Source organism: Pleurodeles waltl, chromosome 2_2 (genome assembly GCF_031143425.1).
Source record: "Pleurodeles waltl isolate 20211129_DDA chromosome 2_2, aPleWal1.hap1.20221129, whole genome shotgun sequence".
NCBI lineage: Eukaryota > Metazoa > Chordata > Amphibia > Caudata > Salamandridae > Pleurodeles > Pleurodeles waltl.
Genome location: NC_090439.1, coordinates 290,763,034 through 290,835,122, shown reverse-complemented (window position 1 = coordinate 290,835,122; position 72,089 = coordinate 290,763,034).

Sequence of the window (72,089 nt, the reverse complement as noted above, 5' to 3'; positions counted from 1 at the left end):
ATATATATATATATACATATATATGTATATACATATATATATATATATATATATATATATATATATATATATATATATATATATACACATATATATATATATATTTGTTTAGGATAAGATAGTATGTGTTTAGGTTAGTATATGTAGTCCTACATGTGTCCCATCATATAAGAGGGGTGGGGGGTTGATGTTTAGAGTGTTTAGTTAAATGTGATAAATAAGTTTAGATTAGGGTAGTTAGGGCCAGTTGTGGGTAATGCATAGTTAGGATAGGTTAGGTTAGTTAAGGTGTTTCCCCTAATTTTATTATCCTTTTTTACTGTTAAATACATATTTAGGTACTCCTTTACAGTATGTGTCATATGCTTGGGGATCAGGGCCTTGGCATGGGTGAACAGTGTCAATTTAGTATTCGCATTTGTGTTCCATCCTGCATCCAAATCCCATTATTGACATGATTATTCCCAATTCCAATTGAGCTGTCACATTGGCAGCTATACCAAAGCTACTTCTCTATGCATCTGCCATCCATTGCACCCACCACTCGAGGTTACTATGGTTCCCAATGTGTTGTTAAGTTTGGATGTGGGTTTTCAATCTGTCATCGTTTGGGACCTGATTTGGAATCTTTGGCACTGTGGTACGTCTGCCTGCAGCCTGATGCTCATTTGAACCCTAATAAGGTGAGTGATGGTATATTCTTATGTAGTAGTGTATACATAACTGACATCTATCATTCCTTACATTGTACTCCCAGGTTACATACTTGCCCATACACTCGTACACATCCATTCCTGTTTAAACATCCCTTGAAGTGGACTTTTTCAGTCCAACACAGCATTATACTGTTAGTTTTCCATTTACTCCAGAAACAACCCTCAGGAAGCGGAGATGATGATACAATCCAAACCCCAGTGCATAGTTATCAGCCCACAATCTTTCAAGGCAGTTGTATTGACATTCTACGGCCATTGACATGTGACATACATCAATAATCACCTACACGGTTGATGAGTCACATTACACAGAGACAAAGTGGTTGTGTAAGTGATATTTATTTTAAAGTGCTTTAGTGCAATATTTACATAGTCCAGGATTGTAAGTCCATTAGTGTGAGGCCTTCTATTGTGATGCTACACAGGTGCAATGGGACATGTAATTGGACATGCTGGGGTGAAGTGTCATACAGTGCAGAGGAACATGAATTGCCAATGAGGTAGTGAGAGACAATCACAGAGCATAGTGTCAAGGTAAACAGTGGGCTGGAGAACAGTGCATGTGAGCAGCTGTTGCATGACTGGCATGTTAACAAGCACAGGACCTAGGATATAAGTGCCCATTTGGCATGGACTTGTGCTACCGTGTACTCTTACGGGTGAAGGTGATCTGTTCCATATCTTCATCTTCTGATGTGTGTGTCATCTCCTCTGCCCTTGGTGGTGGTGGGTTTGAACGGGCAACACACACTTGAGTGTTTGATGACGTGGAGTCAGAAATCTCTAGCTGCCAACTGTGGGGCTATTAAGGGCAGTACTGCAGCAAGGAGGAGCTGCTTGTTCTTAAGTATAGCAGCTACATCACTGTGGTAGGCAGCCAGGTCGGCCCTGAGGGGGTCATGATTGCATTCGTGCATGCAGTGAAAGGTTTGGTGTGCGAGGTGTTGTGGCAACTCCCTTACTGCAGTTCTGATTTCCTTTACACTTTGTTGAAGTCCTTGCAGGATAGATGTTCGTGCTTGCATGGCTGCTGCCTGTTCTGCAGATGACATCATGCACAAACGCATCCCCTCAAGGCTGGCTGCCATATTTTGCATCCCCACCCGCACCTCCTTGGCCAGCTCCCGCTGTACTCCAACTACAGTCCTCTTAAAGCTGGTGCCAGTGTCCTCAGAGTCCTCTGCTGGGTTGGAGCTGGCAGGTCGTACAATAGGGGGGGTGGGTGGAACCTCTGTGATGGCTGCTACTTCTGTGCTCCTCCTTGTGACTGAAGGTGGGGTCTGGAGGGATCCTAGGACATCTTGGAGGGTCTGCTGGCTAATGTTTGGCAGCTCGTCATCCATGTCATCAGGGAAGTCTAGGACAGACGTATCCCCATGAGAGCCATCGTCCTCTGCAATGAGATATTGTACAATTAGTGTGTCTTTTTTGTGGCATTTGTAATGTGACGTGCCTGACTTCCTATTAGTTGCACATTGTGATCTTGGTTCCTGTTCATTGTTCCTGTCATTAATATAGGCATTCTCCCAGGCCTATGCCCCACCTGCATGTCACAGGCTGTGTGGGCAGTTTCGGGAAATGCCTATGTCACATCCTCTAGGTGTAGGTTCTGCCCAAATTATATGTTGCCACCTTCTTGTCCTACTCAACCCTCCATCTGCTTCCATTATCATGGTGTGGCCTTACACTGGCTGTGGGTGTTCTGATGGCACTTGCACCACAATTAACAATCTGGAACTGACCAGGTCTATGATATTTCACATCCACCTATATGTTGCTGAGACCTAGCATATACTATGTATAGCATTGGCATGGCACGATACAGGTGTCAGCATTGGTAGTGTGTACTGTTGATGTTTGCCAATGTGTGCTACATTGGATTGCACTGATGGTCCTAGCAGTGTTCCATTTCCTCTTATGACTGTGTGGGTGTGTTTCACTAGCTGGAAACATATGTCCTCCCCCTCAATGCTGTTGTCTCAGCACTATGACACTTGAGATGTTGCATGGTGGCATTGCAGCTATTGTGACACAGGCACTGGGTAGACCCTGACATGTGCAGCATGGGTATGACATTACTCCTGTGTACCTCACAATCTTACATATAATACCTGATGTTTGTAGCACCTATAGACATGAGCATTTGACAGGATTTGCACATTTTTATTCATTACTGGGGATTGGTAACATTGTCATCCTGAACCCTCTACTATGGATGTGTTTGATCTGTGGGCACGTAACTGCCATTAGCTACTTGACCTGTACACAGCAGCGGTGGTAGTGGCAACTGTTGTCATTCATAAATCCTGCTTGCAGATATGGCCTGAGACTGGAAATTGAGCCCTAGTTCATGTAGTGTGACAGCAGGCCTGTTTTATGTTGTACCTACCCTCCTGGACTGGCTTTGCTTTTCCAGCATCCTTAGCATGGCAGAGTACCCCCATGCAAAGGTTGTTGGTGTAATGTTGTGCTGTGCCCCAGGTTTGCCCTGCACAGCCCATGCCCCCGTGCCATGCCCCTTTGCCCTTTCCACTACCTGATTATCATGGCTGACATGTATTGTGTAGTAGGTATGTCACCCCCCGCTTGCAGTTAACAATTTGGCATTTTTGTTCCCCATGCCACTTACCTACATCTGTGTTGTATCCTGGTAGTCTGCGCTGTCCTGTCCTTGAATCCCTGTGACAATCGCCTCAGGGATGACAGCTGCCACCATCTCCTCCATGTGGTCCAGGGCCTCCTGCGGTGCTGGACTTCCATCTCCAGTCTGCAGTGCTGCCTTCCTTTTCCTTGCCATTTTTTCTTGGTCCTGCGCTTGCAATCATGCCAGCGTTTCTTGCGGTGACTGTTCTCCATACTTCTGCCATACTGTTGGTCTTATCAACAATTTGTTGCCAAATTGCCTCTCTCCTACCAATTGGCAATTTAGAGGTGACAAAAAGTTGATGCTGGTGTTCCGTCACCTCTTTCACCAGTATTTCATGCTCCTCTGCACTGAACCGACACTTCCTTTTCTTCTTCTCCCTCTCCTGAGTCTTGTGTGGGTCATCCTGGCTGGTTCCTGGTCAGTTGTCATCTTCCCGGAGTCTCTCATGGCTTCAGGGATCCAGTTTGGGGCTCCTTTGCACATTTTGCTGTGTTTGCGCCACTTTTTGACGCTATTGCGGCGAAAAATGGCGCGTATCCGGTTTGCGATGTCGTAAACCGGATTAAAGTCATTTTCGCCACATTAATGTTGTTTTTCTTTACGACGTGGCGCATTGGTTTTAGTAAAAAAAAATGTCTCTCACCAGTGTTTTGTGCCACAGAGTATAAATTTGACGCCCGTGTGGCGCAAGGAAATGGTGTTAGCCGGCATTAAACTTTTTACAGCTCAGTTTTGCGTCAAAAAGTATAAATATGGCCCTAGGTGCGGTTGCATTGCAGCCCCCAGAGGGTCTCACCGTACCCAAATTATGGACAGAACAATCTTTTGGTCAACTTCTGTTTATGTTTGGCTATTGTTGCCCTATTATATGTATCATATTTTTTCGTGAATTATGAGGTAAAAAAAAAGCATCCATTAAATGATCTCAAAAGCTCAGGCTCTGCGCTCAGCCCTGCCTTTCCTGCTCCCCAATACTTGACTTAAAGTTTAGGAGGGAGGCCCTGACTTCAAAACATTTTGCGTTGTGGGGCTCAGAGCACAAAGGATTGAAGTCCTCTGCTTCAGAGGAAGAATTCTTCTCTACATTTCATCAGTATCCAAAGTAAAGGTTTGGTAACAACTGAAAAGGAACTTGGGTCATGAATTGTCAGAAAGAACCTTGTGGAAAAGTTTACTAGAGCTGCCATGGTGCACACCAACACCTGCCACAACGTCTACTCCCCAGACTGGCTGTGCTTCTACTTTGGTGGACCTACAATATCAGGCACTGGTAATGAGACAAGCTGCAAAACCCTGCATACTATGTACATCTGGTGTGAGTTTTGGAAAGAATGAATTAACTCTAATAATAAAGCTGCCAAGAAAGACCAGGTGACGCAAGAAGTAAGAAAACTGAATTTACCTCTACCCTACTCTCCTCATGTCGGACAGTCCATAACACTGCACTTAAGAGGAGATCTACCCTACTTCACGTTCATGAATGGCAGGAGAATGTAGAAAATATTAAATATATTTCAAGGATTGAGATTTTTGAGCTGCATCGTCAACATCAACTATACCTCACAACTCCCCAAGACACAGATGATAGCAGGAACTTCATGCTGGCAATAGAATACCTGCTTGACTCCCTTGAATGGAGCCATAGAAGGAACAAGAGCTCTCAACCAAAATGCCCTTGCAAAGGGAATTACACCGAAAAAATCGCTAACATTTATTTAGAGTGTGAATGGTTTTTTTATGAAATCCTGAAGCCCGTTCAATCCACAGATCCCTCCAGGCCACTTCCACTACCTTTGCAAGACTGTTTTCCATTACAAAGGGCAGAAAGTAGCCTGTTTACCAAATGCAGCCTGGAAAACAGCGCAAAAAGCATTGTTTGGCTGCAACTCCAAAGACTCTGTATAGCTGTAGTAATTCGGTTTCCTGAATAGGCACTGCCGAAACTTGCTTGCGGACCAAGTGAAGAACTTTTAGAGTTCAAGACAACCTTTTACTAGGGTTGTGGTTCCTCTTACTTTGATTTCTTTCCTTTTTTTCTTACCACTGGGCACTCGTCCTCACTTGGGGTTACATTCTTATTCCTTAAGTATAGTTAAATCCACTAACTATGACTGTAATGCAATGTCATCATGAAAGGCCTGTGAACTGAAAAGATTGGACATTGGGTGTTAGACCTGGCATCATTGGCATGGTTTCCCGTTTTTTTTGTCTCTGCCTCCTGTATTTTTGACTGTGTGATGGATTTACTTTTTGCTGCATTTGGTACTCTGGGCACTTTACCACTGCTGATCAGTGCTAAAGTGCAGTGCTAAAGTGCAAGTGCAATCAATTGTGATTATGATTGATCATCCATGATTGGCATACTTGATTTACTAGTACGTCCCTAGTATAGTGCACCATGTGTGCCCCGGGCCTGTAAATGAAATGCTAGTAGTGGGTCTGCAGCACTGATTGTGCTACCCACATGAGTAACCCTGTAAACATGTCTTAGACTTGCCATTGCAGTGTCTGTGTGTGACATTTTAAACTACCATGCACCCACTTGCCAGGCCCAAACCTTCCCTTTTAGTACACATAAGGCACCCCTAAGGTAGGCCTCAGGTAAGCTCATGGGCAGGGTGCAGTGTACGTAAATGGTAGGACATGTACAGGTGTGTTCTACTTGTCCTGATAGTGAAATACTGCCCAATTAATTTTTCACAACTTCAAGTCCTATCTTTCCCTTAGATTCACATGGGGATTGCCTAGAAATAGCTTGTAAGCATCATTTCCCATTGAGTGCAGATAGAAATATGGAGTTTGGGGTCTCTGGGCACAAAATATAAAAATGTATCTTTTAGTGAAGGTGGTTTTAACCCGTGTGTTTAAAAATGCCACTTTTAGAAAGTGGGCATTTTCTTGTTTCACCATTCTGTGCCTCTGCCTGGCTGTGGAATACATTTCTGGATCAGGATGACAGCTGGACTTGTTGTGAATTCACTCTAGACAGTCACACAAAGGGAGCCGAGGTGTGCCATGCATATCATGATGGGTCTTCTTGGGCTAGAGTGGTGGGAGGAGCTGACACTTGCATTTGAATGGGGCTATGTCTGTCGTCACACAATGCAATCTCCAACCCCATAGAGTGTGTCTGGGACCAGGGCAGGAAAGGGAGGGTCTTGTGCACTACAAAGACTTTCCTTTGAAGTTTGCCTGCTTCAATGACAGAAATGAGTATAAGTATTGGACCCAAAATATCATACTTTTAGAACACTTCTGTAGCAAGAGGAGACTCTGCCCAGGAGAAGATCTGAAGAGCTGTGAGGGGGAGTACTGACCCTTTGCTGTGTGTGCTTTGCTGGGTTGGCATGCAGTTGCTGCTTCTGGTTTGGAGAGGACTAAGACTGGACTTTGCTGTGTATCCTGCTTGTGAAGTTTCTCTAAAGGCTTGGACTGAGCTTGCCTCCTTTTAAGAAGCCTCAGGGACATCAAAGACTTCACCTGCCAGCCCCGCATTCTCTTGCTGAGGACCCTGATTTGCCAAGAGGTGCCCATTCCAGTCCCTGTGGCCTTGGGAATGTGATCTGGCATAAAACAAGAAGAACCACGCATCCCAACTCTGGATGACTCCAGAACCAGCGCCGCTGCCCAACTCTGTGTCACTGTCTGCACCTGAAGCCGTGGTCCTTGCTAAAGTGTGACGACCACAACCGACACTACAGGCCTGATGCTGCTGCAGTTTCTCTGAAGTCCTGCAACACTGTGACTCCTGCGTGCCCTGTCACGACATCTGTGACACCCAACTCTGCTGTTCAGCTTGTGGCCCTGTGGTGTGACCGCAACCCCAAGAGGTCACCCCATTGCGTCTTGTCCTGCTGCTCTCATTGACCCCTCTGGATCATTAGGAACCAACACCTCACAGCCAACACAGCCTCACCTCCGCAGCCTCCGTAAGGAACTGACGCCTCATCTCCCCTATGTAGCAGTAAGGAACTGACGCCTCACCTTCTGCAGAGACATACAGAACAGACGCTGCAGCAGCTCCATTGATGCCTTACCTCCTCGACTCTGTGCCATGTCCTTGACTGTGCTTCGTTAATAAGATACTGTACCTGGGCACCGTCTGACTCAGTTACTGGTGCCACACTCCCTCACGAGTGGCATCGGACTGTTGGGAGGAACTCTGTCATGAAGTTGTGACAACACCAGTTGGAAATAGTGTGTTTCTAAGCACTTTATTGGTTTCTAGGGCCATATGTAATAACACATTTTCCCATAGACATAGAGGGGCATATTTATACTCCGTTTGCGCCAAATTTGCGTCGTTTTTTTCGACGCAAAACTAACTCCATATTTATACTTTGGCGTTAGACACGTCTAGCGCCAAAGTTCATGGAATTAGCATCATTTTTTTGCGTGAACACCTTCCTTGCGTTAATGATATGCAAGGTAGGCGTTCCCGTCTTAAAAAATGACTCCGATGCTATTGCGTCGGATTTATACTCCCGGGCAAAAATGACGCCCGGGAGTGGGCGGGTCTAAAAAACCCGCATTTGCGCCGGATTTTAGCGCCTGGGTCAGGGCAGGCGTTAAGGGACCTGTGGGCTCAGAATGAGCCCAGAGGTGCCCTCCCCTGCCCCAGGGACACCCCCTGCCACCCTTGCCCACCCCAGGAGGACACCCAAGGATGGAGGGACCCACCCCAGGGACATTAAGGTAAGTCCAGGTAAGTTTTTTTTTTTTTTTTTGTGGCATAGGGGGGACTGATTTGTGCCCCCCTACATGCCACTATGCCCAATGACCATGCCCAGGGGACAGAAGTCCCCTGGGCATGGCCATTGGGCAAGGGGGCATGACTCCTGTCTTTGCTAAGACAGGAGTCATTTCAATGGGGGATGGGTGTCGTAAAAAAATGGCGCAAATCGGGTTAAGACAAATTTTTTGCCTCAGCCTGACTTGCCCCATTTTTGGACACCCAAACGCCATTTTTCCCTACGCCGGCGCTGCCTGGTGTACGTGTTTTTTTTTCACGCACACCAGGCAGCGCCGGTCGGCTAACGCCGGCTAACGCCATTCAATAAATATGGTGCCCGCATGGCGCTTCAGAATGGCGTTAGCCGGCGCTAATTTTTTTGGTGCAAAACTGCGGTAGCGCAGTTTTGCGTCAAAAAGTATAAATATGGGCCAGAATGGGTAAACACCTTTAATACATCTAGCCCTTAATCTTTTAAAATTCATATCTTTTTCTTGTTTATGTTGGGTTTCTGTCATTTTTGTCTTGTTTTATTTTTCTAAACTGGTGTAGGGTCCATTTGTAGTGTTTTCACTGTATTACTGTATGTGGGTACAAATACTTAACACATTGCCTCTGAGATAAGCCTGACTGCTAGTGCCAAACTACCAAGGGGGTGAGCAGGGGGTTATCTTGGGAGTGTGACCCTCTTACCCTGACTAGAGTGAGGGTCCCTACTTGGACAGAGTGTAAACTGACGGCCATCTAGAGACCCCATTTCTAACAGTCGGGAAGGCAATGATATAAAGATCTAAATTCTAATAAGACTCTTGAAATGCTTTGACTTTTTGGTAGAGGGTTCTTATATCATCCTTAGTCGCGCCCGCTTTCTATACCACACCCCCTTGTATTAGATCGTTTAGGCATCTCTACCCCCAAGTCTTCATTTTTACAAATTTTGTTTTGCTCTGTTAGACACTTCTTGAGTTTTGTATGCAAAAGTCTCAAAAACAAAATGCCTAATAAAGTTAAGAGAATGTACCTAGATAATCCAGAAGCGTGTGTGCACTCCTTGCTTTTATTCATTAGTGGTGCAAATAAAGGTATTTGAGACTATATTATACCTCGAAAACCATTAAAAGGAATGAAGCAACCACATTAACAGGAATGAAGCAGCCACAGGACTGTGCCATTTTGATCTTAAAATTGTGGGCTTGCTGCGATTCTGGCTCACAGTCCCAGTTCTGCGAGGCTGCTTTTAGTTAAGAAAAGAAGAATACTATTTCCAGTTCAAACGTTCCGGAACCTATAACCCTAATGGACCACTGCAGTTACTGTGTATCAGAATAACTTCTGAGTTCTGTGTTAAAAAAATTACATTTGATGACATGTTCTCCCCCGCAGCAAATGCAACCTTGAAAAAAGGTAACTCGGAACATTTTGTCACACCAACAAATGTAATAAAAGGAAAATGTAATACGATGCCATGGTCCAGAGCACTTGGAGGAGAAAACATCAGCCAGAGGCAAAGCTGTCTATAAAATAAACCTTTATTGTGACATTAACATTGCCTGCGCAGTACCAAAATGCTTTAGCTGAAACCGGCCACGAATACTTATCCTTGTGTGACTGACTCACCGCTGGGAGTTACCACAGATCCAAAATATGGTTACCAATGCACAAATGATGCACATTATCACCAGGGAAATAAAATGATTGGCATATCGATATGTGAAAAATAATTGATGGTTGTCAGTGAAATATGACATTCGTATGCGCGGCTGGTGTAATGAGAGACTGAGCTCGGCCTGAATTCCCACCTGTCCCCTAACAGTGGACATGAATAACAAACGTCATCGCCTGCTCTTACCAGTGTCTAAGGTCCCACAATGTCTGAGATTTACAGCATTCATAAAAAGCAATATATGAGGTCGTGGGCTTGTTATCTCAAAAAGAATACACTCTTTTTGGATTGTGTTGTATCTTTGTGTTTTTGAATGTATTTTCCAACCTTTGTGCTCTGACCGACTGACAAGCTTCCTTTTGATTGTATCTTTGTCTTAGGTCCTGTCCACCCCTGATACCTTTTGGCTAGGTTTTACCTATGCAAATACCACGTACATACATACATACGGCCATTTACTAATTTACTTTTTAGAGAAAAATGCATTTTTGGTATGAGTTATGAACGAGATCTGTGAATTTACATACCTAAATCTGTCTTGACCAGGAGAAGGAGTTGCCAAGAAGTTAATTAAAATATTACAGTAAAGATTTCGGTACAATGGAAATCTTGCACACTGAAAAGCAATGTTATAAACTGCATGTTTAGCGCTTTGTTACTCAGATGATGAGTTCAACAGCCATATCCACCCTCCATCCCAAAGAATGGAAGCCATTGGTCACTATCCTACCCCTCAAAAGGAGATCATGCTAAAGGATTTGTGTCTTACCCCGACCCATACTGTTTTTTCCTGTCCTAGAAGACTACAGATCTCAGTCATTTTTTCACTCTGTGCAAAATGCCTTTGTCTGTGCACTTAGTTACTAAAGTGGTTTGGAAGGATGGAAAAACTGCAAACAGAATTACATTCAGAGAAAATGAATTAACCTACTATTCAACTAACTGATACATTTCATTTGCTGTTCGTCATTAGAGATACACTGCATCCTTCAAGATCTTTTACACTGTGTAAGTGGGTGTGGGTACCCTACAGACTCCTATGAGATGACTGAGGTCCATGGGGTAGGACGTTGTTTCCTTTCTCAGTGGTTTGTATTAAGCATATTACCCAATTAGTTTGGTCTACAGGGAGGATGCTTCGATTAACTCTTCTAAGAGGTGGATTACAAGGGGTGTATTTGAATGTGGGGTCCCCGTGTCACCTAATATTAGAAACTCCATACTCCCAATAATCTAGCACCTCTAATTGGATTTGTGTGGTTCTGGAGATTCCCTCACCCTGGCTCCTCCTTGTGGCATGCCACTCTCCATGCACTCCCATGAAGAGAACATTAAGGGATTAGTTTGGCCTAAATGATTTCCGTCCAGGTCCTCTGAAACAAACCTGAATCACCCAGATGTAATTAGTCACATGGAGGATCAACCTGATCAAATGCTACTGGCCTCTCTGTGCAGAAAGAAACTATTCTGTGATCGATAAAGAGTTGTTGGCTTCTATTTGGACTGTGCAATGATTTAGAATGTACATATGGGAGTGCAAATTTAAAATTTGTGCAGACCACAAGCCTCTGGTTAACATTTTGAGTTCAGGAGGAGGAAGAAACCTTACTCCAAGGTTGGCGAGATTAGCTTCAAAGTTACAAATGTATCATTTTCACATTATGCATGTACCTAGGAAGAGTAATTGTGTGGCAGAAGGGTTATCTCGGTTATCATTGTCTCTGGGAAGTGTTGAGGTTGATGATGGGGAGTGTGAAGTTGCATTCACTTTTGAGGATGTGTTGCTACTGCAGAAGGGGGAAATGGATGGTGAGATATCTGAATGTGCGTGGGTAAAGGAAATGCAGAAGGATGAAATTTTGTTGAAAGTGAAGGATTTTATTTTGAAGGGGTGGGCATCAGAACATAGTTTGCAAGGTGAATGCAGTATGTACTCGAAGGTTAAAGAAGAGTTATCTGTATTGAATGATATTATTTTGAGAGGTGATAAAATTGTGCCACCCTATGGTATGCGTGACATTATTGTTAAGGTGGGACATGAAGGTCATGGTGGTATGGCTAGTACTAGGAGGAAGATTAAAGAGATCTTTTGGTGTTCGGGTCTGGATGCCATGGTGGATAGTTGGGTAAAACAATGTAATAAGTGTATGTTAAGTGATAAACCGGTAAAACCATTAGTGGTGCCATTACAGCTGGTAGAACTGCCTGCTGGGCCATGGCGTAAAGTTGCAATAGATTTTAAGGGCCTGTTTGTTACCTTACCTACTAAGGAAGCTTATGCTATTGTCCTAATTGATTATTTTTCCAAATGGCCAGAAGTTAGAATGGAGAGCAATATAACTACTGATACAGTTATTGAGTTCCTTAAAGATGTGTTTGCTAGAGAGGGCATTCCTGAAAAAATAGTTTCAGACAATGGGGTGCAACTTACTTCTGAGAAAATGCAATTCTTTTTGAGAAGCTGTGGTATAAAACATGTGAAGTTTTCTTTGTATCATCCTGAGGGTAATGGTCAAGTAGAATGATTTAATAAGGTGATCAAGGAAACAATACAGTTAGCTTTGGCATCTGAATCATCTTGGAAAGAAGCCATTCAAAGTATGTTATTATCTTACAGGATTACACCTCATTCTTTCACTGGGAAAACACCATTTGAACTACTGAGTGGTCGGAAACCATCTTCTCGACTAATTCCCTGGTGGTTAAAGAACAAGAAACAAAGAAATGTGGATGGGAATGTTTTCAGTGCTTTGAAGGAACGAGTGCATGAATATCAAAGTAAAGTAATGAAGACAGTTGACAATGCTAGAACTATGCCAAAACTGGTGCCTGGACAGTATGAGTGTGTAAAGAATCATGCGATGATACACACGAGGATGCTCGGGGGTCTCGACTTGTGAAGGTGATGAAGGTTTTGGAAGGTGCTGTTCAACTTGAAGATGGAAGAATACATAATTTGCGGCATCTCAGTCTGTTCAAGGCTCATAATATTCCTGGTAGGAGTGGATGCAAGGAGCAGGATGGAAATAATGGATACTTATGGGGAGACAATTCCATGTTGCAATCAGATGATGTGTCCTCAGGGAGTGATGGAAGTGAGTTGAGGTGCCATGAAAATGGTATGCTGTCTATACCGAGAAGTCAGAGAGAACGGAAGTTACCTAGGCATTTCAATGAGTTTGTGATGGGATGTAAATAAGTGGTTGCAATAGTATTTCTTGTTAGGTAAATGTATATATGTATATTTCGTTATGTGTTTTTTTGTTCTAGTTATATGATAACAAATTTTGTTTAATAAGGGGGAAGATGTGTGGCACGTGAATCGAGTATAGTGATACATACATTCGATCCATGGAGAGGAATACTGGGGAAGGGAAAGTTTGGAGGAGGGCGGTTGGAGGAGTGACAGGATAAAAAGAGTTGTGCTGTACATCGACTCCTGTTTTGAACCTACGTGCCGAAAAATCTTTGAACGATAAAGAAGATTTTCCTTCCCTGAGTGTAGCCCGCCTTTATACTCTCATAAGGAATACACTCTGGGGAGTAGGGCTAAGTCAGGTGATTTCTGTAGTGAGGTTCCCTTTCTGCTCTGGAGAACCGAGACACATTGGGACTGGAAATGCCATGAGACACATGAGTTTAATTTAAGGGAGACTATTCTATCTCATTCATAACTAGGGAAACTGCCTACAGAACATGGGCTGCCAAGATTTCCAGTCTACGAGTAGTCAGGCCTAACCTGGCCTGCGCAAGTTCATCCAGGTGGGAGACTTCCTAGTTGTCCTGCCTACTTACAGTCCTAGGGGGAGACTCTTATATGTATCCAACTGATTGATTTCTTCTAGGATCTGTCACACCAAATAATCCTCTTCCCATTCTAGCCAAGCACAATGGTTAGGAAACAAGTTGACACCATTTATTATGCTACATCGGCTCACTGATAGCACAGAGCATGCTTTGAAAGGCCCAGCCTCCCATGGCAAAGTCTCCAAGGGTGAATCCCCCAGAAGGTGCTGAAATGTATATGTCTCAATCAAGACTCTTCTAATGTAGTCTCCGTCAATCTGACTAATGTATCGGAACATTCTTGGTTCAGCTAGACTCCAAGCACACTCCTTCATCCACTCAACCAATCACACCCTTATTCATTGAATGTTGATCACCATCTCTGTTTATACATGCTATCAGGTCACCCTCCTGTTGCAAGATGGAAACTGAGAGTTACTACTCTTCCAGCCCATGTCTGAAACCGCCACCTGGAACAGGAGCCTGAGCAGAGAGCGCTCACATCCTCCCTAATAGGACACTTTTGCTGCAAAAGGAGGGATGTTTGTAACCAAATGAATATTTAACTCTGTTCATTACCTTACATGATATGTACTACGTGAGGAAGTAACACTAAAGAAACTTAACAAAATGGAAAAATGGGCATGGTTCATCTCTCATCAAGAAAATAAATTAACACAGATTTGTATTAAGACAATATATTTTCATATTATAAGTACCTTTATGATAAAGGATTAAGGGCCTGATGTACCATACGATTTTACCCATTCTGTGTCTATGGGGAAAAGCTTTCGTACATATGGCCCTAAGTGCCAACGTTATGCTTAACTGATGAAGGGATATTATGAACAATTAGCACCTTTTAAAAGTTAGCAATTCTATATAATCCTGACAGAGACGGGTAGAGCAAAAGGAGGAATGGGTTCCAAAACGTATTATCTGGTTATGAGGTTTAGTGTTACAAGACAGGTTTAGACAGATGTCGGAGCCCCCAGATGCACCTATGCAAGAGCGGGCCATATTGGCAAATATTTGGAGAATCACAGGATGGTAGACCTGCTTTTTGTTATGGAAAATGTTACACTGATCTGTATGAAAACAGGGGGGAAAAGAATATACTCTTATTCTCTGCACAGAAATAAATGTTGCTTCAAAACGTCTTCCACTGCGGGTGGGTCTAGCCACTGTAGAAGGAAACTTCAAAACAATACTAAACTGTTTTATTTTGTTTCCTCAGGCAGAATGATGTTATTGTGTCCAAAATTGCTTTTCCTTTGGTAGATTGAGTTTGATTAAGAGGCGCTCATTCTTGTTAGAGGATTAGGGGCCAGATTTAAACCTTGGTGGGCAGGGTATTCTGCCACAAACATGAAGGAGTTCCTGTTCCACTAAACCTTTGGGAGCATATCAATGCTCTGTTTGCACCAAATTTGCGTAATTTTTTTAATGCAAATTCTGCGCAAACTTAACTCCATATTTATATCTTGACGCTAGACAAGTCTGGTGTCAAAATATAGGAGTTGTCATTTTTTGGATCCATGAATCCACCTTGCGTCAATGGGATGCAAGGTAGGCGTTCCCGTCCAAAAAATGACTCTAAGCCCATAGTGCCATATTTATCCCCTCGTGCAAAAATGAGGCATGGTTGGGAGGTGGACCCCAAACATTACATTAACCCTGTTTTGCGTAAAATTTTAATGCAGGGGTCTGACCAGGTATTATAATGAGGCACATACACCACTACTTAAGGGAAATTCACAGAAGGAACATTTGCTACCTCCAGGACAACATGGAAGTTGTACTGCTCCAGCTAGGCACACGCCTCAGATGTCCACAGCGACACTTGCTCCCTCCACCTCCACAACAGCAACCACAAACACCACCACAGCACCCACAAAGGCAATGAAGAAGGCAGGAGAGGATATTTCAGGAGAGGACAGCCCTCCTTTGCTTCAGGGAGCAAGACATCATTAGGACTTACAATCTCAATCGGAAGTCCATTCTACGCCTGCTGAACCAGATTGCACCATACATTACAGCAAGGGATCAAGCACCCTACAACATACCACCCATTACAAAAGCTCCTCACTGTTCTGTAAATGCGGGATCCTTTAAGACAACAGGGGCACTAGTGGCTAGTGTCTCCCAGCCATCAATAACTGTTTTCCTGCCTAAGGTTCTAGATGCCATCATCCACCTCACACCCCACCACATCTGTTTCCCAAACATTGAGCAACTGCAGCAGGAGACCAGGCAAGGATTCTATCTAATTGCTAGGTTGTTTCTGCATGTGCTTGGTGCAATAGACTGCACCCATGTACAACTGGTGCCACCTGCAGCTACGGAACACCTACACAGGAACCAGAAGCACACACATTGGATAAATGTGCAGGCCATTGTGGACCACTGTGGGCTCTTTACAAACATCTCAGCCAAGTACCCCGGCAGCATCCATGATGCTTACATATTCTGGCACTCCACCATCAATGAGCGGTTTCAGGATGGACAATATGTAAATGGCCTACTTGTTGGTAAGTCAATCAACCAATCAATACACACACAATACACCAACACTGTAGAACAAACAACTTATACACCACAACAAAGATGCATGGGCATGGGCATGAGGCCACAGATGTACTGGCAACAACACATATGCAGCATGCTGCAGTGCACCACAATGATTTGACATCACAAACGCGGATACCCACATGTACCTAACACAGCCACAAACTGACAGGCACACCACACGAAGGACAGGTAGAGCTGTGTCCCCTTTGCATACAGAATAAGACCACAAACCACTGCAAGTGTCCACTGGTTAACTACTATGTATACTTCACACACATTAGACCAAACCAGCAATAGCTCCGCCATGGCATTGGCCTATGGCATGGGCATGTAAAGAAAGTCACACCTAGGCACATCCCCACCTCATTCATGTTGTGCAAAACTCAGGCACAATCTACATCAATTTCTACCTAAGTGGTGCCAAATACAACTACATCCCATCTACACATACCTGACATACCTGTAGGCTGCACATACATCTGTTGAATGCATTGTATTGCACACATGGGAAGGACATGCTTTTAAAGACAATGGGGCAGAATCATGAGAAATGGTGCCACAACTACTCAACTAGCTCCTCACATGCTCCATTTAGCACCCCCTAACACCATCATGACTCTACTGTAGACTAACAATAGTACACTATGGTGCAGATTCATTGCTAAACTGTAATGTACATGGATGCCATAGCAGGCCCCTTTAGGAGTATGGAGGACACGACTGGCCATACATGCACTGTACTAAGTGACACTTCATAAAAATAGTTTGGCTGACTCACAAAGTCTGCACTGTGCATGTGTAGTAAGTCTGGCTGAAAATCCAATTGCTAAGTGTGAGAAAACAGGGCTGATTGCAGATGCCCCCTGACTTTTTGCTCCCATTTTCCACTTTTTGCTTGTGTTTTCCTGACTCTAATGGTACTCTGGGTACTGCTAACCAGCCCCAGGGCCAGTGCTCTGTGTAAAATCAGTATGCAAATTAGGCTAATTATAATTGGCTAAGTCAACCTACCTATAAGTCCCTAGTATATGGTAGGGCATGTAGGTTTCGGGACTCTAGCATAGGTGGTGCCCCCATAGGTGCACTGCTGAGGTGCCCAATGTCATTTTAAAGGCAGGCCTGGCTTGCTGGCTGCTTTCAAAATAAAGTTACACTCAAATTCGACTTTGGAATTAAAAGTCATTCCAAAGTCTTAAACTGCCTTTTTTTTACATATACATCACCCCTAAGGTGTGCCCTTTGTGCCCCTGGGGCTGGGTGCCATGTAACTATAAGCAGGGACCTTACAAAAATAGCTTTATAAGCTCTGGTGAGGTAAAACAGCCAACTTTATTCCCTCATAGTAATGATGGCCTTCATAGGCTAGAATGGGGAGACTTTATTGAAATTTTAAAAGTCCATTTAAGTAACAGATACCACAAGTTTGGTATCAAATTAATTGTTGTAATAAATCCCACAACTTCCAGTTGGATGTAATATAACTTGTTCAGGTAAGGAGTTTTAAACTTTACCTGAAAAGTTGCCAACTTCAGCTCTGCAGTGTTTTTGCTGCTTTGGTCTGATTGGCCAGCCTCTGCCAGCCTGGTCAGGCTGCCTGGATGAGGTGTGAAGTGGCCTGGCTCAAAACAAAGAGATGTGCCTGGGGGGGGAGGGGAGATCTCTCCTCAGCAGATGGGGAAGTAGGAAGGGGCAGGGCTGCCAAACTGGTCTTCAAAGGCAGGGACAGACATTTGGAGCAACCCATCAACACCCTCACATCCTGCAAACCCAGACAATTAGGTGCCCCCTTGATTAGATTAGGAGAGGGCAGGAGAGGGGAGTGTTTAGGATTTTGCAGCTGCAGCAGGAGACCAGGCAAGGATTCTATATAATTGCTAGGTTTCTGCATGTGCTGGGTGCAATAGACTGCACCCATGTACAACTGGTGCCACCTGCACCAATAAGTGGGCTCAGGCAGATGTAACCTCCAAAAATCACTTTCAGCCATGATGGATTTTGGAGGAATGTTGCTCCCTGGGAGTGGTCATCACTGGGGGAAGGACCATGCCGCTGGTTGGAGAACCCCCTGTTTTTCACCCAGGAGCAAGGATAAAACTGGCAGACCTGCACCCACACCTCAGATCCCCATCGGATTCCAACAAGGAAGAACTACAGAAGAAGAAAGACTGCCCTGCTGGATCCATGACCTGCACCTGGACACTGTACTCTGGAGGACTGCACCAGCTGCACACTTGGGCTTCACCACAAGAAGGACTTTGCCTGGCTTCAATTGGTTCAAGGAGGGACTCCCTGTTTGCTACAGGTGAAAACTTGCTAACCAGAGTCCCCTGCACCAACTCCTGAAGAAACCAACCAGCTGACCACTGCCCAGTGGCCAAAAAGGAGTTTGTGCCAGGTGCATTCTGGGAGTTGTAGTCAACACCCTCAAGGAGCATCTTAGAGCTTCTTGAACCTTAGGGTGAGCTGTGTACCTCAAACGACTCTTAAAGGAACATCTGGAAGAAGATCCAGAAATTTGGAGAAGTTTGGAGAACTTTTGGAAAAAAGCTCCATAAAGGGACCAACCCGCCGCAGCAACTCTAGCCGGCTTGCCTCAACCGCGACCCGGCTTCACTTGCAGGTTCGTCCCGGTGAAGAAAATCTACAAGAAAGTGACCAACTCTGTACATATGATGTTGATAGGGACCTCCCAGGCAGTGTATCCGAAGAGAGCTCCAAGGAAGTTGGATTAAGATTCAGGTTTGCCCCGGTCGAAGGATTTCCACTTTGAAAAAACAACTAAGTCCGAAGGTAAAAATCCCCACCGAGGGCTCCAGCAATATGTATCCGGGGAAGAGTTCCAGGAGGTCTGATTGGACTGGCGACTTGGTCCCGCTGAAGAAAATCTCCAGAAAAACGACTAAGTCCTATGGTAAACTTTTGGCCGAGGCCTCTCGCGGGCTGTAGCTGAGCCGGGCTCTATCGCGGTCGGCCTTAAACTTTGACTTTGTCCTTGTCGAGATGCGACCAGATGACCAGATTGGCGCTTTTTGTTTCTATGTGCTAGAAAGCATTAATTCTTTAAACATTCATATCTCCGGTTCCCCTTATCCGATTTTATTCATTTATGTGTCATTTTAAAGATGAAAATATAATCAATTCTTCTAAATTGGTGTTGGATTTTTATTGTGTTTTGTGTTTTACGTATTTATTGTTTTGTGATTTTTAAATACTTTACACGTATGTGTCCTAAGGCAAACCTTGTCGCTCGCTGCCAAGCTACCAAGGGTTGAGCTGGGTTTAATTTACTGAGACCTAAGTAGAGGTTAGTGGCCTATTGCTAAGTGTAGGTACTTACCTGGCCTTACCAATAACACATCTTCCAACACTAAGAAGCTAGTACATACACCTTTACCAAATGCTATCACCATACTAATATGTGACACACACCCTTGGACACCTGGACACTCATCAAATGTTTGTTGTCTGGCAGAGGCTGCTTGGCAAACTTCCACGCTGTTAGATCATTGTGGTCGTAACCCTGCCGGCCCTATTAGGCGCTCACTGCTGGACCTGTGAGTGGAATTTTTCCGTACACCGGCCCAGCTGGGAAGAGGGCCAAAACATTGCAGCCGGTTCATAATTGATCTGGCTGTAATGTGACGTGCATTGGAAAGCACTACAGGTCTGTCCTTGGGGGCCCTGTCACTGCCCATGCCAAGTGCATAGCCAGTGCAGGGGCCTCCAAGGGGCACCTGACACCCCCATTCTGCCTGCCCTTGCATGGCAGATTTGGGAGTTAAAACCCAGAGGGTAGCACTGCTTGCAGCACTGCCCTGGCAGATTAGGACCGATGGGACTACCAGGCATCTGGTAGGTGGCAACCTGGCAATGTTGGCCATCCAACCTTGGTGGGTCCACCATGATCTTAATGTATGACTGCCATGACCGCAGTGGTCCAACTGCCACTGTGAGTCTGGCATTCTTGAGATCGCCAGATTTGTAATGAGGGCCAAGATGGTTGGCACAGCCATCATCTGCCACTAATGCCCACTAAGTGTTGCTCTGCATGCGTAATGCCACATGTAAACATCAACAGGATGGGCTGGCTTTGCAGGGCAACTATGCCAGCTACACATCAGATACCATTGTGCTGCAAAGAGGTGGTAGCCTCCATCTAATATGAGGACCCTGCTACTAAAATGGACTATACAAAACATGTTACATACATGATGAACATTCGTATTTGATTCCTCATGGTCATATAGAAGTCCACGAGTCAGTACTCAAGAATGTCATGTACATCATCACAGTTAAATTGAACCATATTACAAGACCTGGAACATACACAATACCACAATTACCTCTGATTCACCACACAAACTGCAACCAACTACTGCTATGGAATATTCCAGATCCCTCTCAAGTCTTCACTACATTTCTCCCTCTTCTCTTTGCAGCTGACCATAGTTATGGCATACAGCCGTGGGTCATGACACCATTTGCAAATCCAACTACCAATGAGCCACGTGCCTACAATGAAGCACACCGGAAAACACGCAATGTGGTGGAGAGGACCTTTGGCCTTCTCAAATCCAGGTTCAGGTGCCTGGACATGACAGGAGGAAGACTCCTGTATGCTCCCCCGTTGGTATGCACGATCATATTGGTATGTTCTCTCCTGCACAACATGTGTGTCAGAAATAATGTCCCCTGGGATGGACAAGTAGATGTCCACAATGAGGAGGATGATTTCGGGGATGAGGACCTTGAGGGGGAACAACCAAACACAGCGGTAGGAGTTCGTAGGAGACAGACAATTGTTGACAACTTTTATACCTAGTCACCCAGAAAAGTACTTTGTAAATAACTCCAATAAATGTTGTTTAACAACAGAGTCCTTGGTCTACTCATTGTCCAATACATATACCATCGGAATGTGAATCTAACCTCAGGGAGTGTGTCATAAACATAAAAACAACAAGTACGGTACACACATCATTGGTGATGTGGGTGGTTCTACAAACTCCATCTCACATTTCAGTGACACCCAAATTCCTGACATGTGACTTCTGAAGGCCAAGATCCATGCACCACTACATATTTCGCAACATCATGTGGGCAATGTGCAATTTCATAGGCCATTCACCACCACAACACCATTCCCAACAGATTGCATGCAAGGGTGCCACACATAAGGTAGGGGCTGTCAAGAAATGGAGGTTAAGTAATGTTAGAATGAACACTGTCACTACTCTGTGAGTGTAGCTTTGCTTGCACAGTACATGTGTGTCAAGAGGGGACATCGTGGGTAATGATGCTTCTTCAGTAATTGCCCATGGAATTTAGTCAATGTTGGAAGCTGAGCCTGCACAACGTGTCCATGGGAATATGTTCAGACACTGCAATTGGCCACATCTCTGACACCTGAAGGACTGTAAATCATGTATGCCACACACACATTTGCTGGGGAATGGTCAATGGTTTGGCAGTGACATAAAGCAGCTGGGGTGTTGAATCCATATACAAACACATAACAGATTGTAAGGTCTATGATTTTTAATGGGAGAAAGCATCAGCCAAATGATAGTCTGCCTGGAATATAGTCAGAGTGTGCAACACACCCTATCCCTATCTACATAGGGCGCACACCTGTCACACAAATAGGCTTGATTCACACATGCCTACTGATAATAATGAAAAATACATGAAGACTAATGCATGGGTGTCCGTCCTAGGTACCAAGGGTTATGCCATTATCCACAATGACTGATTTGTGTCTGCAGGTCTACACAGTATACCCTGTATAACAACATTACACAGCACATAGCAATACAAACCACTCATTGTCACCTACATGACAGATCCATTGCATGCTACCAAATGTACCTTAATAGCACATACATGTTCTGGCCTCTAATATCACAATCGTGTGGCATGTGCGAACATGTGTTCTATAGTGTCAGAGACCCACATCACACTAAATGGGAGTAGACAGCCATATTGTTAGCATCTGGCAAAGGATAAATGCAGCACTAAGAAGATAACACACCTCAACATCAGTCAGTCATGGTAAGAGTCAGCTAGGTTGTGGCATGCTGGGAGAATTGCATTGCCATGTTTAACTGTAGATGTGGATGTACAGCTGTGAGATACCCACAAATTCTTGCCTGATACAATATGCCATGTCACCTGGAGACTACTCAAGTGTTGTGGCATGTGTAATGTCCTGTGTTTCTGGCGCTCATTACATTTCACTAATATCGCCAATGGGATATTGACTACTAAGTTGCCAGTTATAGGAGAAGGGACTATCCCCATATTACACAAGTCACATGTTGTATCCTGTACCTATATCACCTGACAATGTTGCTGTAGAAAATGTGTACAAGGTGCTAGTAGACAAAAGGCTGGGGCCAATGGAGGACACAAACCTTCCTCACCAGTAATGGCAGGTAAAAGGGATAATGACCAGACAAACTCCAAAATAGACACTGTAAGACACCAATATCTACATGTCAAACTTTAACTGATGCACAGAAAGGGTGGGCACTTCATTAGATGACCTAGACATGTATGCCACTACCAGACCATGGTATTTGCCCTTCGCATGATACCATACAGGAGACAGTCACATACAACTCCATCTGTACAATGTAATGTGTCCAACCTTTACATCACAACAGTTTTGCAGCCCCTAAGGAGGCTGAACAGGGACACAACTTTGGACTCCAAAACATCCATACATGTCCTACATGTGTAAGCATACGACCTCTGTACCTGAGAGTGGAAGGCCGACATCATCAAGTACTACATTGGAATTCATTACAGCTAGGTCTGTATGACCACATTTGTGCATGTCTCCATCTACTAAGGAGTGTGCACAGGCTCGAAATTAACTATCATAAATGGCAAAAGTCCCAGCTCAATAAACCTACGCACCACTGATCTGACAACATCAACGTATGATAATGTCAGATGCTTGATGCACATGCACAGGGGGCAGAGTGAAGTGGAGCACTACTAACCTCCACCTTCACATGCAACCATGGGTTTGTGTTACCAAACAAACTCACACATTGATGAAGATGGTTAGGCCTGCCATCTATGCCACACTGCAACACTGAAACACAGTGGTATGTGACAGTCATGGCTGACATGATGTTGACAGATCTGAATATACATTCGGAGGCAGGACACATATCCCAAAGATCTGTGCACACATGTACCACCATAATGGGCCAGCCATGGTAATGTGAATGGATTCAGTGCAAAAGCTAACCTAACAGCAACATAATGGCATAGGTGTCACAAAATCTGTGAGAGTAAACATTTTCTCATCAATTGAGTACTGGCATACAGAACATAGGTACCAGTGATACACAGGCAATAGTAAAAAATACAACTTCTGACTATGCAGGAAGATGTCAATGTGAGCTTGCACATCTCCTTGACACAGTAATGTTGTGATGTATGACACAAATTTCACAACACGTTTATACAGACACATGGCAATATAGCATTGTTCGCCAACACATGTGTCAATAATATCTGCAGCAACTAAGATGCATGGGAAACTCCATGGCACATATGTAACTGACCTATAACTAGTTAAATACGATTACTAACAAGTGAGTAGACACACATGCACACTCAACTTGACGGGGGATACGTGATGTCAATGCAGCCCCATTTCTTTGCATACTCTGAGTACAAAATGTAATGGTTTACACATGCCTTAGCATGTGTTTGACACAGGGTCTAAATACAAATATGTTTCTAGGTATGCAGACATATAATGCCCACAGACATAACTATGTACTCCACCTGCTACTCACTAGTCATACACATATGTTAACACACAGCACACATGTGCCAACATATATGTGGGCACAGTGTAGGACACATGCACATATGCACAAAGTATGAGTGAGTGCCTACAGCTGAGTCATGAATATACATACTGGTTGCACTTACCAATGACACCGCAATGACATTGATGCAAAGACTTGCACATATACCACATAGTAGAACAGCCCATGTAACATGTGAAATGAATCAGGGCGCATTCAAGGGCTATAATGGAAAAAATTACGCTATTCCGATATGCATAAACAAATGACGCAAATGCATCAACAGCACACCACAACGTTGCGAGAAAAATCAAAGCATCACTCCCATGCATAAAAAAATCCACGCATTATGCTTAAAATGTGACGCACACACCCAGGAAGTGATGTATAAGGATATCCTGACTGCAAGCATGGTACAGAAAGTGTATTTTCACTTTCACTTCATAGTCTGTTCCCCTGTGACTGTGTAGTTGTGTTTTGGAGGTGCTGGTGGATTTGTGGTATGTTTGGAGGTCTTGTTGTATCCCTTGTGCTGTGTCTTGTGTTTTTGTTGTCTAAATTGTCCATTTACTTGTCATTTGTATTCATAGTGTACTGTTTTTGTCATTGTATTGTGGGGTGTCTGTCTGTAGTAGTTTAGTTGTTGGGGTAGGTTGGGGAGTTTGTGGTAGGTGTTGGGTTTAAGTTTCCTTTTTATATTATTTTGGTTGACATCCTGTGCCCTTTTTTAATGTTGGGGGGGGGGTTCATATGGTTGGTGGCCCATTACCTGCCCTTGATGATGCAACTGGGTGGCCGAGTGATCCTGGGCTACCCCACTGAGCCAAGGAGGCTGCGGTGGGGCAAGGTCATATACCATCTGGCAAGAATATTCAAGACTGGCCTCAATGAGTGCCAGCTCAAGTATGGGTGGGCAGATCTGGTGGCAAGGGAGCAGGATCTGCTGGATCATTTGGGAATAGAAATCGGCGGAACTGTTGGTAAGTCTCCCATTGCCATACAATTGGCTGCATTTAGCATTTGACTGACAGTTGCAGATAAGTCTGAGTGCTGCTTGTAATGGTTGCGAACATGTTGTATGCAACCTGTATGAGGAGTCCCTGTGCCACTTGAGGCTTACAGTTCAAATGTTGTACAATTTAGCCAATGCAGGACACATGTATGATGAACCCTGCATAACCATCATGAAGGGACATATGTAAGAGCCCCTAGCGCAACCTTTGCATTGCTATAGTGTCATATGATTGACCGTAAGGTGGCGCTAACCTGCCATTTACCCCACATAGTCTTTACAAAGCGGCGCAATTAATGCGTTGCACCACTTTGGTAAGGCTTGGCACACATCATGGCTGTGCCAGCCACAATGTATGCTAGGGGGCCGTTCTGGCGCACAGGGGTCCTCCAAATTAGCACAAAGAAGTCAATGAGACTGCTGAACCACATTTGTGACAGATTCTTAATGCCTGCTCTTTGCAGGCTTTAAATATATGCTCCCACAATGAGCAATGGGCCCCTGGGTACTTAGCAGGACTCGGGAATAAATGATGATGCAAATCCTGCAAAGCGCCAGTCTGCTGCCAAACAATTTTCACTCTACTCCCCCTAACTACCACTATGGTGTGCAGTCTATTGGCGCACATATGGTGGTATCAGGAGAGGGCTAGGGCCCGCACTTCAACAGGCCCAGCACTACATACTGCGCCACTTCCATAAATATGGCCGCAAGTGTAGTAATGCATGCACAGTTTAATTTTTAAATATACAGCTAGGAATGACGCCTGCGCCATGAAACAGGCAAGAAAGGGTGTGTAAAAATTAGTTAGCGAGGGCAAACTCCAGACCTCAGTGTCAGGACAAATGTTCCAAAGTATGAATTCCAAATGCTCTGTAGGGCTGCTGAGTGAAAGTGTGAAATGTGGGCATAGAAATATTTGAGAAGGGCCCCTATGTACTCAGCAGGCGTTTCTGTGATCTGTAGCATTGCCTGCTGAGTGCATCATTGGCCTTCACATGTATGCATGATGGTGGTCCACACTGCCATCATGCAGTGTTTTAATTATGACTACGCACACACATGGATGTTAGTAAGGGGAGCACTAAGGTCCACAAGGACAGTATAGATGCAATAGGTGCTGCAATAGTGTAGTCCGATAGGCCACTTGGTGTCATTATGCAAGGCCATGTTAGGGAGCTTGGCCATGCACTGGTTCCAGACTACTGGCAGTTCCATTTGACCTGTGCATTGTGTAGCAGAGTCAGCCTATACGGTCTCCATGACTCCACATATGTGCTGGGTCGGTTCCACTGGCCTGCTGCTCCTCACTGACAGTATGGGGCTGCACTACTTAAACTCCGTTATTAGCACATCACTCGCTAACCTGCAACACCAGATACATCCTCTGACCACTGAGCAAGTGTATCTGTGTTGAGCCATATTCCTATGCCCATGTACTCACCCCTCACTGGTTCAACAATGGTATACCATGGCAACAATAGCAGGGCAAACACCATTGGCAGTACATCCATGTTTCAGATCAGACAATGTGCAGGTAGTTACAACTGTCTTCACGTGAGTCCACTCCCATTGCAATTTTCATTGTGTGACTGCCTTCTGATGGCACACACATTTCACTTACTTCACTGAAGGATGTATGATGTCAATCCTCAACACCTTGGAAAACTCACACAACCTCAGGGTAGCAGTTCATCAGTTTGCAATGATCATAATACATCTGATGCAGGCTGACATGCTATGTGTGTAATAAATGGCCAGCCACTGCAACAAATATATCATAGCCCTAAGGTGGGGTATACATGTCAAAGCTGTCCCAAATGGCAATGGAGGTGTTGTGCTAACAAACAGCTGCATAACAATGCCATGTAGACATGGTGTGTGCTGTGAAATGCACCACAGGAGTGTCATGGACAGTGATGGTTTGTAGATGTGTTGGCCTACCTCATCAGAGAGTACGTGTGATTGAGTGATCATAGTTGTCTATCAGATTCACTGATCTTCCATTAGGGTGAATTCCTCACATAGCCTAACAACTTTACACTGAACTATGTTGTCCATTTGCATTAACTTGGATTTACACTAAGCAATGTTCAACATTCATGTCTTACAGGTGGCCCTGCCACATACACCATTGGTGAGGTGGCGAGATTTGAAGACCCTGATGCATCCAGTAAGTGTCATATTGTGGCTCCTGTTAGCTATTCCAGGGTTTGGTGTGAGTCAGTCAGAAATGTGGAATGCAATGAGTGATGTAGTTTTCTGGACGAATGATCAGAAATTATAGGAGGATGGATGGTAACATCATGGAACATGTGTAAGAGGCCCAAGCACCACCGGAGCGTCAATATTTGTGAGGCACTGGGGACGCTATGCCCTGCACCATGTATACAAGGTGGGCTTAGGGCACATTTTGTGGCTTCACATAAACCTGTCAATATGGCCCCTTCACATGCAGTACTTTGCATGGAAGGAGCATGCAATGGGTGTTGCTGTGACTGTGCCGTAGTAACAACCATAGCAATTAGATGGTGTTCCAGATCTACACATTTTCTTACAGTAGAGACTGTAGCAAATCCTGAAAAAACACCAAGGTGTGGCTTTTGCAAGCCACAGCGAGCTAACATATATGTTGCTGTACCCTCCATATTTTGCTCTTTCAATGGGTGCTGCATTTGGCAGCACACATCAAAAGTGTAAAGTACCTTTAAAGATTTTGTTTGTGTAGGAAGGTGTCCCTCCATGCACAATGATTATCTCCCCCTCTATGCAGCCAGCTATGCACTATGGGGTAAGGGTGGCTGGGTCATGTATTGGAAGCAAGATTAGAGCCGGCGTAGGTGACAACACAGTGATGCACCCTCTCCTATTCAATACAGTGCATCCCTGCATTGTGAATATGGCGGAGTGCTGCACTGCCAATTGTCCGTCAGCATGTTGCTCCATCACATTCCCATCATGTATCTTGTGGGGTTGTGCAATGAGATTGGCTTACATGTAGTTCTAAGGCCAACATGTGCTGGCATGGAATAGTGTGTAAAAGGAATATTAATCGCTGACCACATATTTATTGATATCTGCCATCATAGGTCACAGGCCAGCTGTATTTGTACATAGCATGCCTGTTGTGTACAACCTTCTCACAGCACCATATCAGCAATGTGTGCCACACATAGCTCACCCTTGACAAAATAGCACAGATGTAGGATTCCAAGTGCATTACTCTCCAGGGGGATTATGTAGGAGACATAGGAGCTATAATGTCCAGAACTGCAGTAATCAGTGTACACAATGTGTGGACAACTCCACTCAAGATGTTTCAGGTCAAAGTCTATTAATCTCCTAACACAGATGTAATCAGTATAACAAATATGGTGCAGGCACCATGTAAATTGTGACTGATGTGAGTCACATGACTAAAGCATAAGAAGGTAATGCTGTGTGTGTAGCATGTCAGTGCTATTGAACACACGTAGGACTACATGGTGCAAGGTAGGGGGCTCCAGTGCTGTCATGTCTTGACAACAATTACGTGCAGGTCAGGGTTTGCCAAACCTTTCTCTTGGCATGATAACATCAGTTGTACATTTGGCCACAGTATGGGAAATGCAGCTGGACCCTAGTAAAGTAAGCTCAAGCCAGGTTTTACACCTGGACACATGAATGTAGATGTACTACAACATAGAATACCAGCTCTGTAGTTAGCAGCTCCCCTAACAATTGGCCCACTCCTACACTCCATGATAAGTGCTCAGGCCTTGGTGCTTCACCAGGGGTGTTGAGCTGATGGATAGCATGCCAAACCCCCCTTCTGTTCAGTGACGTAGGAAAACCAAACTTGTTGAGACATGTGATGCTCACAGTGTAGATGTGAGTGATGTTGAGCAGTTCATTGTTCGTTCCTATCAGCTGTAGCCCCTCTTGATTTACAATAGATTTATGCCATCCCACTGACATGTACAGGAAACTGGTGATGTATGGTTGGATATAGAAGCAGATGAGGAGCAATTCATTTCTTTGAGGAATGTGTTTAGGACTGTATGTATAATCAGCTGTAGCAGCGCAGTTACAAATCTGTACATACTCTACCCAAAGATGATACTGATAGTTGCCTGTCCTCATTTTACAGCTGGCAACATGACCAATGATGAAAGGCGACAGTTCATCCGGAGGTCTGAATGCTACCGCCACATCCTGGAGGTGCACACAGGATACCGTCACATGGCACGCTTTTTCCATGCCAAAAAAGCATCTGGGGAATGGCATGCATTCCCACACGTGGGACTTACTCACCCACCCAATACAAAGGATGGAGCAGCCACATCAACAATGCAGGGGCTCCCAGCTTCACCCACCCCATCCACATCTGTAGCATCATTCACCACACCTGCACCAGTTTTGCCACCACCAGCTGCTGGACCATCACAATTTGAATGGACTTACATTGGGACATCAACCTGATACTCCAGCATTTGGACAAGTTTCAGGAGTCTCTGGCAGAGGCCTGCAAACTCCTTAATTATATCAAGAAAAAGGCAAAAAAGTCAAGGAAATGAACTTGGACTGTGATGGACCACCTCTCAGTTCCTTTCCCTCCCTTTCAAAATTGTACCATATTTTAGTTTGGGTTTTATGTAGTTAGTGGTAGGTTATTGTAGTGTAGCCATTAGTTAGGATAAGTGTAGTTGGGGCGGGTTTCTATTCTTAGGTTTTTATTGGTGGGTTGTGTGGGGGGGGTCATGTTGGGGTTTATATGTGTTTCTATAAAAAAAACTATATATCTATATCTATATATATAGAGAGAGATAAAATATATTTGTTTAGGTCATAGGATTAGTTAGTACATGTGTAGTTACAGTAATTGTTGTCCTACTTGTTTCTTGTTTCTTAAGGGGGCCAATGTTTAGGGTGTGGTGTTTTATGTGTAAGTTAAGTTTAGCATAGGTTAGATAGATTGAGTTGTAGGATAAGTATAGTTTGTATATGTTATTTTAGGATAGGGTATGTTTTATTTGTTTTTAAGTAGTTCATTTTAATAATAAACATCCTGTTATAATTGCAAACAGTTTGTGTAATTAGTGTGAGTCTCAGTATTCTCCCCATGAGTGCACTAGCAAAATTGGGGAAATGGCCTAGGGAATAAGTCCTGTCATAAAAAGCTTCATTTACCATGTGCTTCCCCTATTGACAACCGAGCTGTCAGATTGAATTTAACATCACATCTATTAGTCAATGCATCTGCCATCCAGTGTACCCACCATTCATGATGACTATGTATACTTTGTATTGGACAGGTAAGTCTGGTAATTCAGCTGCCAGTGTTGGGGTCCTTTAGTAGCAATGTTGGGAACTGTGACACATTTGACAACAGCCACAATTGGAACTCTATCCTGCAGGACTGACTGGTGGGCGTCACTAAAGATATTAGCTACCTCTGTATCACAACAATGAGTTCTTCTGGTACTCCCAGCTGCAGTTATTGCCCTAGACTTGCTTTTCAGCCACACCTGCTGCATATGGTGAGGGAATCAAATATGTGTCCTTCATTTGTTACATACTCAGTGAATTGCTTGTAGGCGATGAGACCAGCATACACATTTGTCATGTTAGGATCCTTGTGTGTAGCTTGGTGCACCATAGTCCTGCACTCATGTACTGATATTCTGTGACCAATGACATGGACTCACACATTACAATCATTTAGCTGAGTCGCTGGATCAAAATTGACGTAGACATGCTAAATGTGTACAAGGTGTTTATTTACAAGTGGAAGTGTGGTAGTGAGATATTTACAATATCCAGGTCAGTGACCCCATTTGTGAAATCCATATATTTGTGACACAATACAAATCCAGGGTTGAGGGACGTGTCATGAGACATGCTTCGGAGTAGTGTTGATAAGTATGGAGGAACAAAAATTGCCAATTGGTAAGTGAGCGACAATAACAGTCCATAGCAGACAGGTCAACAGTGGTTGGGTTGAGTGCACATATCCTACTGTGACAACACTGGCATGATCTTTAGCCGAGAACTGAGGAACAAACTGCCCATGTGGCCTGGACTAGTGCTACTGGGTACTTTTCCGAGTAAAAGTTATTTGTTCCACATCTTCATTCTCTGATGTGTTTGGTGGCTCCTGTGCCATTGGTGGTGGTGGTGGAGAGGTAGAGGGGGTCACACACACTTCAGTGGTTAAAGATGTAGAGTCCCAATTCCTGGCAGCTGCCATTTGTGGTATGACATATGGCATCACTGCAGCAAGGAGAAACTGCAGATTTTTCAAAATGGCTGCAACATCCCAGTGGTAGGCAGCCGTGTCTTCCCTGAGGGAGGCCACTTCACGATGAGTGCAGTCCAGCTTGTTCTCTATCATGCTGCTGCCAGTTTGGGAGGGCAGTTGTTGTGGCTTCTCCCTCATGGCAGCAGCTATGTCCATCAGACACTGCTGGACTCCACACAAGTGTGTGCCTCGGATGGTAGCTGTGCGTTCATTGGCTGTCACAAGACAGATTTCCACCCTCCATCCCAGCGTAAAACTCGTAATGCCAACTGCGGAGGGAAGACTGCACTGGCAGTCTTACCAATACTAGACTTGCCCATGCGCCATCCCCCACCCGTCATTGTGATAATGTGCACCATGATGTTCACAGACATACACCATATGTTGTGTTTGTGTGATTGTTTCCCCACTCCTATGTGGCTCACATGGTTGTGTCAGATCTGCTGTGGGTTCAGCTTGTATGTGTTGTGTTCTACAGATTGCAATCGGTAATTCAATTTTTTCTCTAGTGGCACAGTTCTGATCAGCGTCAATATGTGTAGCTCATCACTGCGCCAGGTTAGTTACACAGGGTAGTGCCATGTTTACAGTGATACGGGACCACCCTGCAGTTCCCCCAGCAGCTGCACAGATTAGTTCTCCCTGCACCCAGACAGGCATTGTTGCAGCATGATGAAGTGGCTGCCTTGTGGGGATGATTTGTTTATGTGCGGGGTGGTGTTTCTTCCTGCGAATGTATGAGTAATGTTAGCTAAAGGGTTATTTTAATGTGTGCTGTATGATGCAGTACACATGTGTTTTGGCAATGGGACATGGCAGTAGCGAAGTGTTTCTGCAAGAGACATCGCCATGACGCAACCCCAGGAATGGTGTTGACTTTTTTCATCGTCTCTGATATCTCAGTTGTGTGGGTAGGGCTTGTTTGGCTATATTCAAGGGGTGTTGTGATGACACAGGCACAGTAATTAGACATGCCTTCCACCCAATGTGCTGTATATGTACATGTTGGTATATAGCTCTAGTGATTGACGTATGTCCAGGTTGTGTATGTGCTGTGGTGCATGCCACAACCAAGGCATGAGTACACGTGTTGCTAATGTTTGAATAGTGCATCTTGATTCATGGGCAATGTGTCCCGCTGCACTCCTTTAGCATGCATGCACTCCTTTAGCATGCATTGAGTGTGTCCTATGTGCCTCCCCCTTCTGGCATTAGTAAAATTGGCAGTTATTTCCCCATGCAACTTATCTTACATTTGTGGTGGTTGTTGGAAGTCTGCGCTGTGCTGTCCTTGTTTTCCTGTGACCAGCTTTTCCAGGATGACCTCTGCAACCATCTCCTCCCTCCAGTTTGCAGTGCTGCCTTTCTGTTCCTGGCCATTTTATCCCTAGTTCTACACTTAAAATCATGCCAGCGCTTCTTGCACTCCTTGACAGTTTGCTTCATCTCTGCCACACTGTTTTTTTGTCCACTATTTGTTGCCATATCAACTCTCTCTTACCAATTAGCAATTTGGAGGTGACAAATATCTGGTGTTGGTTCTCCGTCATGTCTCTGACAAGAATCTCATGCTCCTCCTCACTGAACCAGCACTTGCGCTTTTTCTTTTCCTTCTCCTGGCACTTCTGTGTATCATCCTGGCTGGTTCCTGGGTGTATGGGGTCACCCTGGAGCCTCTCCTGGCCTGCTACTTCCATTGAATTGCACTCTTTCTTACTTGTACATCTAAAGTTTATGCAAATACGGTGTTAAAATGGGGCAAATCTGTTTGCGACATGTTTACATGCCGCAAAATGGGATAGAGTCAGTTTTGCAGCATTAACGTCATTTTGCCTTACGCCAGGGCGCAAGGGTTAATGTAAACATTTTGCACTCTAAACATTTCTTAGTGCCATTATGCATCATAGCATAAACATGATGCATGGATGGCGCTGAGAACTGGTGGAAGCTGGCGCTAAGAGCAGTATCCATCTGTGGATGGGCATTACACCACATGCCCTACTTAGGGTGGACAGAACAATGTCCTTTCTTTCTGTCAATCACTGCAAGGTAAACGCTGGTGATGAGAGACAAAAAAAAGCAAATGATGACCCCCCAGACCCAGAGAATTTTTTTTCCTTGGTGTGGGGTTCATTAGATGTTTGTTTTCCAGTGTAGGAGTTTGTCTTTGAAAAACAAAACAAATTGGTAAAGTTTGGTTGTCTGCCATCAAAACTAACTGCAGCCCTATGACCAATTATTTGTACATTGATTACTCCTGGGCCACGGTGGCATCTAAATTTAGCCCATGATGCATTCACCTAAAGTTAAAGGAAAAGTGGCCAGATTTACAAAAGGACTTTGCATTTGTGCAGTACCAATATACTATTTGGAACTATGCATTGCTATTTGTAATTTCGATTTGAAATCACAATGAATGTATTGCAAACTTTTAAAAAATGCCAGGGATGGGACTGCAAAGTGGTGCTCCTTCCACGTTTAGTTGCAAAACACAGAATGCTTACTGATGGATGAGGGTAAGTCATAATCATTCGCAAATTGTAATTTGTCTATTTCTGATAGCTTCCTAATCTTCATGTGCAGGTGCAGCCATTGGGAGGAGCAGAAGGAGGCCAACCAACTGCACCTGCTGGCCCTGATGCTGTACACAGAGGGGGATATTTATAAAGTTTAGCACCGGCTTGTCCTGAGCAGCAGCTGGGCACCATATTAATGAATGTCACAAGCCGGTGTAAAGAGTGGGCTAGCGTACAAAAATGACATTAGCCGGTGGGGCTGGCTTATGGGAGAAGGGGGTTTTGCACCAAAGAAATGACATTAGGCTGATTAGAGTAAAAAAAGATGACTCTAACAAACCTAAAGTCATTTTCTGAGGCGAAACCATCCATACCACATAACTCCTGTCTTATAAAAGACAGGAGTGATGCCCACCACCTCTACGGCCAGCACATGGGACCAATGTCCCCTGCGCATGGCCATTGCACCCTGTGCCATGCAGGGGGCCCCAAGTTGGGCCTTCGATGGCACTTTAATAAAAAAATAAAAAAAACTTACCTATACTTATCCTACTTACCTGGGGTGGGGTCCCCCATCCTCCGGTGTCCCTCTGGTGTGGGTGGGGGTGTTCCTGGGGCTTGAGGAGGGCACCTGTGGACCCATTCTATGGTGTTAAACCATGGAAATGGGTCCACGGGTTCCTTAACACCTGGACTGACCGAGACATTAAGGGGCATATTTATACTCCGTTTGAGCCAAATTTGCGTCGTTTTTTTCGACGCAAATTCGGCGCAAAACTAACGCCATATTTATACTTTGGCGTTAGACGCGTCTAGCGCCAAAGTAGGAGGAAAGAGCGTCATTTTTTTGCGTGAACGCCTTCCTTGCGTTAATGAGATGCAAGGTAGGCGTTCCCGTCTAAAAAAATGACTGCGACGCAAATGCGTCGTATTTATACTCCCGGGCAAAAATCACGCCCGGGAGTGGGCGGGGCAAAAAACCCTGCATTTGCGCCTCTTTTTCACGCCTGGGTCAGGGCAGGCGTTAAGGGACCTGTGGGCTCAAAATGAGCCCACAGCTGCCCTCCCATGCCCCCAGGGACCCCCCTGCCACCCTTGCCCAACCCAGGAGGACACCCAAGGATGGAGGGACCCATCCCAGGGACATTCAGGTAAGTTCAGGTAAGTATATATATATATATATTTTTTATAATTTTTTTTGGCCTAGGGGGGCCTGATTTGTGCCCCCCTACATGCCACAATGCCCAATGACCATGCCCAGGGGACAGAAGTCCCCTGGGCATGGCCATTGGGCAAGGGGGCATGACTCCTGTCTTTACTAAGACAGGAGTCATGTAAATAGCGTCTGGGCGTCGTTAAAAATGGCGCAAATCGGGTGGAGGCGATTTTTTTGCGTCAACCTGACTTGCACCATTTTAAGACGCCCTAACGCCATTTTTCCCTACGCCGGCGCTGCCTGGTGTACGTGTTTTTTTTCCAGGCACACCAGGCAGCGCCGGTCTGCTAGCGCCGGCTAACGCCATTCTATAAATACGGCGCCCGCATGGCGCTTCAGAATGGCGTTAGCCGGCGCTAAACTTTTTGATGCTAAACTGCGTTAGCGCAGTTTAGCGTCAAAAAGTATAAATACGGGCCTCAATAAGGGTGCAAAGCAAGCTCTGCACCATTATTTAGCCGTTCCTCCCACCCATGCGTCATTGTAGCACAGGGGATAAATATGGGGCTATGGGGTTGGCACCATTTTTTAGATGGGAACGCCTACCTTGCATCTCATTGACGCAAGGTAGGTTCACGCATATAAAAAATGGTGCAAGCTCCAATATTTTGATGGTAGACGTGTCTTTGCGCCGAATTTGTGTAAAACAAATGATGCAAATTCGGTGCAAATGGGGTATAACTATGCCCTAGAGTGCGGCCCCTTGTAAAGTATTGTAACTTCCTAGCCATAAAACTCATAAATCTACTCCAAACAAGGATCTATATTTATTTGGTTTGCAATGTAGCTCGCTCAACTTAAAGAGCATGCAAACAGTACGGGCAGTACTGCTAATTAAACTTTGAGTGCAAAAACTATTAGGTGCAAAATGTGGGCTGTTGTTTGGCACCATAACTACTTCACAACAACCACCTGTAGAGTTAGGCAAAGGGAGAGTGCCCGAAGGAAACCACAGATTTAAGCAGAAAGCCAGATATACGAAATCAACATGATCTGGTTTTTGGATAGAGATCCCAGTAAACAAATAGTTTGCCATGCAAGGTGCCATTTCGTATTACTCCAGCTCTGGTTGATTTCCCAGAAATATGTAATTAGTGTATGGGACCTTAAATCGAAAATGGATTGTGTGCATACACTGTATAGGTTATGTAGATGCAGAGTATTCGATGTCTGGGCCAGAGAAAAGAGACTGTACTATGCAGGAATTAAAGATCTTCATTGACATCCCATTACAACATATCTGGTCCTTTAAAATCTCTTTTGGCACTTTGTACAGTACTGTTTTAGAATCCATATGCCAAATGAGAATGTGCCGAAAGCAGACGTCTAGAGAGGGATTGTGTGTGCAGTAGAAGCATCTGTCAAACAATCATCATCCTTGAAGACTGGTGAAATCCAACATTGACTAGGAGAAGCTCTGCAACTACTACCTCTTTTGTCACCCCTTTCGTCGCCTTTGTTTAATTGGAAAAATCCCAGGCAGAACAGTAGCTAATCAACTTCAAAGCATGTTTAGCTTGATTTCCTCTTCCAAACCTATCAGTCTGCTTTTCATCCACAATGTAGAGAGACCACCAATATGCAGGTGGACATGGCATTCTCTGACTCACGGACAATGTAAATACTTGTCTCTGAGGATGCTTGACCTACCAGCCCTGTTCCATACTATCCCAATAATGAGACTTTTCAGTCATTAACTTTATTTGAAATTGGCTCTCTTCGTAGCTCTTCAACAGAAAACAGTTTGTGCTGACAGACACTTCCAGATCACACCAATTCCTGTTTTGTTCTCTTTAAGGTATACATAGGGCCATTGGGACTGCTCCTTAATGAACAAGGCATTACTGTCCATTAATAGCCTGATGACACCCATCTTAAAGTGCCAGTGGGTAAAGGCATATTTAAATTTAGATCCTACCTGAATCTTGTTAACGTCTAGATATATATACTTTATCTGAAAATCAAGCCAACAGAGGATGGGTTGACATCATAAACAGGAAATACTGAAACCCTTATTAAGGATTGACTTAACAATATAAATTAACAGGTCTTCTCCCCTGCCATATCCCTGGGCTTCCTCATTGAAGCCTCTTTATCTTTCAAAATACCATAGCAGGAACAGGAAACCCAAATCTTGATTTCAGCATTTATTACTGTGGAAAATTAACCTCTTCCTCCATTTGATGAACTTCCAATCTACGGTTTGTTCACTTGTCAAACACTGATGAGAATGTTCCATGCACTGACTCTATTAATCAAAAACTAAAGAGAGTCTGAGACGGTCTTTCCTACCTTCAGAGATCTACATTGGCTTCCTCCCCCTGCCAGAAGCCAGTTTAAGAGTTGTGTGGTATACACACACTTCACCCCATAAAAACCCCTAACCACCTGGCTTCTAAACTCAATGTATGAGAAGTGTTTTTCTTACAAGACTGGAAGTTCAATAGGCCTGCAAAGAACACACATACCAATGAGCTTTCACTGTTTATGGTCCAAGACTCTAAAATGACTTCGCTTTGCACCAAAAATTCTTTCAATCTTGGGAGCAATTCAGGAACACCTCAAATCTACAGTATTGACCTAACTTCATGTATGACATCTGTTAGCATGTCAGACCTTATTAAGCAAACTTACAAGGAGATGCGTATCAGCTGATGGACCTTTTGACTGAGCTTCGAGTAGTTCCCACCATGTAACCCCGTACCAATACTAATCAATAGCAATGACAATCAATGACATCAATAATCAATAGGAGTCAGTAATTTCCACACACCATGACCTTGCGGCCATAAATGACCACACCTTTATGTAAAAGTTAGCATGTTTATTTCACTATATTTACAATGCTAATTTCAAGTAGCTTAGGGCCAGATGTAGGTAGTTCCGATTTTGCGAATCGGAAATTGCGAGTCGGTGCGACTCGCAATTTCCGATTCGCAAAATTGGATGCAGAACGGTGTCTCAGACACCGTCTGCTAATCACTATGGGGTCGCAAAGACCCACCTCATTAATATTAATGAGGTGGGTCGCATTTTGTGACCCCATAGCGAGTCCCTGCACTCACAGGGATGGTGGCCTGCTGAAGACAGCAGACCTCCATGTCTGCTTTTTAAATAAAGCAGTTTTTTTAAATGTTTTATTTTGCAGCCCATTTTCCTTGAAGGAAAACGAGTTGCAAAATAAAAAAAATACCGAAACCATTTGGTTTCATTTTTTCAGAGTAGGCAGTGGTCCATTGGACCACTGCCTGTTCTGAAAAAACATTTTGGGCAACCTTCACATGGGGACCCTTTCCCCTTTTGCAAATGGGTTACCACCAGTGTGACACTGGTGGTAACTGCGAATTGCATTCGCGGTCACAAAGCAATTTAGCATAGCGATGCGAGTCGCAAATAGGAAGGGGACACCCCTTCCTATTTGCGAGTCGCATTCACAATTTGAGAGTCGGTATCGACTTGCAAATTGTGAATGTGCATCGCGATGGGCATTTTGCATGGCGCAAACTGCGATTTTCGCAGTTTGCACCATCCAAAATGCTTGCTACATCTGGCCCTTAGTCTCAAAATCAAATGATAAACATACAAAAACAATACTGGCTGCCCAAAGTGCAGAAAAAAACACAATGGGGGTCATTCCGGCCGGGGATGCGGGAGCACCGCCAACAGGCTGGCGGTGCCCGCAGGGCATTCTGACCGCGGCGGTTTGGCCGCGGTCAGACCAGGAAAACCGGCGGTCTCCCGCCGGTTTTCCGCTGCCCTGGGAATCCCCCATGGCGGCGCAGCTTGCTGCGCCGCCATGGGGGATTCCGACCCCCTCACCGCCATCCTGTTCCTGGCGGCTCCGGCCAATGGCATGGGCACTGCAGGGGCCCCCGTAAGAGGGCCCCACTTTGTATTTCAGTGTCTGCTTTGCAGACACTGAAATACGCGACGGGTGCCACTGCACCCGTCGCACATACCCACTCCGCCGGCTCCATTCGGAGCCGGCTTCCTCGTGGGGAGGGGTTTCCCGCTGGGCTGGCGGGCGGCCTTCTGGTGGTCGCCCGCCAGCCCAGTGGGAAAGCCAGAATGGCCTCCGCGGTCTTTCGACTGCGGAGCGGCCATATGGCGGCTCCCTACAGGCGGGCGGCTCCCTACAGGCGGGCGGCTCCCGCCGCCCGCAGGGGTCAGAATGACCCCCTATCTAATCAAAGCGTAAGCCACTACACATTATAAGGTTACAGTAAAACTGAATAGCAAGAATAACTGCCCAAACGAAATAACATACTTTTAGATTCAGCAAAGGAAAGATAACAACTGTTATTACATATAAAGAACATCATCAGTGAGAACCCTAACATCAGATTAGAATAGCATGTTTGGGCTTCATGTAAAACAAGTTAGTCAACACAAATTTGGAAAACATCTAACTGTGGCTATATCAAAAGTAGTGGTTGGTACTGTAGGAGGCTGGCCTGGCTTGTAGTGGGTACCAGAGCTACTTACACCTTGTGCCAGGTCCAGTTATCCCTTATTAGTGTAGAAGATGTGTTTCTAGCAGCTTAGGCTGATAGAAGGTAGCTATGGCAGAGCAGCTTAGGCTGAACTAGGAGACATGTAAAGCTCCTACTATACCACTGGTGTCATATGCACAATATCGTAAGAAAACACAATACACAGAAGTACTAAAAATAAAGGTACTTTATTTTTATGACAATATGGCAAAAGTATATCAGTGAGTACCCTCAGTATGAGGATAAGATATATACACAAGATATATATACACAAACCAAAATTATGCAGATAATAGCAAAAGGAAGTAATGCAAGCAATGTAAAGTTACAGTAGATTGCAATAGGAGCACATAGGTATAGGGGCAACACAAACCATATACTCCAAAAGTGGAATGCGAACCACGAATGGACCCCAAACCTATGTGAGCTTGTAGAGGGTCGCTGGGACTGTAAGAAAACAGTGAGGGTTAGAAAAATAGCCCACCCCAAGACCCTGAAAGGTAGGTGTAAAGTGCACTTACTACCCCTAGAGAGCACAGAAGTCGTGATAGGGGGATTCTGCAGGAGGAACAAACACTAGCAATGCACTAACAGTGGATTTCCGGACCTGAGTACCTGTAAGACAAGGGGACCAAGTCCAATAGTCGCGACAGTGTCGAGAGTGGGCAGGAGCTCAGGAAATGCCAGCTGAGGGTGCAAGGAAGCTGCCACCAGGTGGAAGAAGCTTGGAGTTCTTGGAGGATGGATGTCCCACGTCATGAAAAAGCTTGCAGAGGTGTTCCCATGTAGAAAGACTGCAAACAAGCCTTGCTAGCTGCAAGGGTTGCGGTTCGGGTTTTTGGGTGCTGCTGTGGCCCGGATGGATCAGGATGTCGCCACTTGGATGAGGAAACAGAGGGAGCACCCAGCAACGTAGGGAGCCCTCACCGAAGCAGGCAGCACCTGCAGAAGTACCTGAACAGGCACTTAGAAGAAAAGTGAACCAGAGTCCACCCGAAGTCACAAAAGGGAGTCCCACGATGCCGGAGGACAACTCAGAAGGTTGTGCACTGCAGGTTAGAGTGTCAGGGACCCAGGCTTGGCTGTGCATGAAGGAAATCCTAGAAGAGTGCACAGGAGCCGGAGCAGCTGCAAATCACGCTGTACCCAGCAATGGAGTCTAACGTGGGGAGGCAAGGACTTACCTCCACCAAACTTGGACTGAAGAGTCACTGGACTGTGGGAGTCACTTGGACAGAGTTGCTGAGTTCCAGGGACCACACTCGTCGTGCTGAGAGGGGACCCAGAGGACCGGTGATGCAGTCTTTTGTTGCCTGCGGTTGCAGGGGGAAGATTCCGTTGACCCACGGGAGATTTCTTCAGAGCTCCTGGTGCAGAGAGGAGGCAGGCTACCCCCAGAGCATGCACCACCTGGAAACAGTCGAGAAAGCCAGCAGGATGAAGCGATACAAGGTTGCTAGTAGTCGTCTTGCTACTTTGTTACGGTTTTGCAGGCGTCCTGAGCAGTCAGTGGTCGATCCTTTGGCAGAAGGTGAAGAGGGAGATGCAGAGGAACTCTGGTGAACTCTTGCATTTGTTATCTGGTGAGATCCCCAAAGCAGAGACCCTAAATAGCCAGAAAAGGAGGTTTGGCTACCTAGGAAGGAGGATTGGCTACCAATAGAGGTAAGAGCCTATCAGAAGGAGCCTCTGACGTCACCTGCTGGCACTGGCCACTCAGACCAGTCCAGTGTGCCACAAACACCTCTGTTTCCAAGATGGCAGAGGTCTGGGACACACTGGAGGAGCTCTGGGCACCTCCCCTGGGAGGTGCAGGTCAGGGGAGTGGTCACTCCCCTTTCCTTTTTCCAGTTTCGCTCCAGAGCAGGGCTGGGGGATCCCTGAACCGGTGTAGACTGGCTTATGCAGAGATGGACACCATCTGTGCCCATCAAAGCATTTCCAGAGGCTGGTGGAGGCTACTCCTCCCCAGCCTTCACACCTATTTCCAAAGGGAGAGGGTGTTACACCCTCTCTCAGAGGAAGTCCTTTGATCTGCCTTCCTGGGCCAGGGCTTCCTGGACCCCAGGAGGGCAGAAACCTGTCTGAGGGGTTGGCAGCAGCAGCAGCTGCAGTGGAGACCCCGGAAAGGCAGTTTGGCAGTACCCGGGTTCTGTGCTAGAGACCCGGGGGATCATGAAATTGTCTCCTCAATGCCAGAATGGCATTGGGGTGACAATTCCATGAAGTTAGACATGTTACATGGCCATGTTCAGAGTTACCATTGTGACGCTGTACATAGGTAGTGACCTATGTACAGTGCACGCGTGTAATGGTGTCCACGCACTCACAAAGTCCGGGGAATTTGCCCTGAACGATGTGGGAGCACCTTGGCTAGTGCCAGGGTGCCCACACACTAAGTACCTTTGCACCCAACCTTCACTAGGTGAAGGTTAGACATATAGGTGACTTATAAGTTACTTAAGTGCAGTGGTAAATGGCTGTGAAATAACGTGGATCTTATTTCACTCAGGCTGCACTGGCAGGCCTGTGTTAGAATTGTCAGAGCTCCCTATGGGTGGCAAAAGAAATGCTGCAGCCCATAGGGATCTCCTGGAACCCCAATACCCTGGGTACCTCAGTACCATATACTAGGGAATTATATGGGTGTACCAGTATGCCAATGTGAATTGGTAAATTTAGTCACTAGACTGTTAGTGACAAATTTGGAAAGCAGAGAGAGCATAACCACTGAGGTTCTGGTTAGTAGAGCCTCAGTGAGACAGTTAGGCATCACACAGGGAACACATACAGGGCACATACTTATGAGCACTGGGGCCCTGCCTGGCAGAGTCCCAGTGACACATAGACTAAAACAACATATATACAGTGAAATATGGGGGTAACATGCCAGGCAATATGGTACTTTCCTACAGGTACCTAGGTACAGAAGCAAATAGACATAACAATCTGTAACATCGTCTTATACCTGTCCTCTATATGGTTCAGCAAGCTGTGACAATCTTCATCAACTGGACATCAGTTCAGTCAGCAAGGCATCAGGATTCAGCATTAAAGTTCAGAAAAAGACAAGTTTCTTTGTGCAGTTCAGAAAAGCATAGCTAAACTCTCAAGAAGAATGGGGGGTATGGGCTCTCTCGCCTTGGTGCAGTCCGGCTGAGTTAGATTCCCTAAAACTACTTTCCACGTCCTTATTGGTCAAAGAATCGCATGTTTGCATTTAGTCCAATGAAAATAAAACCCAAAATCTATTAAGTTTATTAGTACACAGTTCACATGTTGATGATTGGCTCCTCTTCTCCTGTTTCCATCATTGGGTTTGTCAGGTATCAATATTTTTGCGGTTTACACTCCAGTCAGTGCATCCATTGTCTTCTCCTGGGAAGGTCATTTTTACACATACTACATTATACAATGAATCCCTAGCTAGTAACACATTTTCTAGCAAGCAGTTCTCATGTGAATGGATTTCTGCTACGAGCACATGGTCAGTACAGTGGAAAATCACAATGTAATTCTCTAAGCAGCTATTTTATGAGTCACCTAAGAAATGCAGCTTGACATGAGGCCCTACACTAAGCCCAAGACCTCGCTAAGTTAAGGCCTACGGTTAATAAAGCTAATACATAACCCTCAATATGCCATATAACTACATTAATCAAACATAAGCTCAACATTTTATATTAATAAGCTATTAATAAGTGCACTTTGTGGAAATTGACGGCCACTCAGATGGGCACAACTTCAAATGTATGCATTATTTTTCTCTATGTTAATTCATTTTCTTTGCAAATGCAACATTCGGAATACATGAATATTCATTAGTAAAATTCAGCATTAACAATCCCTGCTCTGATGACGAAGACCCTCATTTTTTACTTGGTGGGATAGCCCGCCGTCAACCATGTTGACGGTCAACAGAAGACCACCAGTGGCGGCGGCAGGCATCCCACCAGATAATGACTCCTGAGGGCCACCAAGCGCCATGCTGGCGGTCGGTACCGGGGGTGGATGCTGCTCCTCCGCCATGTCAGTCCAGACACTGCCACGCCTATAATGATGCAGTTATAGGCATGGTGGTGTATGGAGATGCAGCTATACTGGCGGAGCAGCATGCTAAGAGCCCGTTCCCTCCTGCAGCAGCGCCACAGAACAGGTAAATGCTGCCAGAGAGGGAAGGGGGGAGGAGGGCATGGGTGTGTGTGTTGAGTGAGTGAGTGAGTGCGTGCAGGGGGTGTGCGTGTGTGTTTGTGAAGGGGGGATGTGTGTCTCCGTGTATGAGTGCATGCGTGTATGTTGGTATATGGGTTCATGTGTATGTGAGGGTCAGGGAGGACCTGAACAGAGGTGGAGTGGGTGGGGGATGGTGAGGGGGTTGTGGAAGGCCAACAGGGAGATTGAAGGGAGGAGGGATGGGGGCTTGATTTTTTAGGTTCGGGTGGGGATTTGGGGTGGGTCTCAGGGGTTGAGGGGTGGGTGGGGGTTGTGGCAAACCGGGGCCAGAATGAGAATTCCTGTCACCGTATGCTTTCCGCCAGGGGGTGGAAATGGGAACATTATTCCACCTCCGGTCTGGCCTCCACTGCCAGGTAGAAAGTGGCTACCGTCGACCCAGCGGTCGAATCTGGCCTGGAGGTGGGTAGTAGTGAACTGGCTTCTGTTTTCATTATATGGCGGTCTGAACCACCATGCCATCGGCCATGTACAAAATGAGGGCCTAAATGTGTCATCACACTAAATCTTCCCACACAAAATGTCTGCTTCAGCTAAAATTCTGTCATCTCTATCCCTTTTAATCTGTGTTCCCTTTTCAAATTTTCCCTAAATACATTTTCCCTTTCCATTTCTTCCCTCCTCTGATCATTTTTCATTTTCTTCAATGTAATATTCCTACAGAATTTACATAATCCACATGCTCCATTTATGCAAATCACAATAATCAATATCCCTTGTATTATTCTCAATAGTATCCCTTTCCCAATATTGCTGAGCCAATTTCCCACTGAAACAAATCCTTTAACAACTCTCTCCCAAACACCTGGTTCTTTCAACTCCTTTAAATCAGCACTTTCATTAGTCAGATTAGTAATTAAGCTTCTAATTTCTTTAATATTATCAGGAATATACGAGCAGCAATGCCTTGAATTAAGCATTTTGCAAACTCCACCATCTTTTGCTAAAAGAATGTCTAATGTAAGGCGATTCTGAAGAGTCATAGATCATTCCGCAGCCAATTCTGTATCTATTAGAATCATGGCTCCTGAAAAATTTGTCAACATGTTATCCACAATAGTAGACAACTTTGGAAACTTTATAGAATTTAGAAAAACTCCTACTGAAGGAATTATTGCTCCAAATATATCTCCCACTAGACTCTCTCTTTTGTCTAATGTGATGGAATTCAGTCATTTTCAGTAATCTTTTCAAGTAATCAAGTTAGAATGTCTTTGGGAAAACTATCCCCAAATAACATGTGCCATACCATCCTCTTGGAAGACGGTAATAAGTATTAAGTCCTCAAATGTAGTATATACCAGGAATCGCTGAATCCTGTCCATTCAACATAAATGTCCATTTACTCTGAAACAAAAAAAACAGGCTTACATTCACTCAGTCAAACAAATAAATTGTCAGTGTTAGATTTAGGTCTATATACACAAAGTTTCCCTACATGTTGCACATCTGAAGTGAATTTCCCATGTGTTTTTATTTTACTAAACTCATAATCATTTCTAAAAGTCCATTTCTCTAAACCTTTTTCTAACTTCTCCTTTAATGCCTTTCTCCTGTCCTCTGTCTAAATTAAGAAGCTCTTTTCTAGTAGTGTAAGCAAGCATTTCAGGTTATTTTTGTGTGCGTATGATGTGCCAAAAGTTACTGTAGGCTCAAAGAAACCTCTCACTAATACTATGTCATTGACCTTAGCTACTATATCCAGGTAACGAATTATGACGACAAACAAAAACATACCATCATGGTTGGAACACATACTGAATGTGCTCCTGGTTATAGAATCTTGTTAGTAACAGACTACAACTTACCCCATAAGTAAGGGGCAAACTATGATAGGTAATTCCTTTGATTAATGAAGGAATCTGCGTACACACATAACAATTCCTTGCATCCATCATCTCAAATACTCACTCAATAAGCGATAGAAGACAATAGAAGAAAGTTCCCCTTGGGCATTGTCTACATTCAGATATTTCTCATCTAACATAAATTTCTCTATGGCTGTTAATGCAGTAGTTGTCTCTAAAGCTGAAGTATGGTGGCTGTACTCTTGTCAAGAACAGTCATATCCACAATCAATATCAGGCACAATATCACACATACAATTGCCAAGCCTATACTCATGTATTTACAGCACCTGTTCTTCCTACTCTGCTGGCTAATGTTACTCACGATCTGTAAAGAATCAGAAAGTAGAAGACAAAATGTAGTGACTATGCAACAAAAATCAAAAACAAAAATCTTCAATCTTCCTTCAGCAGCTATTTACAGCTTTCAGTCTCACTTCCAGGATCCTTTGTCAAAAATCGGTTTAGCAGCTTGTCAAATCAGGTTATTTTGTCAAATAAGGTTTCAAAAGGCTTTTCCAGTTACTTTCAGTCTCTTTTTCTTTTAACTTTTTCTCAATTTGTAATTTCTACATTTCAGTTCATTAGCTTCCTTCAAGTGCCAAAATAATGACCTGGAATGTCTTGATCAAAATCCCAAAAAAAAGTTATTTTCCATTAACTTGTTGTTGCATGTGCCCATTGAAGACCTGCATACCTTCGACTTGCTATTCTCTTTCTTTTCGACTTTTGATGTCCATTCAATTCTCCTTCATTCAGATCATCTCTCTTTGTTGTATATACTTCTTTCTTGATTGTTGTCACAACAACTTCCTTTCTCTTCACTTGTGACTCCGGCCACTTTTCTCCTTTCAGTGGACCCTTGGTCAATGCTCTTTTCAATGTTGAACTTGGGACTGCTTCTTGTTTTGCAGGAATTTCTCTTGACGGACCTGCAACTGGTTCAGGAGGAGTCAGACCACATTGGATTTGATCTGCCTCAACTCCTTCCCCCTTGGGGTCTGTCGTTTGCTCTGTTTGTCTCTCAAAATCGTCTACTTCTGGGAGAGCACTCCTCTGACAAGACTCTCCTGCCACCTCAATTGAGATTGGCTCACTATCACTCTCGTGGATGTCTTCTCCTTTGTTCTCAACATGTTCAGATCCGGTCTCTGTTCCTCTTTCTTCTCTTTCTGGCTCTGAGGCTTGTCTGGTCGTTGTTGGCACTCTCAACAACTCCTCTTCATCGTCTAGAGGACATGCCTCTTTTCTCGTGTGACTGGCTTGTATCTAGTTCGGACCTCCAGTGCACTTTACAGTTGTGGTGTGATCAAAACTACCTGGAAAGGACCTTTCCGCCGAGGATCCAAACACGTCTTCCTCATGTGTTTCAGGACCACAACCCAGTCACCAGCTCTCAGGTTGTATCCTTGATCTTGGATCGGTGGCAATGTGGTGGCTTCCACCTGCTGAGAGGAAGAGTGAACCACATCAGCCAGAACTATGCAGCAGTCCAACACCATATCATCTATTATGTTCACAAGAGCATTTTCAGGAACAGCTGGCAACCTCATTGCTCTGTCCATGAGGATCTTATGCAGTGACAATCCTGTCTTCCTTTCGGGTGTGTTTCTCATTGTTATCAAAACGTCAGGCCATTTCAGATTTGTGGACACACACATTTTCACCATGTGTACACAATTCAGGAGACAGAGGCACAGGCCAACAGGGACAGTGGGAAGACTGCTGTGCTCCATGGGGAGGACAGGCCCAGGGAACCGACTCTCCAGGAGGCACTCACTGAGATCCTGGGAGCCTACCAACATTGCCAGGACACGATGGGCCAGATCCTTGACAATGTGCAGGAGAACAGGCAGCTGCAGGAGGAACGGTATCAGGGGTTCAGGGAGGACGTGCAGGCCATCAACACCACCTTGATCTCCGTAGCAGGGGTGTTGGCAGACATTACCAACATCATGAGGAAAGCAACAGCACACCAGCGGGCCCCTACCACTAGCCAGTCTATTGACCAGCTGTTCACTTCTGCTGCAGCTAGTGGGCAGGAGGCCCCGCCACAGGACCCACAGGCCACCAGCACCCCTCTCCCTGCAGAAGCTGAACCACCCCAAAAACATTACCTGCGACACAGACAGAAGCCAGAGACACTTGCCAAGACCACCGCCAGGAAATGACACTCTCCTGATTGTCCCCCTTGTGTCCCATGCTGTCACCTTGTCCACTTTGAACTGCCCTTGCTCCCCTTCCTATAGCTCCTTGGACACTGCACCTGTGCTACAAACAGACTGGAACAATACACTGGACTTTCCTCCATCATCACCCCATTCCATTGCACTTTTCCCTCAATTTCATAGCACTACAATAAACACCCTTGAACACAAATTGACTACTAGTATTTTATGTGTTGAAAATGTGCATTTATGGAAACAGTCACATCTAGTGCAAATGATCTGAACACTGTGATAACATACAAATAATGACCTGTAGATGTCTGTACTCATCATGTCAGTACACAGTTGTGATCTCATCAACATCGGCAAAATGACAAGCCATAGGTGACAATAACTTGAGATGCAATGGAAGTTAATGCCATCATGCTACAGCCACACAGAAAACATCTATAGTTAGAGGAATGGTCAGCTGCACTGTCTCGCCTGTGTGTCATTGAAAGTATTGACGTATAACTGATGTTCTGTTGTCCTCATCCTCATCCTCTGCCTCCTCATCCTCACTGTCCTCAGGGTCCACTGCTCCCACAGCAGCATCTCCAGTCTCCTCCTCCTGCAGAAAAAGTACATGCCATCTGAGGCCCTGTTTGTGCAACATGCAGCATGCCACTACTATCTGGCAGACCTTCCCAGGTGAGTAGCACAGGGATCCACCTGTCAGATGGAGACACCTGAACCTGGCCTTCAGGAGCCCGATCATCCTTCTGGTTCGCCCATTTGCCTCATTATAACATTCCTGTCCTGGCATGCCATGCTAGGTTTGGATAGCCAGAGCCACCTGCAAATAATGAGAGATAACATTAAGCCTCACACAATGATTTGGGGATAACACCTGAAGGCATACACTAACATACAGTGGGTGTGGACCATGATTCACCTATTAGCCACACCATTTGCCTCTGTTGTTGGGCCATCACATTTGGGATGCTGCTATTCCTCAGAACAAAGGCGTCATGCACTGACCCAGGATACTTAGCATTGAAGTGGGATATGTACTGGTCCTCCAGGCACACCATTTGCACATTCAGTGGGTGGAAACTCTTCTGATTCCAGAATACCTGTTCGTTCTGGGGTGGAGGGGACTAACGCAATATGTGTCCCGTCAATGGCATCAACAATATTGGGTATATGTCCCATTGCATATAATCTGGCCTTCACAGTGGCCAGATCTTTCACCTGGGGGAAAGCTATGTATCTGCACATGTGTTTCACCAGGGCAGACAAAACTCTTGCCAACATGATTGAGAACATTGGCTTTGACATTCCTGCTGCCAAGCCCACTGTCACTTGGAAAGAACCAGATGCCAGGAAATGGAGCACTGATAGCACTTGCGCAAGAGGGGGATCCCAGTCGGATGACGGAAAGCAGATATCAGGTAAGGATCCAGTAGGGCACACAGCTTTGTGATTGTGGCCCCGTCCACTCTATAGGGGAGTATAATGTGCCTGTATTCCAGTGCAGCCAAGTCCACAAGGGGTCTGTACACAGGGTTATGTCTCCTCCTTCTATTTATCCGCAGCGCTAGGAATCTCAGAGGCACAAGAGTGAGTAGGCTGTCACAATTTGAACAACGGGACCCCAAACTCAGTGTACAAAGTGAATTAATGTGATGGGACATTGGAAATGGCAAGGTATGTGCTAATCTAGGCTGTGACACAGTTAAGGCTGATATGACCATTGTCCGCCACCATGAAATGGCGACCGCCTGTCCTGTATGTAGGGACAGGTGGAACTGAGGTTACTCCGCTGATGTTGGGTGTCGTGTTGGAAGTCGGTCTTGCACCGCCATGCAATTCCTCATTGGATAATATGGGGCTTAATGGAGTACAATGGCCAATGGGGATCTTCTCTGGCAGTGACGGTGTACACCGCCGCGGACGAGACCTCCATTTTCTATCTGATTCCTCGCTTGTTTCCTGACCGTCTACAAGAGAACACCTACACTGCGTGTGGTGCTGTGACCTGTGCCTGGAACCTACCAAGGCCTGTGTGACTGGGGAAAGGGCCCCTGCCCTCACTTCGGAGGAGATGGAGCATTTGATGGATGGGGTCCTACCCCAGTACGGACTGCTGTATGGGCCTTCAGACCAACAGGTGAGCACACCTTGGGCACGATGCACGTGGGAAGAATGCATGGAGATGTGTGTGCAAGCATAGTGTCATCAGGGGGTGGGGATTGTCTTGTGGTGGTTTACATGGTGTGCGCCGGCCGATGTGTGTGCCAATGGTGATGAAAACGGGATTGGTGGGCCATATGTGTGACAGGCTGGATTGTATGTGTAATGTTGTCCTCTTGTCTGTATTATCTCTGCAGGTCAGTGCCCATCAAAAGAAGGGATTATGGTGTGACATCGCAAAGGACATGCGGACCCTGGGGGTCTATGGCAGGTGGAACACCCCCTGCCGGAAAAGATGGCAGGACCTGAGATGCTGTGCATGAAAGACGGCTGAGGCCCAGCTGGGGATGGATTCCCAAAGAGGAAGGGGTGCCCGTCGAACCCTGACCCCCCGATGGCTCGCATACTGGAGTTGGCCTATCCAGAGCTGGATGAGCACTTGAGGGCATCACAGCAGCCACAAGGGGGTGAGTACAATGCCCATCATTACTACGTACCTCCAGAACCAGTGGGAAAGTCACCCAGTCCAGAGACTGTGATCTTGCACTCCCCAAAAAAGAGAAATGGGCATGGAGCCCCCTCCAGAACCAGTGGGAAAGTCACCCCCTCTAGAGACTATGGCCTTGCACTCTCCAGCAAAGAGAAATAGGCATGGAAGCCCCTCCAGAACCAGTGGGCTTGCTCCCGTATTCAGCTGAGGTGCCCCCCACCCCTGTCCCCCTGAGGGGCCTGCCCATTTGCAAACTGATGCCCCTGCAGAGTTCTATCCGGATGAAGTCAGGATTCGAGTTGGGCCTTGGAGTGTGCCATGTGGGCCCTTAGTACATTTGACTGGGCATTGGCCCTTTGTGTACATTTGTACATATCTGCTTTTCGTAGAATTGGTTCATTTGGTAGCTGTTTATATCAATACATTCTCATTACTGCATTCTTGTTGTCCTTGCATTATTCTGCCGTGTATCATGTGCCATGTTTTTTCGTCTGCAGCTGGTTGTGTGTATGGTGTGCGTGTCGGGTGTGTGTTGTGCATGTGTGTGTCACTCTTGTTTTCGTCCATCCCTCCCTTGTGTCCTACGTGGCTGTACTCACCGTCGTCATCTTCGTCGGCGTTGGTGTTCCCGGAGGAGCATGACGTAGATGAGCATCGAGAAGACTTGCAGTACCAGTTCCATGATGGCGTTGTTCTTCCCTGTGTCTTCGATGGTGAGTCTTTGCTGTTCTGTGATGTGTTTCGGGCAGGCTTTTGATGACATTGGTACCGCCCTGGAAATCCTGATGGATTGCAGAGTCAAAATATGGTGGGTGGTACTTTGTCTTCCGCCTGGCTATTGTTGGCTGTCGCTGTGGTCAGTGATGTTAATGCCTTGGTGGTTGGTGTGGTACATTGGCATTCTATGGGAGTTTTCTCCGCCATGGTCATAACTTGGCAGTAATTACTGCTAGCCTGTTGCCGGTATTACCGCCACTTTATCACTCACCACCAAGGTCATAATGAGGGCCTTAGTGTAGTCAGCCATACCTAAAGACAGAGCTTTACACAGACTCTCTCTCTCAAATCAGAAAACACTTTCTTGCAAGCCTCATCTAACACTAGGGGATCAGTGACCTCCTTGTGGGTCAGCTTCTGTAATGGTTTGGAAATGACTGAAAAATTGGGAATCCATTGGCAACAGTAGCCTACCATCCCTAAAAGCATCCTGACATCTCTCTGTGTGGCTGGGAGACTCATCTGCAACATGGCTGTGACCCTTTCTCTGGCTATTTTTCTTTTCCCCTTCTCAATCTGGTGACCCAAGTATTTCACTTCCTTTTGACAGTATTGCAATTGAAGTGGTGACACTTTATGACCATTCTTTCCCAAGTGATTCAGTAAGGCAATCATGTCATACTTGCACTCTTACTTTGTTTTAGATGCAATCAGCAAATCATCAAGGTACTGTACCAATGTCGATTGGAAAGGCAATAGCAATGACTCCTGATTCTTTTTCAAGCTTTGATTGAATATGGAAGGTCAATCTGAAAACCCTTGAGGGATCTTACACTAACAGTAAACCTGATCCAAGAATTTAAAACAAAAGAGAAATTGACTATCCTCACGAAGAGGCACAGAAAATAAGGCTTGCGACAAATCTATTATAGTGTACCATTCAGCATCACATAGAATCTGAAACAGAATCACAGCTGGATTTGGCATCACAAGGCAATATTTAATCACAATGTCATTTATTTTTCCCAGATCCTAGACAATTCGAACTTTCCCACAGGGCTTTTTCAATTCCATTATCACTGAATTACATGGGCTGCTCAACACTTTTTTCAAGACCCCTTGGTTTACACATTCTTCAATTATATGAGCAATCTTCATCAGAATATCCTGTGTCATGTGCTACTGGGGAATCTGAGTAAAAATTGCATTTGGATTCACAGGAACTTTAACTGGCTCAACTCCCTTTATCAGACAAATCTCTTTCCCTGTCAAATCCCACACTCTCTCTTTCGGAACCGTTCCATGGAAATCACAGGGTAGCTCCTTCACTGTGAACACAGGAAAGGAAATAATCAGGGGGCACTCCTCATTTATTGTCTCACACTCGGTCTTTGAAGCTGGGTCATCCTCATCAACACTGTTCGTCTGTATCTCGATTCTGTCATTTGAACAAGTAATCGAGCATCTGGTTATACACAGCAAGTCTCTTCCATATAGGGATACCGGACTTGAGTCATAGACTACAAACTTGTACAACCCATTAAACTTGCCAATTTCAACTTGGACTGGTTCAGTAATTGGGTTGGTCAAATACTGATTCGCTACTCCTACAATCCAGACTATCTTTCCTGAATGGGGCAGGTTTGGAACTTCTGCAGTTCTCACTATAGAGTGTGCAGCTCCTGTGGCAACCAAGAATGAAACCTTGTGACCCATTGCCTTTCCCTTCACATATGGGCCTTTCTGATCTACTTCTAAAGAAGCTGCAAGCACACATTCCTCTTCATCCGAGTTCTCGCACACCCAGTCATTGTTTATTACATTCTCACTGTGTAACGGGAATTGGTATACAGTGTTATTACTTTGGTTAAACTTCTGACCGGTGACCTGTTGAGGAAGCATCAGCTGCTGCTGTTCCATTGGGGCTTGAGGTATTTGAATTTGCTGTATAGGTACCATTTGAACCTGCTGTTGCATTGGCTGCAACTGTGTCATCTGTACACGTGGCATTTGCACCTGCTGCATGGGCTGAACGTTTTGCATTTGATTCACATTATTAGGAAAATTTGGATTATGACCGCTCATTGTTGGTCTTCTCATGTTTTGGAGCTAATTGATATCACTTGTTTGCCTAACGACACCTTCCTGTACCCACATCGGACACTCCCACTCCCATTGTCCGACCGCTCCGCAAGCATGAAAAGGCAATAATCTCTTCATTCCCTGCACATCATTCTGAACCACTACAGTACCCAAATCAGGACTATGGTTTCCATAACCAATTCCTCCACGACATCTACCTCTGATCTGATTTTGAAGTACCACATTTCCTTGCTGCTGTTGTTGCTGCTGCTGTGGAAAATTTCCCTGTATCCCTGTTCGTGCCATTTCAATTTGCATCACCATCACCTTTTCTTGCAGCTTTCTATGCTTCAATTCAATCTCGTCACTACAGTACTTTGCATACTGCAACACCTCATCAATCGGCTTCGCTTGCCAGCAAATCAAATGACTCTTAATCACCTGCTAATTTCAGGTCTTATCTCGTAGGCTCTCATTATTCTAATGAGACTACTGGATTTAGGGAGTAGAGTCACTTGCACTGTGGGGGACTGAGTCTGAATCCAGTACAGGTGACACCTGTTGGCCTAATCCGGGTTTTTCTCCAGCTAACTAGCAGTGCCTCATCTCCAACCAAGAGTGGGGATAATTGGCCAGCCAAGCGCATGACACAATTGATTCCTCAGGGAAATCATGGTCACTCAGATCATATCCATTTCTCTCAGTTACATTATGTCTCACATATACAAGGACAATCAGAGGCAGTATATCTTTCAATAAGGTTTTTAATGAAGCAACTGCATCTTAGATAATAAAGCATGTACTGCAATAACTAGGACGACAAAGCATGACGGGATTAAAATTGTGACGAGGAGGGTAAAGCATAAAAATAGCGCTACCATACTGTCACTAAAGTCATTAAAGTAATTCCTACCTAGTCTATGTTAGAGCACAACACGTTAAGCTCTAGTTCTGCCCTTCAGGTTCCTCTGGGAAGACATCATCCCTCAAACCTGAGCAAGAGGCCTGTAGTCTACATAAGCAGTGGTAGCGAAGCATTCAGCAATCAGCATACAGTTGTGGCCATCTGCCTGGAATCTCCCTCTAACGTGTATGGGACAGAGAAGTGTTTTTATAATAAAACAGCTGATGTTCCAAGAAAATGTCCCTACATAAGGATGTGTGTGTTCCTATGAACACTAGAGACAAAGCTTTACCACATTTACTGGCAGCCTATCTTACTGTAGCCTTGAGAAAAGCACAGAGTGAAAGAAATATCTTGTTTAAGAACGCAGTGCCGACCTAGGAAAAGAACAGCTAGATACAAAGAAATGAAACAAGACCGCAAATGTAGCTTTTGTTAAAATAATAAACAAAGCTGAATAAAATATATCTATGTTAAAGTGCACAGCTGGAGGCCTAGTTTGCTAAAATAACTATAACTAAAATGACTATACCACACCCCTCCTTGTTGGTTCAAAGGTGGTTCAAAGCCTAATTCTATATAAAAGCTACTAAAACTCCATATATATAAGAATGTAAATGATGACAAGTTAAAAAAAGACACTTAAGCATGTATTAAAAGGACAATTAAAACAGCAACTGTGGCGTGAAGAAGCCGAATTTCAAGAATCAGAGTCATTTTGGAAGTTGCCAATCGAATCCAGGATAATTGAAGACAGGAAATCTTCCACATCGGCAGGTGGTAAAATAGGAAGTTGATCGCCAAGGAAAACCAAGGAACATTTGTGTTCCAAAGCCTGGGTTCCAGCCAAGTCAGCAGCATTCCAAGGTGTGCCCAACAATGAGTTTAGCTGCATCCTCCATGATGGGCAACTCATAAGCAGCTTCCCATAGCAAACGCACCCTCAACGGGCATGTCTGGTAATGAGCCCTCAGCTAGAACATCAACAGATCAGCGTCCAATGAAAGCAAGCACTGCGTAGGAAGACAAACTTTCAGTGCATTTTTGAACACGCACCAGAGGCACCGAAACACGGGCTGCACACAATTCAAAACCGGTCTGAATGACAGAGACCAGTCACACTTCAATTGCCCCAGGAGTGATGCTCCAAAGTACTGCATCATGTGTTCACGACACAGCTGTGCTGGCAGGAGCGCTTTGAGTCCTCCTTGTTGTAGTGGGACAGCCATTGCGCAGACAAAGTAGCAAAAGCCAAATGCCACCTATTATAACCAAAGTTATCGGAATCCCCCGAAAATACTGGAGAATATTGAGTGGTTGGCTGATGGTATTAAACCGAATATAGAGGAGAAGGTGTGAATGAAACCAGAACCTGCAGCCTTAAAGATATTTGCGATTCCAATAGTACTGGGCGCATTAAAAATTCGTCCCACGAGTTCACCAAACTGTCTCGGAAAGGGACTGTATCTCTGCTGATGGCCTTGCCACCTGTAGCACATAGGTCTTCCGTGCAGATGTGAGCGCCACATGTTTTTGAAAACAATAAAGCCTTGAGTCTGCTCAACCTGTCAAAATTCACATTTGAAGTAGCGATATGGTGCCAAATCTCAGCTACTTCCCTCTGTCTTGTGGGAGGACAAAGTATGTGCCCTCAGCATGAAACAATCTTAGAGACCGAAACAACATATACTATTCCGGCTCATATCCCACAACAGTTTTCACTACTGAGGAGGACATAGCTGCCATTTGAGAGCACCTGGAACACAGGTCTAATCAAGGGGACTGGGACTCCCTTCAGATAACAAACCAAGTTTGCAGCCAAAGCGTTACTTGCCCCGTGCAAGAACAGCTGCTTACAAATCATCGAATGGCTGACAGAAGCCTCACATTCGCTATCGCTAAGAAAGACCTCTTTCATACCACTGAGACTTTTGTACGATAAGGGTGGATCCCAAACCTCATGGATGTAACTATCTCCTAGCCTTTCATATCTGCCTACTGGAATGTGTTTTAAGCAGGACGTGAATTGAAGTGTTGAAATAGGCAGATTAATGACCCCCGCTATTAACCACTCAGCAGATGGTATTTCAGCCACAGTAAAAGGTAACTTTTCTAACCTTTCAATAATTAACATGACATAAGTTGCTTCTTTCTTAGCCATTAGTTGTTGTTGTCACATTCAATTAAATGTGGAAAATATGTCCCTTGCGCTAATGTGTTCCCATGGAAAGTGACCTGCCTTCAATGTTTGAAGTGTCCAACCCAACTGCATAATGGACCTTAGTTGACTCTGTCCATTATGTAAAGAAGAAATATCACTTTGTATTATGTCTATTGCAGAACAAACAATGTTGTTTAAGGTGTATGTCCGGTCGGACAGGGTATTAATCCCATTATCTACAACAGCAAATGCCTTCTGTAAGTTTTCCTGGTCTATTTGCCTTAACCGGGCAGCAGCTTCTTGTTGAGAAAGCTTCCAAATTTCATTATAGACTGCATATCAGAAGCGCTTTCTTCGTTGTTTTCTGGGGCCTAAAAGGAAATCCTGTAGGTTAGTGTTATTAGACAGGAGACTGAGGTGTTCTCTATCACCATCTAGTGAGGAACTCTACAACCATTGCTGGCATAGTTTCCCTACCCTGTATGTTGTTACTATACCCACATGTTTGGATGACACAAAGCGAGGGTCCGGCCTATTTGTTCTAAAACCCCCGGTGGAGTTTATAAAACATTTATGACACCCATTGGTATCTACTGGCCACAATAACCACCCACCGGGATGTGACAGTGAAGCATTAAACTTGCCATTCTGGACCGATTCATCGAGCTGATCTTCAGTTGCATTTATATACTTTTGCCATTTGTAAAATTTTGCAGAGGCAGGAATACTGGGCACATTCAATTCCTTAATATTTGCTAAGCCTAAACAACTTGCCTGCTGTACAGTTTCGTTTAAAAATATCATTTGAACAGGTATCAGGCATGCTCTAAATAAAGCTTCATTCCCCCGTATTTGCCAATTTCTTGTTCCCCACACACTTTTTAAGTCAATCGACTTCAGAGAATATTCATCCCGTCATGTGTAATTAAAAATCGTTTTAGGGGTACTTGCTCTGTGAATGAAATGGTGACCAAAAGAATTATATCAAAACATATTGCCATAATTTTCTTTAGATTGATAAACATCTTCACTTTCAAATACAGTGAAATACTGCAATTCAGTCATCATAGACTCAACTGTTTTCACATCCCAATCATCAGAAACAACTCCGGGTATTATTACATCGTTCATTGAAAGTTTAAACACATATGGTATTTGAATGACCTCCGTGGGGCTGTATATATCAAATGTAACTTTATACCAAACAACACCATCAGGAATTGGTATAGCGGAAATATTCACAAAAGACAAGTCTCTGCGGACCTTATGAGAAGACAAAATTTGTTTTAGGACTTTATCCACCAGTTCAACTGTTGATCTTTCCGGAAGAAAATGACCATGTATCAATTGAAAGAATGTTATGACAAAGCCAATCCAAAGAAGGAAAGCTAATACAGTCAAGGAAAGCCACAGATAGTTCCATGGGAAAATAAAGTAATTTTTTTTAAGCCAGTTTATCAGCTTATGTGTTTTTGGCAGTTCAGATGTAGAAGTGACAATAAGTCCGAGTATGTTTTTGATGTCGGCAAAGTATCCAGAAGCACTTCATGCAAAAACTGGAGCCGTATTTGGAGGAAGAGAACTGGTAGGGGTCTCCTGCGGTGGTTCACAGTAAATGATGCCATCCGTCTGTGTTGAAGTTGTCAAATCGATCAGTAATTTCTATATTGTTTTTTGTGACAGATGTTAGTGGAACTAATGCAAGATCATTTATCACCCTCCCCAAGCTCTGAGAGGTGTCAGCGTTGGTGCTCAAAACTTGTAGAGGGACTTCTTGACCAGTAGTGAGAGGGATTCAGGAACTACTGGCTGCTCCTCTTGGCCCGCTGTGCAGGATCGGCCACATGGTGTAACTTGACATTGTTGATAGATACAAAGTGATTTTCTTTAGCACCAGCCAACTGTGGTAGAATGACAGTTTTGGTACTGTGTATTCCAAAGACTGGGACTGGTGCATGATAAGAAGGACCAAACTCCTTTTTCACGTACTAGTGGGCATATTTATACTCTGCTTGCACCGGATTTGAGTAATGTTTTTTACGCAAATTTGGCGCAAAACTAAGACCATATTTATATTTTTACACCCGACCCGGCAAATGTCAACATTTCTCAGTGTGGGTCATTTTCTGGAATGCGTGAAACCGCCTTGCGTTAATGACATGCAAGGTAGGCGTTCCCATCCAAAAAATGAAACACCTGTGCAGCATATTTATCCAACCGAGCAAAAATGGCACACGGCTTGTAGGCGGAGCTGGAAAATGACGTAAATCCCTATTTGCGTAAAAAATTAATGCCTGGGTCAGGGCAGGCGTTAAGTGACCTGTGGGTTCTTTTCCCTGGGGGAGACCATGGAAGCAGCCCATAGGTGCCCTTCCCTGCACCCAGGGACACCCCCTGCCACCCTAGCCCACCCCTGGAGGACACCCATAAATGGGGGGACCCATCCATGGTGAGTGCAGGTAAGTGCAGGAAAGTATATATTATTTTTTAAAGTGTCATGGGGGCCTAACTTGGGCCACCCTACATGCCACTGTGCCCAATGGCCAGACAGAAGTCCCCTGGGCATGGCCATTGGGCAGGGGGGAATGACTCCTGTCTTTGCTAAGACAGGAGTCATTTCCATGGGGGTTGTACATTAAAAAATGGCGCAAGTCAGGTTGGAGCCAATATTTCTGACTCTAACCTGACTTGCACCATTCTTTGACGCACAACCCCTAGTCTTCCCTTTGCCTCCGCTGCCCGGTTTGAGACATTTATTTTGACGCAAACCAGGCCACAGCGCAGGCTAACGTTATTCCATAAATAAGGCGCCCGGCTGGCACATTGGAATGGCGTTAGCCGGCTGTAAACTTTTTGATGCAAATCTGCCCTGGCGCTGATTTGCGTCAAAAAGTATAAATATGGGCCTAGATCCCCAACTTTTGGAATCCAGCCAGTGGATGTTATTGGTACATCCTTGATTCCTGTGGAGGCAGCACTGGCAAAAGCGTTGTCATCACAGAACTGTTGTAAGTCCTGCAAGACAGTGATACATTCATTTATGTCAAAATGTGTTTCTTCCACCTCCACGCCAGGACCAACAAGATCTGGAACATACATTTGAGTTCCAAATAGGCATTTGTATGAAGTACAACCCCGTGGACCTTCTAGGTAGATTGTTAAGTGCTCTCTGGACTCCATACAGGTGATTAAGCCAACTATGACCCGTACCTAATAACCTAATACTCTGGTTGTTAAGGACTGCTTTAAATCATGGTTTCGTTGCTCCACAACACTATTTCCCTCGGGACGAAATGGAGACTAGTAATGGAGCTGGACCCCTAACGAAGCCATGGCATCCCTGAATGCCCTTGAGGTGAAAGCAGGGCCCTGGTCCCAGTGGAAAGCCGCAACTGCAAATGTACCAATAAAGAATTGCAAATCTTTAATAACAGTCCGAGCGTCAGCCGAGCATTGTGGCCACACCCATAGAAATCTAGAGCAAGAGTCAACAGCGACTAAGATGTATTTGTATGCACTGTCCAGTGTAGAGGACCACAATGGTCCAAGTACACTCATTGTAATGGTTTGTTGGAAATTGGGAGGGGTGCCTGCAGTAGCCCTTTGCTGGTGGAACCCTTAATTAGTTGGCAGATGTCACAGTAAAGGACATACTGCTTGGTCTTTTTCTATAGACCTGGCCACCAACACGGGCTTGCAAAGATGATATTGTAACCGCCACACCAGCAAGGGCAGATGCAACCCCCTTATGCATTACTTTAATCAACTCTGGTCTCATGTCTTTATTGAGAATTACTCGAACTCCTGCACCTGGTATTTTTACTTCGGCATCAAGGAAGCCTCCCATTAGGTAGGAATATTTAGCAGGAAATGCTTTTGGATAGGACGTGCCTTCAGCCATAGCTTTCACAGCAGTCTATATGTCATTGTCCACTTTCGTTCCAGAACGAGTTACTGCAGCAACAGCAGCCGTAGCTACTGCTGATTTGGCTGCTTCATCAGCCAATGCATTCCCAGCAACGTGTATTCAAACACGCTGTTGTCCAAGTGTATGTACAACATGGATATTTGGTAGCAGTTCCTTTAGATCTGCTACTTTCCCCCATAGAAGTCTGTGTTTGATGGTGTTGCATTTAGAATCTCTGAACCCATTTTGGCACCAGAAATGCAGGTATACACTGAAGGACTGGACACAGTAATACGAATCACAAACAATCAGTGTTAGCTGTGCAGGATCCGTATGTTCCAGTTCCATGACCAGAGCCTTTAGCTCTACTAGTTGTGCTGTGCAATCCCCTAGGGTTTGCAAGAATATGTGCTGGGGTCAAAATGTATTATCCTCCATGTAGCCACTTATGACTGCGCAAGCAGCGGAGTATTGATGTTTTGTGCCTATTGCAGGTTGTACTGAGCCATCGGTGTACATGACTCTTTGATATTGATCATTAGGCAGTGTATTTGCTGGACCGGGTATTTTAGTTCATATTGCAAAAATTCTTGAGTTTGTAATTTTGGGTAAAAAATGTAGTCAACATCAATGGCTGTCAAAGACGTTGCCCTTTAAATCCAATGTGGATGTAATGCTTTAACGTTTGGAACACTGCCTTTAGTAACAGCCTCAAGGGCTAGAATTGGAGATACGACAATAATGCATTCCCCTGGGCTAGTGGTCTTTCTTTAGTGGCAGCCATCTCAACAACAGTGAGAATGTTCTCAGTGGCAGCAAAGCGTTGTTCTGCTGCTGAATACAAATGTGATTTGTTTGCAGTCGGGACTGTCTCACCCTCATTGAAAGTTACATAGGTAAAACCTATGGTACCCTCAATTACTCTGATGACCACATGTTTTTTGTTGTCCCATGTCTGTTTGCAAAGCTCTGAGAATGCGTGGGTGATCGACTGTCCAAAATTTACTAGAAACATCAGGATGTATTAAGTCATATAAAGGTTTTATGCATGATGCTTAATCTGGAATACAAGTTCTGCCGAAATTCAGGAAACACAATAGGGATTGGAGTTTTTAATGGTATTTGGAGGTTGTAACTGCATGCATTTTTCCAACAATTGTGGCGCTAGGCTCTTTACTTCGCTTGATAGCTCATATTCCAAAAACATGACGCTAAAGAAGGCTATTTAAAAAAATTTAAAAAAATTATAGCCAAATTCGGCAAATCCTACAACAATGCGGGCTACTCGTCTTAGATGTTGCAGTAATTCATCATCCGTGACATAGATATCATCGACATAGGAGAATGCATCAGGGTCAATGTTGTGTAATATTGAAGTCACACGAGCCGTGAACAGTCCTGGACTGTTCTTGTACCCCTGAGGTACATGACAGTTATTTTTCTGGGAGCCTAGTGCACTGAAACTTATTAAGTCTCCACTCTCAGGCACTATATGTTGGCAGAAGAAACTAGTGGAAATGTCTAGTGTTGTTTTGCATTTTTTGTACACTAGGTTGTTCATGAGTGCTGTGCTATGTGAGTTTTGTATAGCGTATGTGAGTGTATGACTATTTAGATGTCTGTAGTCTAAGACTATTCCGTACAAATGGCCTGGTTTAGCTACTGGGAATAAGGGTTTATTCATTGGTGAGATGCAGGGTTTGATTTTGCCCTGGTGCTCCAGTTGTGTGAGAATTTCCCTCACGGGTGCTTTTGCTTCATGTTTTATTGGATATTGGGGTTGTGGTTGGGGTTGATTTTTAATTGGGATTATATGATAGGGGGAATCTTTAACCCACCCTACGTGGTTGCAATATAAAGCGGGTGCCTGCACCAATGCCTAATCGATGGTGTAGGATTCTGCAAGCACATTAGGAACAATAGGCGAGAAAGAAGGTTTGATAACATCTTCCCCATATGGACAATTGCAGACAAATTCAGGTGGCCAATCCCTGTTGGCCAGTAGAATGTCATATATATTTATGACGCGGACCCAAAGATTGTGTCGATTGTGCTCCCAATGTCTCCTTCTAACTGTAACATTACTTTGTACACCCTATCAGGTGTGGAGACACGCATGTCCGCAGTTTCTACTTGTAGGAAGTCATCAGTTGCTTTCACTTTCAGATGCTCTAGAAGATTCCAGTGAACTTTTGTGACCTCTACAGCGCTGTCTAATTGCGCTAAGGCCCACTTCTTGTTCTTCAATAGAGCCCTCTTCTTAAGTGGCATGGTGAACTGCAACTGCTGCCACTTTTTTCTTTTTGAATTGGGGTTTTTGTTGGGGAAATTTCTCTTCTTTTTCAACATAAACATCTGTTCAGTGTTATGATTCCTGTCTCGGTTTCACATACTCAGTTCTTTGCTCCGACCTCCCACCTCTCTCATTGCGTTTTTCAGGTGAGTCTTGAAAAGAACGAGATTGGCGTGTATCAGTATATTGATATCTGTCAGGCGTTTTAAAATTTTCTCTAGTTCTAAGATTATGGCCCTCATTACAACCCTGGCGGTCGGTGGTAAAGCAAGGGTAATACGGTCAACAGGATGGCAGTAAAAACATTGGGATTTGGACTCTGGCGGTTACCGCCATCCAACACTGCCACTTTAACACACCGACCGCCAGGGTGGTAACGGAAGCTGGGCTGGAGACTTCAGTCTCCAGCCCGACAGCCGTCACATTCCCACCCTCGGGATTACGACACGGCCTACCGCCATGGCTTTCATGCCAAACTTACCGCCACGAAAACCATGGTGGTAGGCACTATCAGTGCCAGGGAATCCCTTCCCTGGCACTGATAGGGGTCTCCCCTGCGCCCCACCCATCCCCGCACATATACACACCCACACTTGCACCCATAGACACACATGCACACACGCATACCTATCTCCACCCACGCATGCACACATACATACCCACAACCCACACCACATGCCAACTTAGCTTGTCACACACATGCATCCACAACACACAATACTCACAATCACTCATTCACACATGCATCCAACGTGACCCACACCCACATACACGCATCCCAAAACATACACACACACCCCCCCACATACACACAACACCTCCCACCCCCCTCTCCGGTCGGAGATCCCGACTTACCTGCTTGCATGGGGTCGTCCGGCTGGAGACAGTCCGAGGCGCTGCTGTCAGCAGCAGCGTCCGCCAGTAAAACACCGGTAGGCCATATCATTGCTCATGATACGGTCAGCAGTGTTTTGCTGGTGTGGTGGTGCTGCTGTCAGCAGCGCCGCATTACTGCCGTCCGCTGCCATGACAGTCGGCGGTGTTCTGCCAGATTTCTGGCAGAATATCGTCGGCGGTCATAATACGCATTGCCGGCTGGTAGCCACGGCGGCGGTATGTTGGCGGACATTGCCGTGGTGGTAGGCGGTCAATAACGCCAATGTTGTAATGAGGGCCTATATCTATTCTGTGGGGTCTCTGATTGCTGAGATTCTCCCCTTTCTTTTTTAGGTGTTTTTTGTTTTTTATCCCAGCATTTCTTAGTACCCTCAGGAGCTTGCTTGGCAGAATCTTTATCAGATTTAGCCTGGAATTGTGGTTTTGTAGGTCTGGCCTCCAGCCTATGTCGACCAATGCTAGAGTAGGTCTCCACAATAATCTTTGGCAGCTCACGCTCTTGATCCTGTGAAGGAACATCCCGGAGCCGCATGCCCACCGCTAGTGCAACTGCTTCCCCTTTAAGGTTACTTTAGATTATTGAAGATACAGTGGCAAAATTGCCCATAAGCTGCATCCCCAAGTCTAGGGCCGGGGCAGCCCGTATTCATCTTGAATTTGTTACAACACTTCTGGCAGATTGGCAATGTTTGTGTACTGTGTGTGGTAGTATAGAGCGTGGCAAATCCCGTGTCCCAAGTATTGCAGTTACCTACTGTGGAAGCCATCCCAAATGGCAAGCACATAGTTGATATTCTATGCTTATCCTGAGGTCCTGTTTTGGGAAATACTGCTTCCAGTGCGTTTATTTTTTGAGCTAACCAAAACGGAGTTACTTCTCCTTTGGCGGGTACTTTACCCATGATTGAATGTACAGTTGCAGGATTAATGCCTGGCGTTACTGCATGTGGATGCGCTGTAGAAGCACTTGCTGAGTTGGTATTCAATGTTTGCATTACAAAATGTACTAATCGTCTGTATATTTCTGTCAGCTCAGCACATAAGTGACAGACTTCAGCTGCTGTTAAGTTCGCTGCGGCAGGGTGAGGAGTACAAGTGGCCAATAAAGGCCAGGTAGGGCCATCATTACTCAGAGGACTTATCCTAACGTGTAAAATTGGATGGGATAGGGTGCAATCAAGCCAATTATTATGTTCTTGATAAGATAGAGGTATTTCTAGATATACATATGCTCTGTATTGTGCAGGTGTATAGTGATTACATTTATTTGTATCTGTAATGTATTTGTGTTCCCATCAACAGCTGGAAATGTGACCCAAGAATAAAACAATTCTGTTATATAAGCTGGATGAGACTCAACAACAAATGTAACTGGAACCCCCTGGGCCGTTAGACAATGTGCCAGTAAATGTGCAGTAAGGGGTGGTAGCATATTGACTGCAATCGCTACCTGTTGCATATTCACCATGATGAATGGTTAACTTTGTTTGGAGATAAGCACACCAAAGGGGGATTTATCCCTTTAATGGTTCAAGCTTGAATAACCTACGGCGTTAGTTAGGTACTCCATACTTAGCTGAGGAGGAAAATCCTCAGTACCACAGACGTTTCCGTATATAGTACTGAGGTGTCTTTGTATGTAGTGAGACAGAGATACTCAGGAGGACCCAAAAATTAGAGCCTAACCAAACATTGGCAGCACCATGTCGCGTAGGCTCTCATTATTCTAATGAGACTACTGGAGTTGGGCGGCAGAATCACTTGCACTTCCACTGTGGGGGACTGAGTCTCAACCCGCTACAGGTGACAGCGGGGATGATTGGGCAGCTGAGCGCATGACACAATTGATTCCTCAGGGAAATCGTGGTCACTCAGATCAATCGTATCCATTTCTCTCAGTTACATTAGTCTCAGATATACAAGGACAATCAGAGGCAGTATATCTTTCAGTAGGGTTTTTAATGAAGCAACTGCATCTTAGATAATAAATCATGTACTACAATAACTAGGACAATAATGCATGACAGGATTAGAACTGTGACGAGGAGGGCAAAGCATAAAAATAACACTACCATACTGTCACTAAAGTCATTAAAGTAATTTCTACCTAGGCTTTATTGGAGCACAGCATGTTAAGCTCTAGTTCTGTCCTTCAGGTTCCCCTGGGAAGACATCATCCCTCATACCTGAGCAAGAGGCCTGTAGTCTACATTAGCAGCTGTAGCAAAGCATTCAGCAATCAGCATACAGTTGTGGTCATCTGGCTGGAATCTCCCTCTAACGTGTTTTTATAATAAAATAGCTGATGTTCCAAGAAAATGTCCTTATGTAAGGATGTGTATGCTTCTATGAACACTAGAGACAAAGCATTACCACGTTTACCGGCAACCTATCCGGTAGCCTGATCTCTCTCTGGTTCTTTTTTTGGCCAATCTATACTCCTCTTGCACTTCATCCACAAATCAGCTGGAACTACTATCTCTAATATAGTATTCAAGTCCTCTCACAGGTATTTTGCAAGTTTCACAAACCTGTAGGTCTGCTGGTACATGTCTACTGGTATCTCTCAACCTGGGATAGTCATTTGTAAAAGACAGAGGTGGTCATTACAACCCTGGCGGACGGTGTTAAAGCGGCGGTAAGACCGCCAACAGGCCGGCGTTAAACAAATTGGAATTATGACTGTGGCGGAAACCGCCGACAAAGACAGCCACTTTAACACTCCGCCACGGCGGTACAGACAAACAGCTTGGCGGTCACTGGCAACAGACAGGCGGAAGACAATATACCACCCATAGTATAACAACCTACCAATCCGCCACCTTTTACGGGGCAGATTCCCCGTGGACAAAAATACGGCGGAAACAGGACTTCGAAGGGAAAACACTCACCTCTACATACCCCACGAGGAATCCGGACACTATGGAACCCGAACTGCACATCCTGCCAGCCCTCATCTTCTTGCTCCTCTACCAGGAGCACAAACGCCGGCGGCGAAGACAAGAGTGAGTACTGCACCTACGACACAGGGGAGGGGGGAGGGAAAAACAGGGACACACACATGCAACACCCCCACCCTCACCCACTACAACACACACACTAATACATATTTATACATTATAGTTACACCCCCAACCACCCCGGAAGAATGCAAAGACAAAAGGAAATGAGTGTGACCATTGTAATATATTAAAATCAAGTAAGCAAAAATATCTATATACACCATAAACAAAATATACACCAAGCTTAGTAGTCCAGGTAGTGGTCCAATTAAGTCCATGGAACACTGGGCCCACACGATATCCCCGAACATGACGGAGAGAACACTGCAGGGGCATCAGAGAGCAAGAAAACAGGCACCTCAGGGGGAGGGGAAGGGGGGGCACCTCAGCCGGTTGAGTGCACAACGCCAAATCCACGAGGGGGCCACATGCCCACTGTTCCATCCTGGGGAGTGCAAAGCCACAGTCTCTCAAGTCTCTACAGTGGGTGGGTTGCCCACTGTCCAATCCTGGGGAGTGCAAAGCCACAGTCTCTCAAGTCTCTACAGTGGGTGGGTTGCCCACTGTGCCATCCTGGGGAGTGCAAAGCCACAGTCTCTCAAGTCTCTACAGTGGGTGGGTTGCCCACTGTGCCATCCTGGGGAGTGCAAAGCCACAGTCTCTCAAGTCTCTACAGTGGGTGGGTTGCCCACTGTTCAATCCTGGGGAGTGCAAAGCCACAGTCTCTCAAGTCTATACAGTGGGTGGGTTGCCCACTGTGCCATGCTGGGGAGTGCATAGCCACAGTCTCTCAAGTGGATGACAGGCTCCACTGGTTCTGGAGGGGGCATGGCGCTCAGAGTGCTTCATCCTGCTAAGGACAGAGGTAGTGGATGACAGTCTCCACTGGTTCTGGAGGGGGCATGGTGCCCACAGTACTTCATCCTGCTAAGGACAGAGGTTGTGGATGACAGTCTCCACTGGTTCTGGAGGGGGCTCTGTGCCCAGAGTGCTTCATCCTGCTCGTGACAGACTCAGTAGCGTCAGTGCCCTTGGCGCTCATGGGCTAGCGGTGCTTGTAGCAGCGGTGCCCTGTTCAGCTGTGCTTGTAGCGGCGGTGCCCTGTTCAGGGGTGCATGAGGCTGCGGTGCCCTGTTCAGTGGTGCTTGTAGCGGCGGTGCCCTGTTCAGCGGTGCTTGTAGCAGCGGTGCACTGTTCAGCGTTGCATGAGGCGGCGGTGCCCTGTTCAGCGGTGCTTGCAGCGGCGGTGCCCTGTTCAGTGGTGCTTGAGGCAGCAGCCTCCTTTGCAGTGACTCAGCTGCTGGCGGTGCTCTCTGTCCCAGCGGGGCTTGTGCTGGCGGTCCTCTCCGTCCCAGCGGGGCTTGTGCTGGCGGTCCTCTCTAGCCCAGCGGGGCTTGTGCTGGCGGTCCTCTCTGTCCCAGCCGGGCTTGTGCTGGCGGTCCTTTGTACTGGTGGTCCTCTCTGTCCCAGCAGGGCTTGTGCTGGTGGTCCTCTCTAGCCCAGCGGGGCTTGTGCTTGCGGTAGACTCCTGGGCAGCACGGCAGGTGCTGGCAGTGGCCTCCTGGGCAGCGGGGATGATGGCGGTGGCCTCCTGGACAGCGGGGATGATGGCGGTGGCCTCCTGGGCAGCGGGGATGATGGGGGTGGCCTCCTGGGCAGCGGGGATGATGGCGGTCTCCTCCGCCGTGCTGCTCTTCCCAGACTTTCCGGGTTTCTTGTGGCCCTTCCCCACCTTGAAAGGTGTCGCAGCTGACTCTACACTCCCACCGGGACCCCTGGGAGCGGCTTCGGTGGCTGGAGTCTTCCCCCTCTCCCTCCGGGCACTGGGCAACTTTTGATGCTTGACATGTAGGGGACTGTCTGTGCTGTGGCTCTGTGCCACACTGGCTGCCCTGGTGGCCGGTGCACTCCAGATTCCGGTGACTACATGCACCACTGGTCCCGGAGATGTTGTGGCTGAGGTACTAGGTTGGGACCTGGAGAGTCAGGCCCTAGGACACGGACGGGGTGGGGGAGGTGTTGGAAAGAGGTCAAGGTTGGACAGGAAAAGGTTTCGGGAGACACTGTGACGGGTAGCTGGGGGTGTTTGGGAGTGGAGGAAGAGGTTGTGGTTGTAGGAGGTGTTCGTTCGGTGACTTTGGGTGAAGGTGTATGCACTGGAGGCTGTTGTGAGGTGGATGGCTGTTGGGTGGGTGTGTGTCTGCGTTTGTGTATCTTGGGAGGTGGCGTCACAGACACACTGGGAGAGGACACAGGGGACGTGTGAATGGTAGTGGGCGTGTGACTGCACGTGAGCGGGGTGTGTTGGTGGGTGTGCTGGTGATGGCAGTAGTGGCTGTAGATGTAGTACATGCAGGTGTGAGTGTAGATGAGACTGGGAGGGAGGAGGGAGACGAGGAGGAGGGGGACACAGTGGAGGAAGTGGATGTTGGTGTGTCTGCATGTGTCTGATGCTTGCATGAGTGCCTGTGGGATGTGTGGTGCTTATGTTTCCCTGAGCTTCCCTTGTGTGTTGACGTGTGTGCATGCTGGTCTGAAGGTGTGCTTGGGATAAGCTGGGGTACAGGGGATTGGGACTGGGTGGAGGAAGTTGGAGGGGGGAGGCTAGAGACAGGGACAATGGCTGCCATCAGTGCTGAGGCCAGAGTCTGAAAAGCTCGCTGAAGGGCCACCTGACCAGAATGAATGCCTTCCAGGAATGCATTGGTTTGTTGCAACTGCTTTTCGACACCCTGGATGGTATTCAAAATGGTAGACTGCCCAACAGTGAGGGACCTGAGGAGGTCAATGGCCTCCTCACTGAGGGCAGCAGGGGTGACAGGGGCAGGGCCTGTGGTGCCTGAGTCAAAGGTGATGCCCACCCTCTTGGGTGAGCGGGCACGGGGCAAAGGCTGAGGGGCTGCTGGGAAGGCGGTGCTGGTAGGGTGGGTGGTGGCTGTACCTGTAGATGCGGGGGCACAGATGTTGCCACCACCACAAGGGAGCTCCAATCAGAGGATGAGTCAGTGTCGCTGGTCTCAGCTCCTGTCCCTGCCATGGAGCTCCCCTCACCCTGTGTCCCACTGGTGAATGCAGACGCCGTAGTGTCGCCCTCCAGGGCCATGTGGGATGCAGCTCCCTCGTGCTCCGGTGCCACTGCTCCTCCGCCTGATGATGCTAATGCACACAAGAACAGGGAGACCACAAAAAGGGGGGGACAACAGAAGAAAGACATGTTCAGTGCATGCATTAACGCCACCGTTGGCGGACACGACAGACACAGAAGCACCCTGCACTACGCCGCGCTCTTGGGCTCCACTGTTCAATCCCTGGGAAATGGCCTACTAGGCTATGGACGACATCTGCACACATGGATGACACAGGGGCATGACTAGGTGTACTTGGCACTCTACAGAGGTGGGGTGGGGTGCCACATGGGCTGCCTTACGGAGGGACCTTGCCTACTAAACTCGCCCTGGCCTAGGGAAACCCACAGCCCACCTCCCCCACCCAGACACCTCCACTGCACGAAAAATCAGCAGGTTGAGAGTGTACTCACCCCCTTGTGGCTTCTGTGATGCCCTCAAGCGCCCATCCAACTCCAGGTACGCCACCGCCAGGATCCTAAACATCAGGGGGGTCATGGTGCGACGGGCACCCCTCCCACGTTGGGAGGCCATTCCCCGCTGAGCCTCCACCGTCTTCTTACTCCAGCGGCGAATGTCCTCCCATCTTTTTCCGGCAGTGGGTGCTCGGTCTGTGGTAGACCCCCCGGGTCCGGACGTTTTTGGCGATGGCACGCCAAATATCTTTTTTCTGGTGGCGCTGACCTCTATGAATTGTACATGGGGAAAAGTAAAGTTATTACCAACTGCACCGTCACAGTCATTGGCCACCATCCCTACCCTTGCCATGTGGCACATGCACTCACCGTCGTTTCATGCACGCCGCAATCTCCCACCCGCTTCTTACATCCACCCCACTTCACACAGGCATAGCCCATACAGCATGCTCCCAGTGTACTTACCTGTTTGTCTGGAAGACCGTAGAGTAGCGTGTACTGGGGGAGGACCCCGTCCATGAGTTTCTCCAACTCCTCCGATGTGAAGGCAGGGGCCCTTTCCCCAGACACTCGAGCCATTGTCTCTTCCAGACTGATGTCACAGCAGCACTTGCAGTGTAGGTCCTCTCCTGTTGAAGATCAGGTATTGAGTGATTGAACAGCTAGAAAATGGCGTCACCGCCGGCGTACATCGTCATTGGCTCCTGGGACCCATAGGGTCCAATGTTAACCAATGAAGCATTGCGCCGCGGTCTTCGACCGCCTACCACGATGGTGAACAACGCCAGCGCAGTTACCATCTCATCCCATTGTCCCACTTTAGAGGTCAGGCAGCTGCCATTTCAGGACCCACATGGCTTCATTTTTAAGTGCGTCACACATACCTAGGCCTAGACTCAACACACATACAGGCCACTTTTCGGATTAGGATTCGTGTTCTGTGTAAGCTGTGGGTACGTACCTCTGAGTTGTTTGACTCTGTGCTTGCTGTTGTCCTTCATAGGCACCGTCCGCTGGGACATGTGAGGAGATGGCGGCGTCCTCCGGTGTACAGACCGCTGGTGGACCTGTCGACAATGGAGGAAAGACATGTGATCATCACGCACAGGCTTGACCGTGCCATAATCCAGGAACTGTGTACCCAGCTGGAGCCAGACCTGATGTCAGCTATCCGCCATCCCACAGGAATCCCCCTCAAGTGCAGGTGCTGTCAGTGCTCCATTTCCTTGCAAGTGGATCATTTCAAACAACAGTGGCCATAGCATCAGGGATGTCCCAGCCTATGTTTTCAAACATGTTGTCCAGAGTGTTGTCTGCCCAGCTGAAACACATGCGGAGCTACATCGTTTTCCCTCAGGTGGAGGATTTGCCTACAGTGAAAGGTGATTTCTATGCCCTGGGACATATCCCCAACATCATAGGTGCCATTGATGGGACACATGTGGGTTTGGTCCCCCCCGTAGGAGTGAACAGGTGTACAGAAACCGGAAGAGTTATCATTCCATAAATGTGCAGATGGTGTGTTTGGCAGACCAGTACGTGTTCCATGTGAATGCCAAGTTCCCTGGCTCAGTGCATGACGCCTACATCCTGCGGAATAGCAGCATTCCTTATGTGATGTGTCAACTCCAGAGGCACTATGGGGGTGATTCTGACCCCGGCGGTACAAGACCGCCGGGGCCAGGGTCGGCGGGAGCACCGCCGACAGGCCGGCGGTGCCCCGCAGGGCATTCTGACCGCGGCGGTTCAGCCGCGGCCAGAAAGGGTAAACCGGCAGTCTCCCGCCGGTTTACCGCTGCCCTTAGAATCCCCCATGGCGGCGCAGCTTGCTGCGCCGCCATGGGGGATTCTGACACCCCCTACCGCCATCCTGTTCCTGGCGGTTCGCCCGCCAGGAACAGGATGGCGGTAGGGGGTGCCGCGGGGCCCCTGGGGGCCCCTGCCGTGCCCATGCCAATGGCATGGGCACGGCAGGGGCCCCCATAAGAGGGCCCCACAAAGTATTTCAGTGTCTGCCTAGCAGACACTGAAATACGCGACGGTGCAACTGCACCCGTCGCACCTTCCCACTCCGCCGGCTCAATTCTGAGCCGGCATCCTAGTGGGAAGGTTGATTTGCCCTGGGCTGGCGGGCGGCCTTTTGGCGGCCGCCCGCCAGCCCAGGGCAAATGTCAGAATCACCGCAGCGGTCTTTCGACCGCGGTGCGG